This window comes from Mustela lutreola, chromosome 1 (genome assembly GCF_030435805.1).
Source record: "Mustela lutreola isolate mMusLut2 chromosome 1, mMusLut2.pri, whole genome shotgun sequence".
Taxonomy (NCBI): Eukaryota; Metazoa; Chordata; class Mammalia; order Carnivora; family Mustelidae; genus Mustela; species Mustela lutreola.
This window is the reverse complement of record NC_081290.1, coordinates 201,483,450-201,555,538: the sequence shown is the minus strand read 5'-3', so window position 1 is coordinate 201,555,538 and position 72,089 is coordinate 201,483,450.

The window sequence follows — 72,089 nt, the reverse complement described above, 5'->3', positions numbered from 1 at the left end:
ACAGACACATAGATCAATGGAACAGAATAGAGAGCCCAGAAATAGACCCTCAAATCTATGGTCAACTAATCTTCGACAAAGCAGGAAAGAATGTCCAATGGAAAAAAGACAGCCTTTTCAATAAATGGTGCTGGGAAAATTGGACAGCCACATGCAGAAAAATGAAATTGGACCATTTCCTTACACCACACACAAAAATAGACTCAAAATGGATGAAGGACCTCAATGTACGAAAGGAATCCATCAAAATCCTTGAGGAGAACACAGGCAGCAACCTCTTCGACCTCTGCTGCAGCAACATCTTCCTAGGAACAACGCAAAAGGCAAGGGAAGCAAGGGAAAAAATGAACTACTGGGATTTCATCAAGATCAAAAGCTTTTGCACAGCAAAGGAAACAGTTAACAAAATCAAAAGACAACTGACAGAATGGGAGAAGATATTTGCAAACGACATATCAGATAAAGGACTAGTGTCCAGAATCTATAAAGAACTTAGCAAACTCAACACCCAAAGAACAAATAATCCAATCAAGAAATGGGCAGAGGACATGAACAGACATTTCTGCAAAGAAGACATCCAGATGGCGAACAGACACATGAAAAAGTGCTCCATATCACTCGGCATCAGGGAAATACAAATCAAAACCACAATGAGATATCACCTCACACCAGTCAGAATGGCTAAAATCAACAAGTCAGGAAATGACAGATGCTGGCGAGGATGCGGAGAAAGGGGAACCCTCCTACACTGTTGGTGGGAATGCAAGCTGGTGCAGCCACTCTGGAAAACAGCATGGAGGTTCCTCAAAATGTTGAAAATAGAACTGCCCTATGACCCAGCAATTGCACTATTGGGTATTTACCCTAAAGATACAAATGTAGTGATCCAAAGGGGCACATGCACCCGAATGTTTATAGCAGCAATGTCCACAATAGCCAAACTATGGAAAGAACCTAGATGTCCATCAACAGATGAATGGATCAAGAAGATGTGGTATATATACACAATGGAATACTATGCAGCCATCAAAAGAAATGAAATCTTGCCATTTGCAACAACATGGATGGAACTAGAGCGTATCATGCTTAGCGAAATAAGTCAAGCAGAGAAAGACAACTATCATATGATCTCCCTGATATGAGGAAGTGGTGATGCAACATGGAGGCTTAAGTGGGTAGAAGAAGAATAAATGAAACAAGATGGGATTGGGAGGGAGACAAACCATAAGTGACTCTTAATCTCACAAAACAAACTGAGGGTTGCCGGGGGGAGGGGGTTTGGGAGAAGGGGTTGGGATTATGGACATTGGGGAGGGCATGTGATTTGGTGAGTGCTGTGAAGTGTGTAAACCTGGTGATTCACAGACCTGTACCCCTGGGGATAAAAATATATGTTTATAAAAAATAAAAAAATTAAAAAAAAAATAAAAAAAAAAAAAGTTAGTAAATGGCAGAGTGAAGATTTTACCCAGATCTGAAGACTCTAAGACACATGCTCTTAATCATTTTATTGTACAGCTTTATTTGTATTAATTATCTAATATATGAAAATGTATATCTACTCACACACAATCATATGTGCAGACATAACAAGCATATATACATATTACCCCCAAAAAATATAAACATACACACAGACAGAAGCCTTGGTTATGGAAGGATTAGATAGAATTTAAAAGGTGGTGTTATGCACTGTACACTGTTGCATGGAGCAGGGTGTAGGTAAGGAAGCTGAGACTTGAAGTACACTTATGGGTGGCAAACATTAATACCCTGTGCTCCAGGGCGCCTGGGTGGCTCAGTGGGTTAAAGCCTCTGCCTTCAGTTCAGGTCATGATCCCAGGGTCCTGGGATCGAGTCCCACATCCAGCTCTCTGCTCAGCAGGGAGCCTGCTTCCCCCTCTCTCTGTGCCTGCCTCTCTGCCTACTTGTGATCTCTCTATCAAATAAATTTAAAAAAAGTACCCAATGCTCCAAACGCCTCATGGAGACCCTAGCAAGAGGGAGCTGGGCTGGGTATCCATGTGTTTTGGGTACTTTCAGTGCACGCAGGCTGTAAATAAAGCTGTTGTATAGTACAAACTCACTATTAAATTGACAGATGGAGTGACATCACCAAAATGGTTGTTTCTGACTTTTGCTTCTGCTCACAAAAACAGCTAATACTATTTCAGTAAGATGCTACCAAAAGCATCATAGAGCATGGGGTGAAACTGAAGCACCCCTTTCACCACAGACACCAAGACAGACTGTATTACAAGGATAAGAGAAGCAGCTGCACACCAGCTACATTGCCCACCAGAGTGCCACATGAAGAGGTCTTCCTTTAGCCTCCAGTTCTTCCAGTGGGAAAAGAGAACCCAGGGAAGACAATAAGCCCCCCCTAGTATTGTAGGTCACTTTTTAGGAGCCCCTACTCTGCTCTCACACCATAGAAATTGCAGTGGAATACATGGGTCTCAACCACTGAGAATCTGACTGTGACAAGCAACATATGGGTCTCTACAGACTGAGTTCATACATGCAGCGCCCAAGTAGTAATCCCAATGAGCCGCTCTGCTCATCTTGCAGAATCAAGTCAAGGGCGTCCTGACCAGGGAACTCAACAAGGTGAAGATCTGCCTGATTCTGATTCTCCAAAGAGAAATTCTGTGGCCCTAGATCCTGGTTTGGACATGCCCATGCATGGTAATGAGTCGCATCCCCACCTACTGCAGGGTACCTTGCAACCCAATCTGACCAGAGAGCTAGTGACAACTCCTAGAATCTGTGTGGCCCCCAGGGCAAAGCTGAAACCAGTATGGAGGTTCTGTGTGGTACACACAAGCAGAGGAATTCATTCATAACCAAGGCTGAGAGTAGTTTCTGGCCCATGGCAGCTAGCATCCCTGTTTGAGGAACTGGCAGACAGAGTCAACAGTTTTTATAACAAAGCTAGTGGTTGTGCTCAGCCATGGAACTTGGGGTGTGGGTCAGCTTGAATTAAGGACAAAAGATAACTTTACCAGTTTCAGAGTTGCTTCTTCCACAGCAACCAGTCAGGGATCCTAATTCATAGCCCTACACATCACCTGGTAAATCTTTAGCTCATTTGACCAGGGAACCTACTCTAAGCATATAAGAAACTGAATAACCTATTCAACAGCCCTATGCACAGTGGCACTTGAACAGAGAGCACATCCTGTGGCTTCCCTCATTTTCAGAGCAATATTGGTGGTTTCATTTGACCAGGGAATACAGTGCACACTTTGGCCTAATTCAAGACCACATACAATGAGCTGCTCAGGCCCTAGGCCATGGCCTGCTGCCCTGTGAGAGCAGGGAAGCTAATTCATAGCCACTTCCTCTACTGACTATAGTACCTAGTCCAGACTAAGTAAGCCTGACCAGAGAATTCACACAACCACAGAGCCCTAACCAATAGTCCAATCCAAGTGTTCTCCGTCAGAGACACATAGCTCCATTCCTGTCCTCAGAGCACAAACAAGTGTCTCACCAAAAATAGACCATGGTGGCACACCCCACCTGCCCAAAGATAATACCAGAAGATATAACCAGAAACCCAAACTGAGCCAACTAGTGAAGAATAATCTCTGCCAAAGCAAATCTGTAAAGAGAAGCCTGATTAATGAAATGTATTCCAATGTAAGAAATCAAGGATCATATAAAGTCAGGTAAATATGCACCACCAAAGGAAACTAATAACTCTCTAATAACTGACCCTAAAGAAATGGAGATCTATGAACTATTAGACAAAGAATTCAGAATAACATGGAGGACAATTAAGAGAAGGAAAGGAAAAGTGAATTGGGGAAACTGGAGGGGGAGATGAACCATGGGAGACTGTGGACTCTGAGAAACAGACTGAGGGTTTTGGAAGGGAGGGGGGATGGTAGATAGGTGAGCCTGGTGGTGGGTATTAAGGAGGGCACGTATTGCATGGAGCACAGGGTGCAGTGTATAAGCAATGAATATTGGAACACTTAAAAAAATAAAATTAAATTTAAGAAAAATAATTCAGAATAATCTTCGCAGGGAAGTTTCACAAGGAAATGGCAACTATCAAAAATACCCAAACAGAAATTCTAGAGTTGAAAAATAGAGTAACTGAACTAAAGAACTCAACAGAGAGTTTTAATGGTAGACTACTCAACCATGCCAAAGAAAGAATGAGGGACCTGGAAGACAGGACATTAAAAACTATCTTATCAGAGAGAAAGAAGGAAAGAATTATGAAATTATGAAAACTTACAGGAATTAGAGGACATAAGGAGAAGAAACAATACTCCCAATATGGGAATCCCAGAAAGAGAAGAGAAAGGGATGGAACATATAGTTAAAGCAACAGTGGCTGACATCTTCCCCAATCCAAAGAGCAAAATATATATCCTTATCCCTGAGGCCCAAAGAGACTTCAGATAGGTTGAAACTGAATAGGGCTCTAGTGAGACATATTAAAGTTATCAAAATTCAAACAGAAGGAAAGAATTTTAAGAGCAGCAGAAGAAAAGAGAGAAGTTACATACAAGGGAACTCCCATAAAACCATCAGTGTATTGTCAACAAAAATTTTTCAGGCCAAAAGAGAAGAGGATGACATATGAAAAATGCTAAAAGAAAGTAACTGTCAACCAAAAATTCTATACCAGAACTTACTGGATGCAGTAAAAGTAGTTCATAACAATAAATGACTACATTATGAAGCAAGAAATATCCCAAATAAACAACCTAATTCTACGCCTTAAGGAATTACAAAAAGAAAAAAGAAAAAAAAAACTAAGCCCAATGTTAGCAGAATATAAATAATAAAGATCAAGGCAGAAAGAAGCAAAATAGAGAATAGAAAAACAATAGAAACACTAACCAAAGGAGGAGTCAATTCTTTGAAAATATAAACAAAATTGACCAACATTAACTAGAGTAACCAAGGGAAAAAGAGAAAAGGCCCAGATCATCAAAAATGTAAATGAAAAAGGAAACACTGCAATTGATAACACAAAAATTCAAAGGATCATTAGAAGTTTCTATGAATTTATAGAGGTTAGTATGTGCTACCAAACTAGACAACCTCAAAGAAATTTTTAAAAATCTTAGAAACGTACAAGTTACCAAGACTTAATAAAGAAAAAAATAAAAAATCTGAATAGACCAGTTAGTAGAAAGGAGACTGATCAATAATCAAAATTCTCTGAATTAAAAAAAAAAAAAAAAGAAAAAGAAAGCTCAGGAGCAGAAGGCTTCCCTGGAGAATTTTACAAAATATTTAAACAAGAATTAACATCAGTTATTCTCAAACTTTAAAAAAAAAAAATGAAGCAAAGGGACACTCCCAAGATCATTTTACAAAGCCAACATCATCCTAATTCCATAACCAGAAGAGGACACTGCTAGCAAAGAAAACCACCAGCCAAAATCCCTGATAAAGTTGGATGCAAAAATTCTCAATAAAATACTAGCAAGTCAAACTCAATGACAAATTAAAAGGATCATTCACCATGATCAAGTGGGATTTATTCTTGGGATGTGAGGATGTTTCAACATACACAAAGCAATCAGGATGATACATCACATTAATAGGATGAAAGAAAAGAATCATATGATCATCTTAACAGATGCAGAAAAAGCATCTGACAAAATTCAAAATCCATTCATGATAAATATTCCCAATAATTAGGTATAGAAAGAACATATCTCAACATAATAAAGACCATGAGGACAAGCCCATAGTCAACATCATATCAATGGCAAAAGGATGAAAATTTTTCCTATGAGATCAGGAAAAAGGCAAGGGTGCCCCCTCACGACTCCCATTCAACACAATACTGGAAGTTCTGGCTAGAGCAATAAGGCAAGAAAAAGAAATAAAAGATACCAGAGTTAGTAAAGAAGTAAAATCGTCTCTATTGGTCTACTAAAATTATTTTATATATAAATATAATATAAAATCCTAAAGACTCAACCAAAAATTTTAGATCTAATCAATAAATTCAATGAAAATGTAGGATACAAAATTAATGTAAAAAACAGTACTGTTTCTATATACCAGCAATAAAATTTCTGAAAAAGAAATCAATCCCATTTACAATAGGATGAAAAGCAATCAAATAGGAATAAACTTAACTAAGAGGGTGAAAGATATCTACTCTGAAAACTATAAGACACAGATAAGAGAAATCAAAGAAGACACTAGTAAATGGAAAGATATCTTGGTAGAATTAATATTGTTAAAATGTCAATAATACCAAAAATCATCTATAGATTTGATGCAATTCTTGGCAAAATTACAGTGGCATTTTTACAGAAGTAGATAAAACACTCCCCAAATTTATAGAAACCACAAAAGATCCTGAATTGTCAAAAAAATCTTGTGAAAGAACAAAGGCATCACACTTCTTGATTTCAAGCTATACTATAAAGCTATCATCATCAAAACAATATGTTACTGTCATAAAGACAGACAAATAGACCCATAGAACAGAACTGATAACATAGAAATAAACCCAAGCATATAGGGTCAATTTATATTTATTTTTTAAAGATTTTATTCATTCATTTGACAGAGATCACAAGTAGGCAGAGAGGCAGGCAGAGAGAGGGAGGGGTGGGAGGAAGTATGCTCTCTGTTGAGCAGAGAGCCCAATGTGGGGCTCCATCCCAGGACCCTGGGATCATGACTTGAGCCGAAGGCAGAGGCTTTAACCCACTGAGCCACCCAGGCCCCCAAAGTCAACTTATATTTGACAATGGAGCCCATACACACACACATAATTCAGCCTTAAAAAATGAGGAAATCCAATCATTTTTAACTTATGGATGGACCTTGGGAGCATTTGCTAAGTGTTAGAAGTCAAATGGGGGAAGACAAAAATTGTGTGATCTCACTTATATAAGGAATCTACAACAAAAACCTTAAGCTCATAGAAAAAGAGATCAGATTTGTGGTTACCTGAGGTGAAATGTTGGAGGAGAAGAAATTGGAAGAAAGTATTCAAAAAGTATGAACTCCAGTTAAGATAAATGAGGACTGCGGATGTCATGTTCAACATGTTAATGATAGCTAACACTATTGGAGGATACATAGAAAAGGTGGTAAGAGAATAAATTCTAAGTGTTTTCATCTAAGTTTTTTCCCTTTATTCTTTTCTTCTTTTATTCTTATTACATGCACATGAGAAGATGGATATTAGCTGAACCTATTGTAGTAACCATTTTAAATATATGTAAATCAGACAATCATGCTGTTACATGTTTAATTTATACAATGTGTATGTCAATTATTTCTCGATAAAACTAGAAACAAATGAAACAGAATTAAAAATGCAGAACACTTGTTGCCTTTGTGCCTCTTTAGGTGTTTGACGCAGATAACCATCATGATCCTAAATGAAACCCAGATGTTTGTCTTTGTGATGAGCAGGGACCCTGTCAATCTTGAGAACAAGGCTCTGAGGATTTTCATCAGAGCTGAACTAGACTGGATAACTTTGTTTCATTCAGTATGGGAAAACGAGCTTGGCTGTTGGACATGATGCCAATGAGTGGATGTTTTGTTTGTAAAAAGATAAATAAATGATTCACTACTTTTTTCTGTTTCTCCCTGCTGTCCCTCATGCCTCTCAGACTTTCTAATCCATCTACATGCTTCCTTTATCGAGAATCTTGCTTAAAATCCACCCACTCATTCACTGACTATGTACTGAGTCCCAACCATGGCTCAGTGTGGGGTGTTGTGTTTTGTTCCTTAATTTTTCATAAAATTTGGTTAACTCCTACTCTTAAAAAACAATTGTTGGAGTGCCTGGGTGGCTCAGAGGGTTAAGTGTCTGCCTTTGGCTCAGGTCATGATCTCAGAGTCCTGGGATTGAGCTCCGCATCAGGCTCTCTGCTCGGTGGGGAGTCTGATTCTCCCTCTCTCACTGCCTGCCTCTCTGGCTGCTTGTGATCTCTCCCTCTCTCTGTCAAATAAATAAATAAATAAATCCTTTAAAAAAATAATTTAAAAAAATTATTCTCTGGAATCATCTATAGAGATTCTGTGACTTACATTTTTTTTTAAAACATGACAATATCTAACCAGTGTGTGACATTGCAGACCTCAGTGTCCCTGTGTTGGTTGTACCACCCTGAATGCAGACTGCCACATAGGAGCAAAAACTTCTCTTTCACCGTATCCCTTCTTTTACTTCTCCGTATAATCAACTCATTTGTTTATTCATTTATTCAACCACAAAAGATCACTGAATACCCACTATATACCAGGCACTGTTCTAGGCACTAAGGATAGGGTGGGAACAGAAAAGTTAATGCTAGTGTTGAGCTAGACAATAAGGAAGAGAAATAAAATATGTTAGGCATTAGATAGGGACAAAGGAGACACAAGAAGCATTGAGGAGAGAGGAAGTGTCAGGGGTCATTGGAATTTTACACAGGGCATCCCAGGAAGGGTTTGCTGCAGTGACATCTGAATAAAGGAAGTGAGTGAGTGAGTGAGTGAGCCACACATTCATCAGGGGCAGAGCACACACATCCAGAGACTAGACTATCACAAGGGCTCAGAGCCTGATGTGGGAGCAGATCTGACAAAGAAGAGGAAGAGGGATGACCACATGTGATTAAAGAGAGGGAATGACAGGCAAATAAGATGAGGAAGGTAGAAAAGAGATGTGGAAGGGTGCTGGGGCTGTGCAGGGTTTGTAGAACATTCTAAAGCCTTTGACTTCTACCCTTTGTGAGACGAGAAGCAACAGAGGCTTTGACGAGACTGGTTTTAATGGGATCTCTCTGCTGACCAGTGAATAAACTGAAGGTAGGCAAGGGTGGAAGTAGGAAGACCAGTAAGGGGGATATGTCTATACTCTTTTTATTTCATTTTATTATTTTATTTTATTTTATTTCAAGTAGGCTTCACAACCAACGTGGAGCTTGAGCTCATAATATCAAGATCAAGAGTCCCATATTCTACCTACTGAGCCAGCCCCAGGATATGTCTATACCTTTGATGAGATATGCTAGTGGCCAGGTCCATAGCCATGGCAGGAGGTGTGAGGAAAGCTACAAGATATGCTAGAGAATTTGAGGGAAATGTCAGGAATGACTCCAAGATCCTTTGGACTGATGAAGTGGAGGAACAGAGTTGACATTTGCCAAGATGGCTCGTGATTAAAAAGGCTTAACAAGCTCCACTATCTTTATCTCTTAGGGATTTCTGGAATCCTTTTCTTTCATTCCTACAATTATTTCCTTAATTTATCCATCTATTGTTTCTTATCGGGATTAGTGCAATAACCATCCCACTAATCCCTCTGTCCCCAAATCCAACCATGGCACAGAGTGAGCTATGTAAATAAATATTTGGTGTACTCTCAGACTAAAGTTTCCACTCATCCCAGGTCACCCACTCTGCCTCCAAGGAAAATCCAATACCCTTCACATGGCTCCTAAGATCTTCATAATTTGGCCTCTACCTACTCTCTTCTCTGAGCACAGCTTCCTTTGGAATTTATGCTGTAGGAACACCAGCAACTTGAGGTCAAGTGACTTCACTTCCAATTCAAACACACACTTATCTATCCATGCCACGTTCCATCTCTGGCCCCTGATTCTCTGTGGCTGCTTCTGCAATGCCCTTCTTATCCACTCTTTACCAAGCTACTCCTTCAGGCCCTTGAAGACACATCTGAGGCATCACTTTCTTCAAGAACCCTCTTTAATCACCCCTTTACCCAAGGGGTGATTACTCTGTCCTTACTCTGTGATGTTGTAACTCACACTATGGCATCCATTGTCACCTCACTATGCACATGTCAAGTGCTGTTTCTACAGCATCAGAGTTCTTTAAGGCCGCATCCCAGTCATCTCCGCACCGGGACTTCCCAGCCCAGTACTTGGCACAAAGTCAGGGACCAAACAATAACTGAGAAGTGAATGAATCAAAGAAAATTTCTGAGCTATATTTTTTAAAGGACACATATCTGATTCTGATAATTCTGCATTCTATAATGATAAAAGCAACACCATTTAAGTTGAGAAAACAAATATCTATAAAATATATTTTTGAGGGTTTTTTCCCTTACTTCTTTGTCCAAGAAGTCTTAATAAACTTCCCAGCACATTTTTAAAAGTGTAGGCTCATTTGAATTCTATTTTTGTAGCTACTTATATGTAGGATTCTAAGTGTTTCTATATTATATAAATGTGTATGTGCATGTATTTAAGTGAGAGAAAGAGAGAAAAAGAGGAAGTTGGTGAGGGGGCAGGGACAAGATAGGGGGAGGAAGGTATACAAAGAGGGGAGGAGGAGAGGGAGGGAGAGAGAGAGAGAGAGAGGGAAGGAAAGGGGGAGGGAGACACAATGAAAGAGACAGCAAGAAAATTCCTTCCTGAAGTCTAAGGTCTTTGAGGTCAGGGACATTCATCAGTTATCCTTATTCTACGCTGGCTAACTTGGGAATGTACAGAGAAGAAACTCTCAACAAATGTTATGAACTACTAGAGGAATATCCTCCTGTGGAGGGGAATTTTAATAAAATAGTTTCTAATTGAATTGAAGCAACTCAGATGAAAGCAGGTCCACCGCTGCCACCAACTTGCATCCCAAATCTTCCTATCCAGGTTGGAAATTCCCTTAAGAATTGTCTGCCTAGGGGCGCCTGGGTGGCTCAGTGAGTTAAGCCATTGCCTTCGACTCAGGTCATGATCCCAGGGTCCTGGGATCGAGTCCCACATCAGGCTCTCTGCTCAGCGGGGAGCCTGCTTCCTCCTCTCTCCCTCTGCCTGCCTCTCTGCCTACTTGTGATCTCTCTGTCAAATAAATAAATAAATTCTTTAAAAAAAAAAAAAAAGAATTGTCTGCCTATTGAATCTAAATAAGCAAATATGCTTCCAACATGGAAGAATGGCTTCTCAGAACCAGAACACCACTTATACATGTCTTCCTGGGCCAAAACCCTACAGCAAGTTTAATTGCTTTGTTCATTAAAAAGATCCAAGCAAACCCCTATAACAGGGAAAGCAATCAAAAAAGTATTGGTAGATGAACTCTCTCTCTCTCTCTCTCTCACATACACACACACACAGACACACACACACACACATTTTAGAAAATAATTCATTCTGGGTCAGTTCTCTGCTTTACTTAGTTACACATTATCTGGGTAATGGGACAAGAAAAAAAAAATAGATCAGAGGTTCTGGTTGAAGATATCATAAAAACCTAGTGTAAAAGACAAAACAGAAAGAAGTCATAGGGGATCATAAAGAAACACTTCCCCCTTTGTGGTACTGAGTAAAGATTTTAGAGACTTTCAGTTAGTTTTTGAATACTGGAGCTTTTTCTTAGAAAACAGTAGAGCACTGAGACTGGAGCACAGGGAGCTTAGGAATATATTCAGTTTATGTTCTGGAGGTAAGTAAGGATACAAGCTTCAAAATTAGTATTCTTAAAGATTTGTGCCACTTTTTTCCCCTAATTTCTCTCTTTTATGCTTAAAGAGCAACACCTCTCTTTATTCCAAAAAAAAAAAAAAAAAAAAAAAGACTGTAAGACACGACAGATTCTAGGGGGTCATTTAGAAAGCCCCTTGGAGTGATGGTTAAGTTGAGGTGTCCTCTACTGAAGGCAAAGCAGGGATACAAAGACAGGACCTTATCAGTAAGTGAATGGTTCTTGTTCCTTGGAGCACAAGCAACCAAGTGACCTATAATGAGTTCTTGGATCCTCCTTTTGAGAGGCCCCAGAAATTTTGCCATTGGACTTAAATTCACAGAAGAGACTGGGCAAAGTCCTAGGATTCAAGCCCTCTTAACAGAAAGAGCTGTAAAGCAGTGTCTGACAAAAGACAGGCAAACAGGGGCGCTGCCAAAAGGAACAAAAGCCAGGAAGCATAAACAGAGATTTAACCAGAAGAGGAAAACAGGAAAGTGAAGGTTAAAATCCTGATTAAGAAAAAGAAGACAGGTGTGCCTGGGTGGCTCAGTCGGTTAAGCGTCTGCTTTTGGCTCAGGTAGCGATCACAGAGTCCTGAGTTGGAGCCCTGCAACAGGCTCCTTGCTCAGCTGGGAGCCTGCTTCTCCCTTTCCCTCTGTTGCTTTCCCTGCTTGTAATCTCTTTCTCAGTCTCTCTCTCTCTTTCTCTGTCAAATAAATAAATAAGATCTTAAAAAAAGAAAAAGAAGACAGGATGAAATGAATAGAATGCATTCACATTCAATGAAAACTTTCAGAAGTCTAGTAAAGGAGAGAGAGAGAGGGTCCCTCAAGATAAAAACAAAGTTTCTGGGAGGAAGTGACTCAGGCAGGGATAAGGAATACTGACTGAAATAGGCTCTGATTATAAATCAGGCTTGTACCTGAATTGCAGATTTATGACTTAGTCATAGACTCTGCTGGGAATGGTTCACCTGAGCATCCTGACTTTTTTTCATTTCCAAACTATGGAAGGGCTGAAATGCAGTATAAATTGGAGCCTGCGTCTATGATCTCCAGGCATGGATAAAAGTGAATGAATATCTCCCTTATTCCCCAGTGGGGTGATGATGATTTAACCTCAAGAACATAGGAACTCTGACCATTCAGCCACAGATACGAGCTCCACAAAAGAGGCTCAGACAATCTCCCTGGTGCCCACCATGAGGTACCATTTATGAGGTGAGCACAAAGAACCCATTGCTCCCATAGGTCTCTGTTGAAGGGACTCAGTATCCACTCACATTATATTGATCCAGGCCAAAAACTTTCACTTCACTAGACTTCACATTAGCCTAATTCTTGCTTCTGTGTCCTGTTGGCTTTATCTGGAGTAACTTCCTGCCTCTCAACATTTTGATCACTCTTCAATAGGCAGGTGAACACTAGCTCTTCCTTATAAATTAGTGAATAGATCACCCCATAATGCTATGCTAGTGTGGCACAGAGTCTAACACACATCATACAGAGCCTGATCAGACATTCTACTTTGTTCAAATCTCTTATGAACGATAGATCATGCTTTGAGCAGGTTAGTTAACCTCTCTCAATCCTAATTTCTCACCTGCCAAAAAGGGTATCAGCAAAGTTAGACTCAATAAACATATGTTGGGATGACTGTTACATTTCTAATGGTTGTCCCAGCAACCATGTCACCCTCCCCACCATACCTCCCCGTCTAAAGTGTGGTGCGAATGACATATTTTACGACCTTTCTTTGCTAGTCATACATAGTGTTTAGGCTAAGAGTAGGAACTTGGTCGGAGACAAACCAATGTCTTTACTAAGAAATTTCTTACAGCTGGAAGAGAAATCTTTCACTCTGGTGTTAAAGGTGTAAGTCAGGGGCTGCCACATTTCTTTACCTCCACCATGTGATAAAAGCTGGTGTGTAGTAGATAAGGGTGAAGCTGACATTGAGAGTAGAGCAGAGACAGAAATAACCAGAAGGAAGGAGGGAGAATGGGGGTGGGATTAGAGAATGAGGGAGAGGGTCCTGACAATGTTCATGTCCCTGGTCCAGACACTGTGGTCCTGGGATCTGCCCTGTTTTCTTTGATTTTATGAGATACTTGTGTTAAATTCCTCTTCTTACTAGAGTCCGTTTCTTACACCAAGGGTCCTGATTACCTGGCTGGATAGTTCTAAGCACTAAATTATGTAATTTGTGTGAAATGTTTGTCACATTGGTTAGTTTACAGTTTAAGCCCACACCCATAAATGATGGTTGCTCATCTTTATTGGAAGCTGTAAAAGAGCATGGACTCTGGACACTAACTTTTTGGGTTTTGATCCTAAACCTACTACTTAGCATCTGTGTGACCTTAGATGAATTATTTTTCTGTGTCTTAGGATTCTTGATTGTATAATGGAGGTTATGGTGAAGACTGAACAGCTCAACACATACCATGTCCCTAGAAGGCTGATTATTATCAACCTTACCTAAACTCTCAAGTCACCTCCCCAAGTAACTAGGATCAAAACTGTCCTAAATGCAGAGGATTTGTTTTAAAATTTACACATCAGATAGCACATGTAAGATATGCAGAGGCTTGCATAAATGTTGAATGAATCACTAAAATAATATTCCTTTATAAAATGCTCTCTAGCTGGTTAAGGTGGGTGAGTTTTCTAAATTAGATCAGCACATGGACAGGTGACAAGGCCAGTGCTAGAGACCTGTTAGAAACACACCCTTTACTGATTTCTGGGCCACATCTAAAGAGCAAAAAGAGATGCACTGAAAGTATTTTTGAGGCATTGCTCCTTTGCCTTCCTGAAGTTTCTCTAGCATTTTCTCAGGAGCAAGTGGGAAAAGCTATGTGGTAAGTAAAGAGCTACTTTGTCCCATTCTCCAAAACAATAGCCTTTGGATACTAAGTAGAACTGTTCTTAGATTTGTTTCCAGCAAGCACTTTGTGAAATTCTTAGGGCCTCTTTGAGGTACAGTCATAGGAAAACCCTAGGGTAATCTTACTCTGTGGGGTAGTTATGAGATTATCTCCTTGTCCACTGGGGACTGTCAGTAATGGCAGCTCAGAGCAGCTGCAGAATCTGAACGAAGATGAAAGAGGAAAAAAAGAAAGAAAAAAAAAAGAAACCCTCACCAATCCACGGCGCCTTGATGCCATCAATGAATTCCGTGTCTATCTCCAGCTGATTTCATCTAATGTGATAACACTCATGATAATAAATATTGTTAAAAATAAAAGTCACTCTGGGGATTGCGAATCACTGGGACAGGTGTTCAGAATGAGAAGAGTGCAGTAATTGGGTGACTTATTCATTATTGGAAATGCCGTTTAAAATCTATTGCATTTAAAAAAACAATACTTCAGCTGCTCTCTGGCCTTCCAAAGTCATTAGCTGGTGTTCTTTATCTGTTTGTTTTCCTCACTGAAGTGAGGTTTTTAATGTCACATAAGAACTAACTTGACTCTGTGCCAACATTTCAGAGTGAATGATGAAGCCCTTCTGAGGCTCACACATCACTCTGCACCATGCTTCTCCTCTTTAGAGCTCATTGTCTCTGCAGTCTGGGGACAGGGTTGCAGGGAGGGAGGGAGAGCCATTACAACCCCTGCTTGGCAACAAAGCCCATGGAGTCATGGGAGACGGCTGTGGTTTTCCACAGTCCACACAGCAAGGCAGTTCAAGAGCTCTGAGGGAGGGCTTGTGTGACCCAACTCTCAGTCCACATTCTCAGACAGGAGAGGCAAATCAATGGTGATAACACTGTTTCAGGCAGTCCTCACCTCTGGCATTTTTTAAATACTTCATCGGTCTTTATCTCAACCAGAAAAAGAGTATCATGAGGGCAGTTTGTCCCATACTGCAAACTGGAATGACCAAGGCTCCAACAGAAGAAATGAGCTCCTGATGTCATGTAGCAAATTTCTATTTGTCCTTGAAGTCGATTTTTGAAACACCCATTCACATTCTTTTCTAGATATTAGTTCCAGATTCTACATGAATCAACCATGATTTGAATTTCCAAGTCTGGGTTTGCCCTTGTCCATTGCAGGAATTCTTCCCATGTCACATAATGTGTGTGGGAAATTGGATTTGAGACTTTGCTTTGGCCTAGACGATTTTGCTGACCTCTTGCAGTGGTAGCATATTGTGTTCCTGTTGAATTTTACCTTCTGAGGTGGCCTCCTCAGGGTTTTTCTGAGTATCAAAGGAAAAGCTAGCCATGAGTAGAGAACCAGACAGGCACTTTAATCCTACATAAAGTTGGCTGGGGAAGCCTTGGACCAAAGCTTCCCTTTCCAACTTCTGAAGGTATCCTTGGGGGTTGGAGGAAAAGGGTGAGAGTGGCTAAATGTTCCCCTATTCTTTTGGGGGAGCAAGCAGAACAATTCACAACCATATAATGAGTGTTGGCACCAGGAAATGCTGAAAATAAATAGAAAAGTTCTATTCTACTAAGCTCTCCGAACAAGGCAGCATACTGAAGACTAGGGACCAAAAGACCAAAAAAGGCAGAATTTTTGCCCTCTGGAAATTCATGGGTATTTGTCATAAGGCATCTTAAGTTCTAGAGAGACAGCAAAAAGAACCAGCCCCAACACAATCAGATACCTCGCAGGAAATGACTTATAGGTTAAAAGTCAGGAGGCTTGGGTTTTGCTCTCTCCCCAGCCATTAAATATTCGTTTCCTCCTGATTCTTACTCATCCTGCAAAACACAATGAAAACCACGTTTTCTGTGGAAGAATTTTCCTGAACTACCCCAGTCTAGATTAAGTCTTTTAGGTGTCTTTCTTGTGACATATATCAAAACTATAATTACATAGATCTTTGTGCAATTGTTTGTGGATAATTTGTCTCCTCTTTCAGACCAGAAGCACCAAGGATACAGGGATCATGCAGCTCATGTATTGACTGTACCTAATGACAGTGCTTGGCATAAATTAGGTAGCACTAAATATTCAAGGATAAATTTAAAAAATAGAAAAATTCTACCTACACCTGTCCTGAGCAATGCCAAAGCTGATATTTGACACCTCAAAAAAGTGAAAACTGAGCCTTACAGAAAACTATGTAGCACCCTGACTTTGTCTCACAGATGGAGAACTTTGTCTTGAATGGAAGTGACTTCTTCACTGACGAGAACACTAGAAGACAGTAGGGAATGCTTGGAGAGATGATAAATACAAGTCTTTGGTGCCTAACTTGCTCTCTATTTTGATTTGTCCTTCTTTTTTCAGCTAAGGACCACTTATGTACAAGGGGGAGGGGCCTGGAAATACAGGGACCACCCTGTTCCTTCTGTGTCTGAGCTACAGCCCTACAAAGCAAGCCAGTGTGGAGACATCCAGAGTGTGTCTCATCGTGGAACAGCTTTACAGGGCCAGGAACTCCCAACTGGCTGCTGAATAGCATCTCCAGTATACCAAAGAGGTAAATTAAATGCATTAATCTCAGTGAGAGTCACCATTGAGGCATTCAGGGCTCCACAGAAATTTCCAACAATTGGCCTCATTTGCTTCAATAACAAATAAAAAAAAAGGGAGGGGTGGTGAAGAGGGAGAGTTTGGGTGGATACAGGCAGCTTTTTTCTGCTCTCCTTCTCTAGACGGGTAATCAAAATGAAGTTCCACATTGAGAATATGCATTTCATTTTATTCTATACTTGAAAGCAAACACATTTGGCCCTTTCTCCTGTAATAAGGCAAATCCTTTATCTGTTATTCATTTAAGAACATAAAGATGATGTTGGTGACACCAAGACCCTGCAAGCTTCCTTTCAGCCTCCTCTCAGCATAAAAAGGCAAATTTATTCTGCTTAAGATAGGTTTGTGCCGGGTACATGACATTCATTATCTTAAACCGTGGAGGCTGCAGCTGTATGGATCTATTTATGTTTTTTTTTTTTTCCCCAATTATTCTATTTCCATTCATGGGGCTGGGAAAACCCCCTCCTCCCAAGTCATGCACCAAGGCTGACCACACATTTTCTAGAAATTGAGAGAAAGTTCAGTACAGTCTAACTCCAAGAGGCCTGATTTGGGCTCATTTTTCAAGAACTTCACCAGGAACATGGAATGGTAGGAAGGATATAAGACTGGGAGTCAGAAGAGCTGGGCTCAGCCTTGGCTGTGTTTGGCGATTTTGACTGAGTCAGTTGATAGAAATGAAAACTCATTGCTTCATTATCCCATTTAAGCCTCGAGACAATCTAGTGGATTGAAATATTACAAATTTCATGTCATATTTGAGAAAACAGTCTTAGGGAGGTCGTGAAGACATCTTTGGGCACACAGCTGATACACGAAGGAGCTGAGATTTGGATCCAGGTCAACTGATTTAGAAGCCTGAGCTCCTAAGAGCTATTTCACACTGCCTTAGGGCCTGAATTACCCTGTAAGGGATTTGGTTTTCTTCTTGCTAATACCTAATAAGGCCTTGCTCCTAGGAGTTTTGGGTAGGATCAACTTAGAAAAAGAAAGCATGTTGGAAATTATAAAAATAATACAAAGATAAGATGTTTTATTATTATTATTATTATTATTATTATAAGATCATAATGTATTGAAGTTCCCAACCCAAATATTAAAAAAAAAAAAAAAAACCACCTCACTGTCCAATCACTTTTTAACTATTTTCTCAGAATATACAGACAGAATATGCTCCTATGGGTATTCCTATGGGTATGGATGTGCTTTTCCCAAAAGGAGTTTATATGACACACTGAGAATCCCTCTGGGAGAGACTTAATCCCGAGGCAGGAAATTAGGACTTTGGGAGCTGAGAAAGAGTATAAAATAAAGGATGGATGGGCAAATCTCTCTCTCTCAAGCCAGATGTCACTTTGCTCTAGGCACACAGGATGAAAGCAATTAAGTTGGGTTGGAATGAACTTCTTTAGGTCCTAGGGAGCCAAAAACAAAAAGGGAATTTGGCCTAGTAATGACCCTTGCATTCCTCTAAGCTGCCAGTGCCCTGCTCATCCCCCCTTGGCCCAGATGTTTCCATAGGTGACCACAGAATCCAATGGCAACCTGCGATCCTCCACCTGAAGGCTTTCTCTCAGAACAGTCTAGAATGGCCTGACAGTTTATGCTCTAGGAGAAGGCCTCCAGCAAAAATAGATGAGAATAGGGGGACAAATACAAGAGCTTCTTCATTCTCAGGTGAGACAACGGAGGATGTACTACATGGTCTCCCAGAGGTGCTCACAAGGATTGAGCCTCATTGGCCCCAGTGATGCTCTGCTTAATAACATGAGCCTGGTCATATCCCTTCTTGTTCCTGTCTTATTTCCCACTCCTCTTCCAGAGCTTCCTGAGTTCATTTCCTACATAGAGTATTTGTACTCAAATTCTTATTTCAGGTCTCCTCCTTAGGAATCCCAACCTAAGACATAGAGTAGGAGGGCTCTTTCTTCATTTGTGGCCAAATGGCACAAAGAAGTATGATGACTCACCTCCCCAAACCAGCAGTGAGGAGGACTTTGGGAGGATAGGGTAGTCGCTTAAGGCAAACTCTTAAGAAGAAGAAATGTTAAAGGTTGGCAGCTGGCAAGGTGCAACCTCCTTCTGAAGAAACCAGTACCCAAAGCCAGGGTCCTGGGTTCCATGGGCTGTAAGAATGCATCAGCTGCCATGAACAAAAGCCTCATGTAATCCCAACCATTTGGAACTGGATGGTCATTCCAGGAGGAGGTATCTGGAGGTACAAAAATCTAGACTTCTTTCCAACCTAGGGATATGAATTCTCAAAACTATACTTTTAGGTGGCACCAGTGTGATCTGTCAATATTTATATACTGGTATGATGCAGCTTAACATAAAGGATTATTAATATTTTTAGTAACGCAGTAATTTTTTTTTATCTCATATTTACTCATGTCATGAAATGGTCCTTTTCCCAAATGAAAAAGAAAGAAAGAATGTTTTGAGGAGGGAAGGAGGATTGATCTAAAAAGTGAAATTCTTCCAAGGCTTTGCTTCTCACTAACACTGCTGCTCTGAAGAGGAGCTGCAGTGCTTGGATTTTAATTCAGTCCATTAATAAATGAATTATGCAATTAGTTGATATACAATTAACTGGATTCACAACGCATGTAGAGCTAACTGGGTCAGCCTGCATCTGTATGACTGTAATGCGCCTAAATGAATATGCCATCAAAGGACATGCAGTGGAATGGTGAATCAGATTTGTCTGAGGCAGGGAATCATGCCTGCCAGCTGCCGAGAGTGCTGCAGATAAAGCTTTGGTCTGAGTTGGCAAGAGAAACAAAAACAGCACAATGCAGGACCCCAAGTGGCACTCTCTCTGTTGTAGCAGCATTGTTCTCCCCAGATGAGTTTGGACAGAGATCAATAAATCCCAAATCCTTCTGTGCAGAAAAGATGAGCAATTGGATTTGGATTGGGATCTATCAATCAATCACCAGCCAAGAGCGGTTCTGGCAGCACAAGATGAAAACCTCTTAGCACAACATAGCCATCCCTGGGCCATGCAATGTTGACTGATCCCAATGCAAAGTCAATCAAAATACCCAGTCCTGTGATATCTAATTCCAGCTGGAAAATGTAAGCCAATAAAACATTCAGTTGTGATTTGTGAGTGTGACCAATCAATCCATGTCCAGGAATTTGTCTTACAGTCAAGGCTGTTGCTGATCAAGTTAAGGTTGATATCAGAAACTCCCTGTTATCTGTGACCAAAGCTGATGTGTGTGTGTTGTGCATGCACACGTGCACATGTGTGTGTGTGTTTCCTCTCTAGGGAGAGAAGAAAATTAAGGGAATGTCTAAATTAAGTTTACTTAATTTTGTTTTTGAATTCATCAAAAATGTTTTGGGATTCTCGAATCTTTCTCAGTCAAAATCTGTACTTTAACAAAATCCCCACATGATTCACTTGTACATTCTGGTTCTGTCCAAGGAGCCTGACTATTAAGCACTTCACATTCATAGGAATAGTCATTGTAATAAAATAGGAAGTTAAGAGCTCCTCTTGTGTGAGAGGTCCTGTGATATGATAACTCATTATCGATATGAAGATATTGACATCACCACCCTTAGCACCATCACTGGGCTGAGAGCATACTTCGTGTGGGCTCTGGTCTGGGCTTCATCATGATTTGCTGCATAAATCACCTCACTCTCAGTGTCTGTTTCCTTATTTAGACAATGAAAAGGTTGGATTGGATTATTAGTTCCCAACCTGCATTACCTCGGTCTGTGAATATGATAACGAAAGGAAGCAGAATAACATGGTAGTTAAAAGCATGGGATTGAAATCCAATGGTCCTTGGGTCAGATCTAGGGTCTGCCACTTGAGAAATTTATTTAATCTTTCTAAGCTTCGGTGTCTTCAACTGTAAATTAGACACATTTAAAGTGTTCATTGCATGGATTTTGACAAATGTATTCCATAAAATCCAAACCCTGTTGAGACATAGAGCACTTCCATCAGCCCACTGTTCGTGCTTACCCACTATGATATGTGGTGGCATACCATATACCAGTGTGGCGCTGCAGGTAAGAGTGGACGATGGGTGATGGAAATGCTCTGTATCTTGGTTGGGGTGGTATTCATATGGGGATACATTTCTTGGAAATGTAGAACCATGCATTTAAGGTGCATCCATTTTATTTTATGTCAGTTATACCTCAATAAAGTTGGTTAAAAAAAAAAAAAACACTTTGGGGACTAAAGCAGTTCTTTAGTTCCCTTTAAGAGCAAGTTTCCCGGTGTGATTCCTGGAGCATAAACCCAAACAGCAGAGGAACAGTAAAAGCGAATATTCAAGCATAGGATGGGTATTCATGGCAAAGCCACTGATTTTCCCCTTGTAGTTGACCTTCTGAGGCTAATAAGTGCTTCACAAGTCATTATATTTGGCATAAGCGTTATAAGGGTACTAAAGTATCCTTAAGGTACTCTATGGTACCTCATGAGTGGAAGGCAATCTGCCTCCCTGTGTGGCAATCCTCCCTGGGGCAGAGGCATCTGAAGTTTCCAGAAAACATGGGCAAATGCAGAATCTTAGCCTTCCTCACAGACCTGACCACCGTCCTATGGCCACCTCAGAGGGGAAATGAGACAAGAGACAGCCTCCCCTATTGCAATCTCCAAGAGCTCAGACAATTCACTTAAAAACAAAAATGCTCATACACAAACAACAGCTACAGATTTAACCCCAAGTGTCAAATGTAAAGAAGTGAGCAAATTGCTAAAAATGAGTTGAAACACAGCCTCGGGACTTCTTACCACAAGCTGTTAGTCTCTGACCCGGGTTTATGATCTGATCCAATTAGCAGGTGCTACCTTAAAATTATAGAGCTAAAAGGGCACCTTAGAGATCATCTAGTCAAAGGATTTCAAATTATTTTTAGCCACCAAATATTTTCCTCAAACCAAATCATAAGCAAAAATGTAAAGTGATAAAAGCGTTAAAACACAGGAAATCTAGCAGAAGCGGAGTTGGGGATGGCAGAATCCTACCCACCACTAACCCTACCATGGCCTCTGAGGAATGCAGTTTGATAAGCACAGGATCTGGTCCAATGTCCTTATTCTACCAGCTAGGAAACTGAGGCCCTGAGAGACTTCTATAATTAGGCAGGGGCAGAGGTGGATCTAGAAAGCTTCTGACAATAGTAAAAAATACTTTTTGTTGTTGTTATGTAAAGCTGCCTCTATAGCACAGAAACCCATTATTCTGGGCCAAATGATTTGTTCCATTCTGAACCACTCCATGGAGAATCCTGAGAACTTCATGCAGGAGTCAGCCAACTCAGATGTGCTTAGCAGCCATGGGTCATCATTGCCTAAGTGCTCCTTTTCAGAGCTGGTGCCCTAATTGAGGGAACCCTCTTCTACCCAGACTGGAAGGACAAAGTGCCTTTGCAGCCCAGGAATAAAAAAAGAAAAACAAAGATCTCCTCCATGGCAAATCATGTAACTGGACCAAGGTAGGGGGCAAGGGGAGTGTGGTCAGAGACACCTAGGGGAGAATGACAGTCAGCTGGTCTGATGTCCCTGGGGGAGAATGACAGTCAGCTGGTCTGATGTCCCTGGGGGAGAATGACAGTCAGCTGGTCTGATGTCCTTTAGGCCCATCTAAAGGACAGCTTCTCACAATCCCTTCCCCTATGTTTAGTATTCAAGTAAGCCACTAACACTTAGAATCCAGAGGCCCAGAAGGTTTGGTGAAAACCACAATTAAACCTTCTTCAAAGTCCCAAAGAATTTCTTGGAAAGGCTGCTCCAACTCTGGGCTCTCAGGTAAAAGTAGGAACTAAGCCAGGAGGTTCCTCAAGCTGATGTCTTCCTATGGCAGCTCAGCCTAACTGGGATTCTGCCACTTAGAACCAGGAACCTCACATCACCCAGGGGCCACCATGTTTCTTCCCTGAACCATACTGGAGAACAAGAAGCTGGATTACGATCCCTTCAAAGTGGGTCCAATGGTTCTGTCTATAGAGTGCCAAAGCTCCTGCCACCTGCCCCTTGCCATCCTTGTTCAACTTTAGGGTAGGTCTCAGATGTTCTGGAAGGAAGGATCATTCTAAATGGGTATCAGTGTGTTCTGATGCACCAGTTCCTGAAATACTATTGATGTGCCCTGGTGTTTGAACTCTAGAAGGTACTTAAGTGCTCCTGAGCATATGCCTTCAGCCTGTGAACTGCACACTCTGCATGCTAGTCTCTACCCCAAATCCACCCCCCAGCCTGCTACGCCCCGGTTTTGAGCTGTCTGTGGTTAGCTCGCATGCTGAGCTGAGAAACAAAGTGGATCCCAAATGGCCCTCTGAAGAGTTGTATAGGCCTCCTAAACCATTAGAGAGGATTTGGGAGAACCAAATACAGCATACTTTTAAAAAATTGCTATCCTGGACCAAAAGCTAATAAAATCAGGAAAGTTCCCAGAAGATACTTCAAGACAAGCTAGTCATGTTTCAAGGAGCATGGCTGGATTCATCCAAGGGTCGAGTCAGCTGGGTCCTTTGCCCTTCAAGGCTGTCATGGTCAGTGAATTTTCTGGTGACAGCAAGGGAGCAAGCTGAGCACCCCGTTCTCCAGATGTGTGCTGTGGGACACTGCGGCCACAGCCACTTGTCGTGTCTCCGTATGTACCGCGTAGCACAGACTGAGGGCATCTCTATCACTGCGGAGACTCCTGAGGGGCAGTGCCTCTCTGGACCTTTTGTCCAGTGTTTATTTGTCTGCCATCCCCTATCTGAGCATCTACAAGATCGGTAGCAGCATGAGAGGTATGATGTCAGGTTGGGCTTCAGAGCAGCAGCAGTCTGCTTGGCTTTCAAAGGCTGAGCAGTAGCTCTAGGTGGAATGGTGTCGGGAAGACAGGGAATGCCTTACAGGGAGAAGTGGCTTGTACAAGAACAACTCTCCCTCCTTTTGCTCCCCTGGACTCTGCCTTTCCTCAATTCTTGGCACTTCTCCTGCACTTTTTGTTACTTAGCCATCAGCTCTACTCTCCAGATGGGTAGGCTTGTTGAGCCTCCATTTCCTTATTCATAGAATGAGAGTAAAAGCCTTCTCACAGGATTATTATTTTTTTTATTGGGTGGCTCAGTGGGTTAAAGCCTCTGCCTTCGGCTCAGGTCATGATCCCAGGGTCCTGGGATCGAGCCCTGCATGGGACTCTCTGCTCAGCAGAGAGACTGCTTCCTCCTCTCTCTCTCTGCCTGCCTCTCTGCCTACTTGTGATATCTCTCTGTGTCAAATAAATAAATAAAATCTTTAAAAAAAAGATTTTATTTATTTATTTGAAAGAGAGGAAGAGCACGGAGAAAGAAGCAGACTCCCCGCTGAGCAGAGAGCCTGATTCGGGGCTTGATCTTAGGACCTCTGAGATCATGAACAGAGCTGAAGGCAGACCTTCCACTGACTGAACCATCCAGGCACCCCTCACAGGTTTATTTTAAGGAGAAAATAAAGCAGAGCAGAGGGATGTATGCTACACAAAATGTGGCACATATTAAAAGCTCAGCAAACGTTAGTCCTTTTTTTTGTCTCAATCAGGTTGAAGCTGGAGGTCCTTAGGAACCACAGTTTCCTGGGTTTCTCTGACCAGGTCCTGGCTGCTGAGGCTACGCCCTGTGGTCCCCGAATGTTCTGCCGATGTGCTTCGCCACACTGCTACGGTTAATTGCAACTATTTGCAGCCCACAGTGGAGCTTTTTCTTTTTCCCTTGCTTTGTTTGGCAGCAGGTGGTTCTCATTATCACGCAGGGAGGTGGTGGGATGGAGGCCCCGTCATGTGTCATGTGATTCTTGAGCCACTTGTCTTGTGCCCAGGGACCATGGGTGAACTCTACTGGTTGCACAGTTTGGATTCTTCTCTGGTTAACCTTTAGTCTTGTGAGATGTGGTCTAGGGATGGGGAAAAGCCATGAATTTTATAATCAAAGCAGGATTCCCAGAGTCCCAACTCCATCTTATTGGTAACCTTGGTCAAGTTGCTTATTCTCTCTACACTTCTATAATCTCATCTGTGGGCTGAGGGATTCATTGCACTCAAGTCATAGGACCCTTGTGAGGCATGCTATGATGACACACAATAGGGCATGGTGTAGGCAGTACTGTTCTCTTTCCCCCCTCGAGTGAAAAATTCAATGATTCTAGTGCAGAAAGGCAGCTCTCAAGACATCATCTTGTTTATCCCAGTTGAGTATCCCTCATGTATCATGGGTGGGCACGTCATTGCATGGTCTCATTGGGTTCTCTCAAGAGCCTGTGAGAGAATTTTCATTCCATAATGAAGGTGAAGAAAACGGGACTCAAAGAGGTGTGGTAATATTTTCAGTGTCAGGCAGCTAATGGTGGCAGAACTGGGAGTCCATTTCCAGCCTGTCTCTAAACTCATGCTGTCGTTCCATTGTCTTCCCAGTCCACAGCTGTGTCATGAGGAAGGCAAAGGGCTGGTGGGGATGATTGGGTTTCTCTGCCAGAGGCATTTGTGTTCATTCCACCCCTAGCATCACAGGGGAACAAAAGGGGAGCTAGGGACTCAGAGACAGTAATGCGAAAACACCTGGGTAGGGCCACTCTGAACTTTTTAGCCATGCATTCTTTACAATGCTCAGTGATTGGGGCAAGATATTTGCCAGAAGGAGTTAGCACTCAGGCAGTGGCCTGGGTAACTAGAATTGGACAAACGGACTTCATACAAATAAAATGACCCAGTAGGAACAGTAATCAGGAAGTAGAGCCTCATGTCTTCCCTGCTAGTTCTCTCATCCCTCTTGTCTGCCCTAGTTAGATGCCCAGTTGTTTTCCTCGGTGCTGGCACCACCCCATCACCCAGAGCAAACTATGATTATCAAAATTTTCAGTTCCTACTGCTAATTCACCTGTGTCTCCTGAATCAGCAGAACTGGAGGATATGCGCTCCCCAGAGAACCCTGCCTCTAGCTGGCTCCTGGAGAGCCAGTGACGATATCATAGCCTATATTTAAAGCACGAGCTCCAACAGCTCTACTCGCGGATTCTATACATAGAAACTTCCGTCCAGTTTCTCCTTGGTAAATGCATATCTTCCATGACACATCCCACAGACACAGTGCAATGGTCTGGGCTCAATTTTGGGGGGCTGGTGCTGGACCCCCCTCACACACAAACCACTTCTCTTTGGGTAAAGACAGAGATGATCTTCATGAACCAGGAGTTTAGAGCAGGTAGCAGTTTCAGTCATGGAGTGGGAAACATGCCGTATCACCGTGGTCTATTTGCTGGTGATTGCTTTCAGAGTGTTTATGATGATAGGTATCCCAGGCAACATCGGTAGTATGCACTTGTCTCATTTATAGAGCATTTCATGTTGTTAAAACACATCACACATAGGGATCAATTTATCCCCATTTTCCAGATACAAAAACTGAGACTGAAGGTGAAAGCTTCATAGGAAGCTCACTGTAAGACTAAACACAATGACCTTCATTCATTCATTCATTCATTCATTCATTTCTTCATTAACAAGGTTCTATCTACTGCGATTCTAATTGCTGGGGATGCAACAGTAAGCAAAATACAAAACTTCCTTATCTACAGCAAAGTTAAGTGAGACAGTCATTGAACAAAATTAAAAATAAGTGACACACTCTGTGTGGTGAGGGGAGCCAGCCGGCAGTGGGGGTGGGGGTCAGGGAGAGGGTGGCCTCTGTAGCCCCATGAACTTAAGCAAAGCCTGGGACTTGGAAGAGGTTAGGGAGTCCCTGCTAAAGCTCTGGATTTTTCCAGTTTGCTTTCCCACCCTGAGCCACTAGTTGTAGGCAGGAGCACTGTCTGAGAAGATGAATGGGCGATTTGTCAGAGCGGAGACTTTCTTGGCTTGCCCCAGCCAGCAGCCGGTGTCACCTTGCCCGAGGGCCACTTCTGAATGGCAGAAGAACAGAGGCCACAGAGGCCGAGTTGAGCCCAGGCGCTGTCCTTCCTCGTTGGGGATGTGATCCGAGGACTCGGGAAACCAAAGGATGTCTGCGTCACCATGAGAAAAACTTAATGAGAACAGGGAATGGAAACAGTGGGGGTAAGGTTTTAATGAGCAGAAGGGGAAAGAAGGGTAGTGGGGCTGCTTGTTTTCATTATGAGTCACCAAGCAGAGTGGGGAGCAGCCTCCGCTGTACGTACACCGGCCCTCACTCCTGGACCGGCTCCTTCAGCCACAGAAGTAGGCTGTAAGCTTCCCCCCTTTCACCCACTCTCCTCCTGGGCGTCTGGTTCTTTTCTTTCTCTTGACACCCACATGCTCAGATTTCACAATCTCTTCTGGGCACTCTTGGATCCATCAGTCCAAACTGGGGCTTGGTCCTTCTTTGTCTGCTTTCGTCTCCACTTCCCTCTCCACATGCCCTATCCCCTCTTTCCTGCTCACCTTTCCCATGCTGGGGCCAGGCTGGTGGCCTGTCACCCATTTATCAATGCATTCCAACTGTAACTCAGGTATTGATCTGTGTTTGTTGTTTTTTTTTTTTTTTCCCGTAAACTCGGGCTGTAAAGGTTTCATTAGCCTGCCTCACAGTCATTACATCAAGTAATAGGAAACATCCATCTTCCTTGGGTTTCACTTCTGTACCCAACGGAGATCGGTTTGAAGAGTGTTAATCAAGCTATGAAAATCATTGGCAGCTCATTCCTTTATGATGAAAAAGCTGGTTTGCAGCCTCACTGGGTAGCAGAGGCCTGACACCTTTAGATACCTACAGCAATTATGGGCTGTGTGGTTTCCTGCTTAGGGACACTATTCTTTGCCTAATGCCTGTATGCAAATCTCATTCCTTGGGATTCTGTGAGTCACAGGCAGTAATAAGAAGGCACGGGCAAGGCTAGGCTCCTCTGCAGATGCCAGAGCAGAAGGGGGTGGGGGTGGGGGGTTGTTGGTCACTGCCATGGATGCCTGCCAAGGCCAGACCTGTACAGAGGTGGAAAAGGAGTCTACAGAAATGGTGTCTTGTCTAGGTTGGAGCCCAAATATCACTGACTTGCCCACTTAAACCAGTTCCTTCCACCCAGCCTTCTAGACAAAGCTCAGTTCTTCAAAGATCATTCTGGCTTCTCTGTAGTTAGTGCAGAAGGTACAGAGGGAACAGAGACACTGACACCAGTTAGGAGGAAATTGCAGCATCCCAGGTCAGTGGTTGTGGTGGCCAGGGCCAGGGTAGTCAGAGGAGGGATGCTGGGAAGAGCTGGGGAATGTGCTAGATAACTTAGAGAAATATATTTAATTTCACTGTAAGTCTCATTTTCCAAATGAGAAGACTGAGTTGCAAAGAGTTGGAGAAATATCCCTGCTCACAGCTTCCTAATGTTGTTCCCTCTCGCTTAAAACTAGAGCAGTCTTTTCTCTACAGCCATGATGGGAGCACCTGTTTGATAAGAAGGGCTGGACAGAGCTGATGAAGGAAATAGGAGTAAATGTCTATTATGAACAGTGCTTCAAATTTAAATCTATTACCTATCCTCCAACACACTGATCTGCTCCTTGCACATATATTTCCTGTGTTCTTCCCTGTCTGGCTTAAGCTTTATTGTTTATTTCTCAAGTCTTTGAAAAAACCTCAAACAGCAAAGAAAAGAGCTTCTATCCCCAGGGTATCAAAGGGGGAACCTGAAATACAGCAAGCATGAAAGTTTCTGGAAGTTACCTGTTTTATCTTAAAAAATTTATGTGAATGTTGTATTCTGCTTCACAATGCATCTATGTTTATGTTAATGTTTAAAACTATGTTGTAAATTGTAGTCAAGCATAACTTCTTAAAAGCCAAAGGATTTTTAAAGGTTTACCTTCTTAAATCATCTTCCATAATATTATAAGTACTTTGTACTGTTACTTTCTATGTACCAGACATGGTTCAGAATGTGTTATTCGAATGACCTAATGGTGAGGTTTCATTATCTCCATCTGCAGATAAGGAACAGGGTGCTCAGAGAAGGAAATATATTTGCCCAAGGACGCACAGTTAGTAGGTGGCAGAGTCAGGACTAGGATCTAGATGTATCTGTCCCAGCACCTGTGCATGAGGCCACCTGCCATATATCTGCAGAGATGGGGAACCCAGCTGATCTAGTGTCTGAAAGTTTATGCAGAAAAATAGCATCACTCATGGTTCAGGTGGGTGGGACTTTACAAAGCACACTCTTGGAGAAAGAAGCTAATGTGATTCTGGGACCGACCTCTGGAGGGCGGTAGCTGGCAGGTCAGCAGTCTTGTCCAAGGGTATCATTAAGGCTCAGATTGGTATAAGGGCAGTCAGTAGAGGGCCACAGGGTCTGGGATTTCTGGAAAGAGTTCTGACCATCCGCTCGTAGTGGGGTCCAACTCAGGTCTGAGGAACTGAGGTCTGTTTTCAGCCTTTGCTGGAGGGGTTGATCAGACAAAGCAGGTGCAAAGACTAATTAAACAGATCAAGTCTCAAAAGAGAATATGAGCTCCAAGAGGGAAGCCAATGAAATGAGGGTCCAGGCTTAACAGTGTGCAGGGCTTGAGAGGACAAGGGAGCAGAGGCTGCAACTTCGTTGGATCAGAGAGCTACCAGCCCATCCCCCACCCCTCAGAGTGAGGTTTCTGCAGACCCCACCAGCAGGCAGGTGTGGCTTCTGTTCTCCTGTCTTCTCTGGCCCAGTATGGCTTGGGGGGGAGGGGGGATGGTAGGGGGGTGGCTCTAAGGTTAAGAAGTGGGCTCCATTTGTGAGATACTGAGAAAGATAGCAGAGAAGAGGTCTACACAGCATTTCTTTTAATGGGTCACCTGTTCAAATCCCAGTTGCTGTGGCCCAGCCCCCCTGCAATTTTAATTTAAATTACAGTATGCTACTATGGCAGTTTGACTCTTGTTTCTATTTTTGACAAAGGGAAACAACTTTAGACTAGTCACCAAATAACCGCCTCCTCCTGTTAAAACCTTTTTTTTTTTTTTTTCTTTTAAATGTAAACAATCAAGCCCAAAACGTATAAGGCAGTTTGGCTACCTTCTTTTTCTCCAAAAGTTCTGCATTCTATTTATGGGGTAAGACAGAAATCTGGACACAAAATGGAGGGAACCATGTTTGAGGGGTCTCCCTTTTTCTGATAGATCTCTTGACATTTTGCTATTCCTTATTTCCTGCTAACTCTAGCCAGGGGAAAATCCAGCTTGGGTCATTTTCACTCAATGTAACAAGAGGTCAAGATTCAGGCAAAGAGAGGAATAGGTTCATTTGCAACCTCAGGGCTAGAAACACAGGCCCATTGCAAAGCCCAAACCAGTTAAAAGACAGGAAGCAAAGACTAAGGGTAAATTGTCAATAACCATCTTGGGGAAAAGGTTAATCTGGAGCTTCGGGGAACTTCTGTGAGGGCTGAGATCATTCAGAACCTGTTCAATATGTTAAAAAGCAGTCATTTCCCAGGGACATGGGGCACCTAGTTCTAGAAGGGATAGAGGAAGAGTTAGAGAAAAAGAAATTTCTAGCATATCACACATTAACTATTGTTGATTCGTATTTTTTTTTAAAGATTTTATTTATTTATTTGACAAAGAGAGATCACCAGTAGGCAGAGAGGCAGGCAGAGAGAGAGAGAGAGGAAGAAGCAGGCTTCCCTGCTGAGCAGAGAGCCCAACACAGGGCTTGATCTCAGGACCCTGAGATCATGACCCAAGCAGAAGGCAGAGGCTTAACCCACTGAGCCACCCAGGCACCCTTGATTAACATTTATTGAGTTCAGCTCTATACCGTACACTGTGCTACATGCTTTATATGCATTTCATGTGATTTAACCTCTCAAAAGCATTGTGAAGAAGGAACTGGATATTTTTCCACTTTACAGATGAAGAAAGTATGATTCAGAAGTGAATTGCCTAAGATGTGCTAGAATTGGGACTTCAACTCAGGTATGCATAACTACAAATCCTTTAGTCTTAACCATTACATTTTATTGTCTCTTTATACTACTTGTAATAACTTTGTTGTTGTTGTCTGGAGTTGAGTTAAACCTTAGATTATTTCAAATCTCATATATAAACAGTTTGGGTTTCCTACCTGATTATGAGTTCTATTAGGAAGAGACAGTTTTATGCTTCTCTAATATCACCCCAAATGAAAAAATTCCCTAAATATAATAATTTGCCTTTTCACAGTATTTTATAACCTTCAAAACATTTCTGCATATGTATATTTCCTCACTGCACTCCTATGAGAAAAATAGGCCATTATTATCTCTAATTCACAGGTAAGAAAGCAGAAGCATAAGGATTTTTTGCAATGTGTCTCAGTTAGCAAATGGAAGAAAATGACCTGACTTCCTTGTTCACTGTACTTCTAGTACAATGCCCTTTTGTGTCAGGCACTGTTAGCTGCCTTCCTAAAAGCCAGTTTTCCTTGCTAAAAGGCAGAACCTCACCTCATATTTGTTTAGGAATCAGAAGGGATCCTTTGATTTTAGGAAACATGAGCTCAGGCTCTAATCCAAGAGTGGGCATTAATCCCATTTTAGTTGAAGAGATGTAAACAAGGAGTGTTCTCCTCCCTGAAAAGAGAAATACCCTGTGCTATTCCGTGTTTCTTAACTGGAATGCAGGTCCTGATTCTTGGCATACTGCAGTCATCTTATGACCATGAGGAGATAAACAAAATTGCAGACATGCTGACTTGAGCCCTAACATCTTTCAGCTGCTGAACCAACATGAGCCTACAATATGAGGCCTACAACATGATGCCTACAACATCTTTGTTATAATATAGCATAAAATTAACTTCTGTTACTTGCAATGCAAAGAGTTTCTACTGATTTCATTTTCTACTGCACCAATGAAATGACACTTAGCTGATGTGCCTTTGGAAAAGATAATCTATAAACATGATTTGTACGGCATGGCCAGCAAACACATTCACTATATGAATGCAAGTATCATTGTTATTGTTACATTTTATTTTAAGCACTTACAAATATGATTTTGTGTTTCCACTTGGATTCTTAGAACCCAGCTCCCCACAATGGAGAGGGAACATACTTTACTGAGAATAAAGGCTGCTCTGATCAATTGTCACTGAACCAGTGGCTGGGCCTGTGATTTGAACTTCTATTATAGGCAAGTCTTCTCTGCCTCAGTTTTTCTTTCTGTCCACTAGCATTATAACGTCTACTCTCACAGCTCAGAGTTTAGTGTGAACACAAAATGGAGATCGGAAAGGAAATTACAGGAGCAATGGGGAGGGACATTCAGCACTTATTAAGATGATTATTACGGCCTTGCATTGTGTTTGGCATTTTACCTGTGAAATCTCATTATCTGGTGACCTTATAAGGTAAACATCTTCTCTCAACACTGAGGGACATGTTGGGGGTATGGCGGGGTAGACTGAGATGTGCTGACTCATCTCGCATCCGCTAGGGACTTGAGCGTGCTACCTGGGCCTGGAACCCTTCTTTGTCACTTTGAAGAGCTTCAGGATATAAAGCAGTCTGGAAGGGCCTCTTTTAGGCCGGGGCACTGGGTCACAAGGAACAAAGTTAATAGAATTGATTTCTTAGATAGACTAAGTGGGAGTCCTTTCATCCTTCCAGTAATGGGGTATTGAATTATAGGTATAAAAGGAATTTTGACAGAAAGTGAGCTCTGTCCCCCAACTCGGTGCAGTCATCAGTCAGACAATGATGTTTGGCCAGGGGAAGTTGCAGAATTCGCCAGGCATAAGGAGGGAAAGGATTGCTCAAAACAGAGAGAGCAGAGAAAGAAAGCAGAGAAAACAGTATCAATACAGAACGGTCTTCAGAAATCTGAGAGTCAGGGAAGGGACTCAGTCAGAGTCCCCACACCCACCTCCCAGATTCCATGTGGCTTTGAATCAATTCCTGAACCACTGAGAAATGAGTGATTAAGCCTTCCTCAGGGACTATTACAGATTTGATTTATAAGTGAGTAAGACTCAGTCCCTGCCCTCAAGGTGCTCAGTGTCTGTATGGAGGCTTAAGGATATAAAACCATAAATAACAAATGTGGCAAGCATGGCATCGACCTTACGACTTGTAACTGGACTCTCTGAGCTTTGCTTACTTCTTTATTATAATCAGTAAGGTCTTCCTAAAAGACCAAGATATCGTTTCTTTTGAAACAGTGTTGGAAACCTGGGGCTCTTCAAACAGGCATACTATACTGAAATTTAGATAATGTATATAAAGCAGTTAAGGCATTGCCCATTACACAGTAAGAAGGGAGTGGGTGTTAAAAAGTTCAGGCTCCAGAGCCAAGATGCCTGAGTTCAATCCTGCCTTCTCCGTGTACTATCTGTGTGACCATTGTCAAGTTATTGGACCTCTCTGTGACTTGATTTCCTCATCTGTAAAATGCAACAATAGTAGAATCTACCTCCTGAGTTGTACAGAGACAAATGAGTTAATGCATGTGATGTTCTTAATTATGCCTGGCACATTGTAAGTGATCAGTAAATTTTAGGCACTAATAGGAATTGCTCCTTACATGAAAAGTAGCCATAGCAGCGGTAGTAAGCATAAGTTGGGTTTGGAAAACCAGAGGCACATGCAACTGGCCATGACTGATTATCCATTGGGAAGACCCAGAAAGTGAACACAGAATGTGGGACTACTACCTCATTAATGGGAATGGCTATGATTTGATGAAGGCTTGACATAACTCTCAAATTCTCAATTCTTCTCAGATTTACGTCTGGCCAGGATAGACCACTGTGCTCCCAAGAAACTGCAGGAAAAAAAGAAAACAACAACAAAGAAAGAAAACCATTGTGGAGAGTATAATTTACTGAATCTCTCCAACCTCAGCATTAAGTTAAGGTGAATTTGGGATAGGGGCAACTACTCTGATGTAATCTGAAGTGACTTTGCTGTTTGATATAAAGCCATAGAAAATGCACAGGGACAGTTTAAAGAACAAGCAAGGTGAGTGAGCTGCATTAAAATGGGAATGAAAAATAACCCAGAAAATGCTATTTATTGTAAAAATTGCCGGCATGCTTAGAGCTGCTTTGATCATCTTTGCCTCAAAGAAAGCAGAGCCAACAAAGTGAAGTTTCAGAAAAGGGCAGCAAAATGATCAGAGGCATAATGGGTGAAAGGAGGTCTTTATCCCTAGAAGGAAAGAAACAATTGGGGGAAAAAAATTCTTTGGCTTAATAGAGATCTATTGGATAATGAATGGTGAGTAGCGGCCATTCAGGTGCTGCCCTCTCCCCTGTCCCAAATCACAAAAATGAGAAGGAATTTGAAAGGACTGAAAATAGATAAATGGCCATCATATGTTTAAAGCCTCAACTGGGGGAACTGGCAGCCTCGGGGCATTTTTGAAGCAAACAATAGAGTGACTTTCTACGAAGATCAAAAGTTCTGCTCTCGCCCAATAGCAGCTCATCATCCAGGGGTGTTTGCTGAAAAACAGAGGGGCAATGCCCTGCACCAGACCCTCTGCAATACAGAGAGCCCTTCCCTGTGGCTGTTCACAAGGACCATTCGTTGAAACGGAGGCAGCGGGGGGAGAAGACAGACGGAATTTATTTCCCCTTTGGAATTCAGAAAATGCAATGGAATGAAGTTGAGAAGACACTTTCAGGTTTTAGATGATGTGAAACAAGTTTTCCCACCCTCCAGGACCCCCACACCCCCTTCTCAAGGAAGAAAAAATTCCACTGGGGCCCTAGCCACTCAAAGTTGATCCAGGACCAGCTATAGCACTCCCCCAGGGAGCTTATTAAAAATGCAGAATGGTAGCCCCATCACAGACCCCAGCATCAGAATCTGCATTGTGACAAAATTCACTGGTGATTTGCAGGCACATCAAAGTTTGAGGGTTTACTATAGTCTCCAGACATTCAAAAGAAAGATTAGGTGTGCCTCAACCCCAGCTGTGCCATTCACTCACCATGGGAACAGCCAACCGTTATCTTATCTCTGTGAGCTGCAATATCTTCATCCAAAAACTGGGAACTAAATTCCTGAGTGTTAAATTAGATAATGTATTTAAAGCATTAGGAAATAGATCTGTCACATAATAAGAATTCAAAAAGCATTGGTGAATATGTAGGTTACTCTTGATGTTTGTAATCATCCAACACCAAGAAATGGGAAGACAGCTGCAAGAATGAACCTTGTTAGAAGAATGGAAAAATTGGGGGCACCTGGGTGGCACAGCCTGTTAAGCTTCTGACGCTTGCTTTCGGCTCGTGTCATAATCTCAGGGTCCTGGAATAGAGCCCTGATTCAGGATCCATCCTCAGCAGGGAGTTTGCTTGTCCCCCTCCCCCTCTGCCTCTTCCTCTGCTCATAAATGCCCATGCACTATTTCAAATAAATAAAATCTTAAAAAAAAAAAGAATAAAAAAATAAAAAGTGTATAAGCATTAAGATCAAGAGACAAGGATACTAACTCGACTTCCCAGCTGTGAGTGAGATGCATACAAGAGCAGGGGACAGCAGAAACCGGACAGTGTTCCAGAGTATATAAATGACTTTATGTAAGTAAGGCTAGCTGTGAACAGACTTGAGACACAGCTAAATGGATTACAAGTTCATCAAGAAAGACAACACATGGCTCTCCTCTATTTATTGTATGTGTTCTTTTCTTGGTCATTTATCAAACATTTTGGTATTATTTGATTTGTTCCTAAAAGTTGTTAAGATAAATTAATTGTTTTATATATCCTAAATAATTATTTTACTTTTTAACTACCACCACAACAAAATACTGCATGGTAATCACCTAGAATTTCTTACCAACCTTACCAAAGCAAGATTCAACCTGAGATTAAAATTATTCTTGTAGTAGTTACACAATCCCAATATTATCGGAGGAAATAACTTGGTGATGATAGTAAAATAATAGATTTTCATCAGCCTCAAATGACCAAAACAGTGGTAAGAAAGCATCACAGTCGAGGGGCCTGGGAGGCTCAGTAGGTTAAAACCTCTGCCTTTGGTTCAGGTCATGATTCCAGGATCCTGGGATCAAGCCCCACATCAGGCTCTCTCTTCAGCAGGGAGCCTGCTTCCCTCCTCTCTCTCTGCCCCTCTGCCTACTTGTGATCTCAGTCTGTCAAATCAATCAATCAATCAATCAGTCAATCAATAAATAAAATCTTAAAAAAAATAGAAGGCATCATAGTCATAGAAATGATACAGGCTGTATCTAGAGTTCAGGTTAAGTAGAATTCTGGGAGAAGATGAAACTTGAATTTGGATATAGGGTCATCAAATGACTTGAGGCCAGTCTCTTGGACCTGTGTCCACAGACTGAACTAGGTAGCTGAATATCCTGTCTATGATGGAGTCACTGCAATCACTTAGCCCTTGCTCTCATCATTTAGATACCCTCTGGAGCAGATACTCCCTCCCATCGTTATCCTTCACCTAATTAATAGCATGAGTAATAAACAGCCACCTGTTATTCACAGACAGGTGTATACCCTTGTCAAAGGTCTTGGCTAAATCATCTGGATTGTCTCTAATAACAACGTTAATGACCCTCTGCATTAGCTTCAGGTTGTAAAATATCTTTCCTTGATGTTTGTTCAATATTTTCATAAGAATTAAAAATATCTATTAGAGACTCTAAGATACTAAAGGGCTCCTGGAACATGGTGCTATAATTCACAGTGGGGACTCAGCTAAAACCACACTACTTGGACCCCTGTTTTATCACTGACCAGAAAAAAAGAAACGCAGTCCTGAGACTGTCTAGAATTTTTCTCCCAAGGAATATATACACACTCATAACTGGAAATCATGGATTTCTAAGTAGATTTGTGTGGTTCACTAACCTCCTAAACAGAATAGTCACAATGTGCAGGTGAGTTTTGCAGCCAAACTGCCTACTCTGATACTGAATTGTATATTTTATCAATATGTAAATATGCAGGAGAACAATTATAAGAATTATAATGTGGATTAACCAATGGGAGACATTAAAAATACCAGGCGCATATCCAGGAAGTATTAAAGAACAAATAAAAGTTATTTCTTTTTTTTTTTTAAGATTTTATTTATTTATTTGACCGACAGAGATCACAGGTAGGCAGAGAGGCAGACAGAAAGAGAGGAGGAAGCAGGCTCCCTGCTGAGCAGAGAGCCCAATGCAGGGGCTCGATCCCATGACCCAAGCCAAAGGCAGAGGCTTTAACCCACTGAGCCACCCAGGTACCCCGGTCATTTCTTTTATAAACCAACGTGTTCCCTATTAATAAGCTTAGTGGTCTTGAGGTTATGAGGGATGCAGGAAAATGAGCAGAAAGGATACCCCCTGGAGAAAATGAACAAATATCTTCTGCTTGTTGATCCGAAATCTTTTTGAACTTAAGAGTGAACTTAAGTCATATTTGGACAATTCAGAAGGCAGAAACTTTGAGTTCTAGTTCTTTTTTTCATTTGGTCCAAATTTCTCATTATATCAATCAATGCCATTTTAAAAAGCTGTCAAATCTATGTTAATGTATGAAATTTGCACATTCTCTAGCTATGGACTCGAAGCTAGGCTTGATGTCCTTCCCCTCCTCTAGCCCAGATGTTATATTTTGTATTTTTAAACCATATTCTGTATTTTTAAACTGTCTGGGATTGTCTTCTATCACCCAATGTTATCTAATGTAAAATAGAATTCATAATATGCTCTTCCTCCTCCCCTATGTGTCTACATTCCAAATATCTCAGGCCAACTCTGTTATCAGATGTCAGATGCTACGCAAAGTCTAGAAACTTTTTTGCAATTTATGATCCATCCTTCTCCTATTTTCTTGAATCTAACTTATTACTTGGAAATAATTATTTTTCTGAATTCTCCATCACAGTTACTCTCCATGCCCCCCATTCCCAATATTCATTCACTTTATCACTTATTTAATAAATACTTTGTGGGCATCTATGAAGTTCTAGGTCTCAGCCAGCACCTTCAAAGTGCTGGACCCTATGAATGGGAGTCAGAAAGTAGCTTTGTAGTTTGAAACCCTGTCTTTTTGTTTTAGCTCCTTCTCTGATTGAATTGATGTGACCTATTTCTATTCCAGTTGGCTGCCACAGAATAAAGTGAACTACTCTGCAAAAAGATAACATTATCCAGATTCTAATTCTTCATACTCAATGTCTAGAATTTTTAAAAATTACTATACATATTAAAAGACACAAGCAAAAGTAAAAGAGATGGTAGAAAACAATCACAGGTGACACAGACTTGGGTTTACAGAGATGGACTATAAATAACTATAATTAATATGTTCAAGAAAATGGATGACAGGATAGAGAATTTCAACCAGAAAATGCAGCATATGTAATCACGTCAAACAGAAATTCCTGAACTGGAAAAAAAAAAACCCTGAAATTATAAATCCCACAGATGGACTTCACAGAAGATTGGCTCTAACTAACTTTATGAGGCCAACATAACTTTTTATGGAATATGACAAAAACATTGTAGAAAAAATGAAGAGCATAAACCATTTTTTTCAAAATCACAGTTTCAAAAACTCAAAACAAAATAATATAATTCAGCACATATGTATATTAATTAAAAATATCGTTTCATTAGATGCAGAATATTTGATAACATTCAACAATTTTTTATGTAAAATTTAAGGATCTCTTATCAAAATAGAAATGACATTTCTTAATTTTATAATTATTATCAACAACAACAAAACTACAGCAGTAATACTTAGTGGAATTTTGAAGACTTTCCTTTGAGACTAAGAACAATAACTACTATTACTATCTTTATGCTACATAATAGTGGACATAATAGCCTCTGCAATAAGACAAAAAAAAAAAGGATTATCATGATTAGAAAGAAAGAAATAAGGCCATTATTATTCACATTATTCAACTGTTGATGGCATGGTTATGAGCCTAGAAAAATTTATTTTTCAGTTCCCACACTTGTTGAGCCTAGAAAATTTTAAATAACTTATGGAAAATAACTATTATAATTAATAAGTAGATTTAGTAAGATTCTTGGATATAATTAGAGTTTTATAATTATATAAAAATCAATTATATTTCTATCCACTACAAACAATGAGATTATGAAAATTACAAAACCAATCTTGTTTACAACTTTATATACCATCAAACATGAAGGAATAAACTTAACCAAACAGGTAGAACATGCATACACAGAAAAGTACAAATTACTACTGAGAAAATTTAAAGAAATCCTAAATAAAAAAATATATCATGTTTAGAGACCAGTAATTCAATAATTAAAAATTGTGAAATACTAATTCTTCTCTTATACATACATAGATTCAGGTAATCTGAATCAATATACCGACAGTATCTTTTGGTGGAAAATGGCCAATTAATACCAAAATGATCAAAATAAAAAGGACTAAAAATAACCAAGGCTATCTGGAAGAATAAGAAAAAAATTTGGAAAACTTGAATTGCTAGATATCATGACTCATTGTAATATAACTTAAAAAAAAAAAAAAACTACACTTGTTGAGAAAGTATAGTATTGCGCAGTAACAGGATAAAGAACCCAGAAAGAAATCCACTAAAGTTGTTTGGTTTATGACAAAGGTAATACTCTGGTGGATGAAGAGAAGACAAGCTATTCAAAAAACGGTATTGAATAAATTTAATATTGATGTTGGAAAAATAAAACTTTACCACCTTTTTCACACTATATACAAAAGCAAATTTCAAATTGATTTTAGTTCCTAATATAAAAGAAAAATAAGACTGCTAAAAGTGAGAAAGAACACTATTTATACTATTAAATTGATTTAGGGAGATTTTTGACAAGGACATAAACAATATCAATCAAGAGAAAATGATTGATTAAAACAGACTTTGTTAAAACTAAAAATTTGTTTTCACAATTATGAAAGTAAAAACTTCAAGTCTTAGAGTGGAAGGAGATATTTGCAATATATCTAACTGACAAAGGAGTGGACTCATATCCAGAATACATAAGTAATAGTTTTAAATCGATAAGAGGAAAATAAGCACAAAATGTCATGTAAAAATGGGCAAAAGATTTGAACAGGCATTTCACAAAATGTTGTCTATAAATGTCCAACAATATCATAAAAAATATTCAATTTTATTAGCCATCAGGAAAACATGAATTTTAGAAAACTGAAATATTACCACATTGCTTACATTGAAATGACAGATAATGCAAGGGTTGTTGAAGGAATAGAGCAACTGGAACTGGCATTCAGGACTTGTGGGCGTCTGAGTTGGTATAACATTTTTTGGAAAATTGTTTTGCAGTATTTCCTGAAGGTGAATATGTGACCGAGAAATTCCACTCCTAAGTAAATCCCCAGTAGAAATGTGTACGTATGGGGCACCTAGGTGGCTCAGCTGGTTTAAGTGGCTGCCTTTAGCTCGGGTCATGATCTCAGGCTCCTGGAATAATCCCCACGTAGGGCTCCCTGCTCAGCAGGGAGCCTGTTTCTCCCTCTCTCTCTGTGATCTCTCTCCCTCTTTCTCTCTTTCAAAAAAGTAAATATTCTTTTTTAATGTGTACGTATATGCAACAAAGGTACACATGATAGTTTTCATGGCAACACCATTGACAATAGACACAACTGCAAATAACTCAAACATCTACTAACACTACAATATTTAAATTATGATATGTCCATGGAATGGAATCCTACATAATAATGATAAACTGTTGCTATATGCAAACAACTGAGCACTAGAAAGCAGATACAAAAGTGGGCACGACATATGCATCCATTTCTGGAGACTTCGCAAAACAAATTGATGGTGGTAAAAGGACAAAGGTCACTTCTGGAGATCAGCTGGGTAAATAGGAGTGGTTTGAGAAGAGTTCTGTGGTGTTGGTAATATCCAATAGGATGGGGAATACCCCATCCCCCAGGTGGCGATTTAAAGGAAGTTTTGACATTATAAAAGTTAATTTATGTGTACACTTTTTATTTGAGCACTTTTCTTGATAGTTATACTTGAATTTCAAAATTCCTTAAAAGATGACTTTTAAAAAGAAAAAAATAATTGACAGTGTCTATCTACAATGTTAACAAGTTAAATAAACTGAAGACAGTAAGTGAATATCATATTTTTAAAAATGGATGTTATTGACAATCTTGACAAGAACAATTTTAGTTTCCTCATATTAACTACAACAATCTTCAACTTCTGTATTTAATTGCAGTAACCTTAGAGCTCCTCCTGACTTGAATATTTCCCTGATTTTAATTCACCAAGAATTCTTATGCTAGACAATCCTCATTAAAGACTTCTTTGCATCATGTGATTTCTTTAGGAATGTAATGGTTTTCTATTTCCAACCTTACCATGTCCACATTCCTCTTCTTAACATTAAGATTCCTCCATCGCTTACTTCTTTCTCCTTGAAAACTTACTTTTGATTAGCTGTCATGAGTTTTCCACCTTAGTCTGGCTGGCTTCTTTACCAAATCCAGTAAGTTTTATTTTCATTATCATCCACATTTCTTTATGACCTTTATTATTATTCATGCATTTATACACAACATTAAAGTTCTCTTCTGCCACTGTAAACTACTGCAAAAATACTAGAATGCCTTGCCATCGTAGATGAAGTTTCCAATGTCCATGCCTACTGGAGAAAAGAATTCTATTGCACAGAGATCTTAGAACAGAAGATTTCATGAGAAAGAAGTCAGAAAACTTGACTACTCAAATTCAGCCACAGAAAGAGTTAGTTACTTACCAGCTCTGAACCTATGATATATATGACAAGGTTAACCGGGGACAATCTTGATCTCAAAAAGGATCCCTGTGAGTAGTTGCTTTTTGTTTTTGAAAGTTATGGAGCCTTTAAACTGAAGTTTTGAGGGAAAGATTATGGTATCTTTGGAGGATAATATCAGCCTCTTGTTCACCCAAGTGCTGACACCTCTTTGGCTCACTGTTCTCTTCTTCCCCTTATTACTTGTCAAACCTCCATGATTCTAACCTAATTAAATCTCTTGCACCAAACTCCCTCTTTTTTGACCCTATTGTCTTCAAGTTGGTTTAGATTCTTACGTCTTGCATACACCATTGAAGCAAGTTCATAACTGAATCCTCTCTCTTCTATGTGTTCCAGGTTCTAGAATACTAGAAGAATCTAAGTGAAAACAGTCCTTCAAAAACTCCATCGGTCCTATATTGCCTACAAAATAATACCAGTAGCAGAGCATCCCAGGTCCTATGTGAACAGCACCAGTTCATTCTTCTAGCTTTGCCTCCCATGATTCTAACTGCGGACTTCCCCAAATACCCTACACAAATTTACCTCCCTTACTTTTGCTCATGCTGTCTCTTCCCCTTAAGCTTCTTTAATTACCTCTACACTTATCCATTCCCTTTTATGTCTATGAAACTCCTGGCAAACCCTCAAGGGTTTATTAAAATTCTGTTCTCCAAAACTCTTCTCAGATCTCTACTCCATATTCATTTGACTTTCTCCCATTTACCCATGAACTCTGATCATGGTTTTATTTAAGCATCTATCATGGTCTGGATTATATCACAGGTACTTACATGTGTTCACCTGCCACTCTAGGAAGTACATCTTTAAAGTGAAAAAATGGTATCTTAATTACCTTCAGCTTCACACTTCTTTCTCCATTATGCTTGATCTGGAAGGTATCAGTTGGTTGTTAATTGGGTTGTCTCTTCATACAATAGTCATAATCATCATTTTCATATTCTGGAGTACCTGTTACATGGATTACACCATTTGATTTTCAAAACAACCACATAGAATGGTATTATGGTATATAAATAGTAAACCCATCTAGGAGTCAAATCACCTGGATCTGAGGCTCTATCTCTGCCATTAATTTTGTGTGTGTGAGTCTAACTTCGAGGGGAAAGTCATATCTTGTTTCTGGTTCTTCATGCCCTGAACATTAAAAAGAAGGGATTGGACTAGCTCAGCATTTCCAAAAGCATGTTCCACGGAGCACCAGTTCTGCCTGATACTCTCTCCAGCAGAAATGACTCTATGGTCAAATAAAGTGGGCAAATATCAAATAATATGTTCCCCTTGCAGACATTTGCACTATACTAGGTTTTCAAATTGCAGGTCATGAACAATTTAATAAATAGGACATGAAATGAAGTGGGTCACAATGAATATTTCTCAGAATAAACTGGAATACAGGACACCAGAGGACATTACATATAGAAAAGGTAAGTACTGCTTCATGAAATTCCTGTTTAAGTTGTATATGACTGTGTGTATGCATACATGTGTGTACACATGTCTTTTTTATTGAAGGTTTTAGCCAAACATGCTTTAGAAGCACTGTACTATATACTAACATGTAAAAAGTTCTAAATTATCTTTCAGTAAACTGCCCATTTAATTCTTTTTTCCCAATCTTTCTCAACTTTAAATATTACCCACCTAACTCTACGCGCATTCCTGGGAAATCCACACTCCTTTCTCACACTGCGGACGTGGCTTTCCCCTGCTTGACCTGGGCTGTGACTCCCTACTATGTCCCTTCTGGCACAACAGAGTCAATAAATAAAGAGACATCAACGGCTGTAGTAGTCTGAAAGAGAACCTTGGAGTAGAATTGTATACAAATCTTGGAATGGAATCACAGTGACGCAGCTTCATATATTTTCAAGCATTTGACATAGTTGTCCTTCTACATCTGCCTTGGACTGATGCTCAGAACCTCCTATTTCTTTTTTGCTTCAGCCCCAAAGTGCACAAACCCATTTCTCTTGATTCCCTTGGCACCTGAGAAGTACAGTTTATCCCTTCTATGGCAAAAGCCCACCCCCAATCTCAGGTTAAATTGTTTTTCCACTTTGAAATCACTCAAGGCCTAACTCTGTGAGATCACTAAGTTTTCACTACAGATTACCCTGAATTAGATTTCCCTCTAGAGTCCAGCCCAGAATAAAGTGTCAAATGAAGTTTCTCTCCAGTAGCTCTCTTCTCACCATGCCCTATCCACATTCTATCCTTTATCTCAAACCAGTTATGTGTGCATGAGTGTGTTTTCACAAGTCCATCAGTAGATCTTTAGAGGAGTACACTTTTCCAGATTAATGTCTTCTTAAGTCAAATTTCAGTAAAATCAACTTAGTTTGGTTCAGAGGGATTAAAGAATTTGAGAATATTAGTTGACAGTTTCTTTTAGAACAGTAATAATTGGAATGTATGGCTCAGATTATGTATAATACCCATGCGTTAGTTAAAACAATAAGAGAAGGCTAATATATTTAAAGAAAAAAATGATAAAAGGGTCTGACGTTTTCTTCTGAGACAAACAGCTTCCAAAGATAGGTGTATTAGTCAGAGCTCTCCAAAGAAATAGAGCCAATAGGACGTGTGTGTGTGTGTGTGTGTGTGTCCAGAAGAGATATATTTCTTGTGATTATGGAGGTTGAGAAGTCCCAAAATATGTAGTCAGCAAAATGGAGACCCAGGAGAGAAAATGGTAGAAGCTCCCATTGGAAGGCAGGAAAAGGCCAATGTCCCAGCTCAATAGTCATGCGGGAGGAATTCCTGCTTATTTGCAGAAGGCTTAGTCTTTTGTTCTATTTAGGCTTTAATTGATTGGTGAGGCCCACCCACATTAGGGAGGACAACCTGCTTTACTGGATCTACAGATTTAAATGTTAATCAAACCCCAAAACACCCTTATACAAACAGCCAGAATAAAGTTTGATCAAATGTCCTGGCACCACACAGCCCAGTCATGTTGACATATAAAATTAACTATCACAAAAGGGTTATTGGAACTATCATTGGCTTTTTCATTCAAAACACAGAGGACAAGTAACATGGTCAGGACAGTAGGTGAAGAGGAGCATGTGAAATTAATTGACCAGAGGATAAGCAGTGATGGGAGGAGTCTTTGCACCTGAGAGAGAGAGAGGAGTGGTCAGAGATGGTAGCCTTCACACTACAACTAATGCTGTTCCTAAAGGGGTCAGTTGGCTAGTAGTTGCTACTGTCACTGTGGCTAGGCTGGACAGCACAATCAGAAAAACATATAGCCAAGGATGTGAATAACCACAGAAACGTGCAGGCAGAGTAGAGACTCTTAAAGATCCAGAAGCCAAAACCTAAGTTTAGGAGACAAATGACTGAAGGGAGTTTTATGGACTACATGTTTGTGTCTCCCCACGATTCATGTATTAAAACTTTAACCCCCACTGGGATGGTGTTAGGCCTATGAGGCCTTTAGGATAAGGTCATGAGGATAGAGCCCTCATGATGGGATTAGTGCCATTATAAGAAGAGAAAGAGACCAGAGCTGCTTCTCTCCACTATGTGAGGATACAGGAAGATGACCTGTCTGCAAACCAAAAAGTGATCTCTCACCAGACAACAGATATGTGGGTACCTTGATCTTGGACCTCCCAACCTATAGAACTGTTAGTTCCCCAGTCTATGATATTTCGTTACAGCAGTGTGAACTCACGAAAACAGGGAGATCCCTCTTTGGAAAGTAGGTGCAAATGGCCCACCAAAAAATGTCATGCAGATTAGTATAGCTCAGGTGTTAGGGAAGCTCGGGGAAGCCGCAACCAACACGCATCAATGATATACATCCAATATCAAGTACGGCAGATTGAAGCAGTATTACTTCTCCTTCCTAACAAGACAGAAGCAGATGTCTCATATCCGCAGTGCCGTGTCATGTGCAGATGTACACATGCAAAAATACAAAAACAGCTGGGGAAAAAAAAATTAATAATGCCATAACACTAGCAGCTGTAGCTTTTAAGAGAAAAATGATAAAAGCAATATAAATTGAACTTAAATAAACAGAGAGCAGTATTGTGGTGCACTGGTAGCCAATGTGCTCTAGATACATGATTATCACATAAGATGATGACCAGCCTGCAGGGATGAATGTGGAGCCTGAGGGGAAGCCTGTGAAGACTGGGACCAACTCTGAGATTTTGCCTGTAGCTGCAAGAATGTGTTAATCCCTTTGTGAGATGGCATCATTCCTGTGTTATAAATATTTCAATTATTGATATAGGTAGCTTGGTTAACTATTTAATAAACCTCTGTATAATTCAGTCATCATTTTATGTGAGCTTTGTTCAATTCTTTAGCTTCCAAATCTCCCATTATATAACCAATGTATTGATGGGTTACATAGTGTTGGTGCCAAAGTCACTCAGACAATTCCCCTCCACCCTTATAGAAACCCTCTTGTAACTCACGGTTCTTGGCTTGTGTATCAGTTAGTTTTTGCTGCATAACAAATCACCCCCAAACCACAGCTTTAAATACCAAATGTGTATAATTTTTTTACAAGCTTTGGTGGGTTCCCTAGGTAGTTCTTGTCTGGAATTGTCTGGTTGATCATTGTGATCAGTTAATGGCTCCGCTAGGGCTACACAGACTAGGATGGCTTTCCTTTCTTACTGACGGATGTTGTCTAGGGGAGTTGGGGAGGGGGCAATGAAGATGACTTATTCACTTGTCTCTTCTTACCCAACAGCCTTACCTGGACTCCTTCACACGGAAGTGATCACAGGACTCATCAGAGCAGTGAAAGAGGAGGGCAAGCCACAAAACACAAGCAATTTTCAAGCCCTTGCTTATGTGACGTTTGCTAGTGTCTCATGGACCAACACAAGTTGCCTGGGCAAACCCAGAGTCAGGGCAGGAGAAGATAAAACAACGGAAATTGCTGCTGCCATGTTATAAATAGGACACTACAACTGGGTATTGCCAGCGAGACATGCTTCTCGATTAGCATAGCTGCTGACACAATGAACTCAGTTATGGCATTCTCAACGATCCTTTATATGAATTTGCAGCTATAGATTGTGTGCACCACATATAACCTGTCATGTCTGCTATATTGTCACTTCTACATGACACAAGGGTAACCACCACAAATGCACAGTAATTCCACACACTTGAGTATAGCCCCATAACCTACAAACGAGCCCCGTTTTCAGCTAAATAATAATGATCACGTGCAAACTTCTATCCAAAGTCTTGCTTTCCGCTTCATGCCCTTTGATGACTCAGGAGAATGTGGGTAATGTACATAAGGTAAGGAAAACTTAATATGCAAAATTCCAAACCCACATAACAGATAAATTAGGGAGTAGAGAGTGAGTCATGCCATCACAATAGGCTTCTTCACTCTTACATCAAGATTCTTTAAAATAGCCAGCTCCCCAAGGGCCCCTAGAATAAAAGTCATCACCAAACTTTACATCTGAATTCCCGGGACAACACCCACAGGTTATAATAAGGGATTTCCATATTGATTATTCTATGCTTGCTTGGCCTTTGCTTGACTTAACCTCTGCCTGCCTGAAAGGGTCAGTAAAGACTGCGTCCTACTTGAAAAAGTGTACAAATCAAACCAGCAATACCATGCCCAGAGGACATCTATAAAGCTCATACCATTACACGATTTCAGACTCATGAGCATTTCATCTCATATTACAGTATTGTGGAAACTGAATCTACTTCCCTTCCCAGAAGGAGAAAATTGAGTTCAACCATCAGCCTTCATTGGTCAAGGTGGGTGGGGGAGGGGTGGCATCCATCAGGTAGAGCAAGGGCCAGACTGGAGTGGAAATCCTTGCACTTCCCAGGGCACTGTCTCAAGTGTCCAGCCCCCTACCCCACACATGCCACCTGCTTCCTCCTCTCCCGCTGGCTCCCAGCTTTGCCATGATTCATTTTCTTCTCTTGACTGACACAGCCTTTAAAGAGCAAGCATCGCCATCCCCTTGCTGTGTGTTCAAGCATGGCAATGCAGGGGGCCTGGAATCCATTAACCAGAAGAATGGCGGTTCCTGGTCCTCCTCCTCAAGCCCCTGCTCCGAGCTGCCCTCCGATCTGTTCCACTGGGGCCATTGGGAGCTAGCAGGTTATGTAACATCCTAGAGAAGGCTCCTATTTAAAACTCTGATAGGTGACAGCCCAGATGACAAACAGCCTTCAGTCTGTCAAGCGAACATCCCCAAAGCATCTGCATTGACTGGGCTGCTATTTTCTTTCTTTTAGTTTAGCAGGGCTGCGCTTGGCTATTCAGACCTTCCAGGGGATGGGAGCTGCTGTGTCTCAGCAAGGGGCTGTCAAATTGTCCCACTTTTCCTGCCTAATTCATACAGGGGTATCCATATTTATATTGATCTGGGCACATGAATGGCATACTCATGCGAAGCATCAGCTCAGCAGAGAAGATCCAAAGCAACTTTGCACTCACTAAAAATTTCAAGTTACTCACAAAACGCATATATTTAGTCTTGTCACTGAGGCGATTTGTTTCCCCACTATAAACAGAAACCACATCCGGGACTGAATATACATGTGAGATAGATAGACACACACACACACACACACACACACACACACACACAGAGTATATAATTATATGTAGTTTCTTTAGTATGTTAACTTTTTAGAAATCCTGTCCACTGTGTCAATTTCCTACTGCCACTCGCCTATAAATTAAATGCTTGTAGCTTCCATTGTCAATACGCCCCCTTAGAGCTCTCTTCTAAGCCCATACACAGATGTAGCTCTAAAAAAACACAAACCATGGAGGGAACAAAACATTACGCTGACTGTCCCAAGCAGCCTGTCTCATCACAAATCCATGAGGGCCAAGATGGAATGTGCGTATTTCCCCATTACTGAACTCTCCTATTTTTAGTTTTGTGGCAAAAACGTAAGCTGGGCCATTTAAGCTCATCTGTTTCTTCTGGCTTAAAACTCAGTATCTTCTAGTTAAACACTCACATCCCATGCCCCGCTCTGCCCTCCAGGTCTATGACCTGGCTGTGGAGGGGGAAGAGGGTGGCATGCTCTCTCATCCAGGACTGTCAGGGAAGTTGTTACCTGGTACATTCCCATCTGCCACCTTTGTCAGTTACCTGTGAGGTGCAGCTGGCCTCTTCTGGTCCCTATCATTTTCCTTTGGTGTCTTCTACGGATATCCTCCGTTCTGGCATCCTGTGATAGCCCAGAGTGAACAGTCCACATCATCTGTGTTCCAGTCACAGGCTCTTTCATTCTTCAGAGCCTCCCTGGGAGCTCAGCCACACCCCTCCCAGATACTCTTCCATGACTGTGAGGGGGTGCTGGGATTCTGTAAAGCTGTCCGTAGATGGTTTTCATTCACTTGGGTTACTCCACAGCTAAAGTGCTCTACAGCCTCTGTATATATTGAGTTACACTGGGTTGGGCGGGTGGGGGTGGGGGACTGTATATGTCTCCTCTGTTCACCTTGCATTGAGCTTACCTGGGATATCTGGCTACCATCCATCATCTACCATTCATCCACTGTTAGCTCTGAGATGGTGTAGAAGTGGGCTCCTATGTAGTGGGGTCCATAACTCTGACATTGTCTTAATAGCCACTTTACATCTCTCTGGAAACCATTGCAACCAGAAAGGATTCTGATCCCTTCTTCAGGCTGGGTAGAATCTCACATTTCCATTGTTATGTACTTTCTACTCCATTGTTGCTGTGAATTACATTTTATGCCTTCACACTTTTCTTCTCTCAAAAAGCCCATCACTAGCAAATCAAAAATTACATTTTCAAGACTTTTTTTTCTGCTCTCCATTAAATTATGTACTTAATAACAAAATGGACTCATATTTTAGTATCTACCCACCTTCCCCCAAGAACAGTGCCTGTAAGAAACTGTTGCCTAAATCTTGGCACAGAGAGGGTCAAAAGGGCCCAAAAACTTGTTGTTCTGTTATAGGGATAAAAAAAAAGAGTTTACATCTAAAAATTGTTTCTATTCCTTTCTTGTGAGAAAGCCATACTCATATTTTTTCAGGACAAAACCCCTTAATACACAGATGCGTGTTGATTATTACCACAGTTATCCACCATAAACTCTGCCATTACTAGTACAAAATGGCATGCCTTTAACTCTTTCATCAGAAGGACTTATTCATATCTATTTTAACAGCATGGACTTCATTGTATTTGCATGCCAGCAGAACTAAATTCTGTACATAACATGTCACTCACGGCAGCTGCTAGGTGGTCACCACTTTGGAGACAAAGACAGCACCTACCTTGCTCCCTGTGTATGTCTAGAGCCCAACATGATGCCTGCACGCAGTCGGTGCTTTGTAGATGTTGCTGATTGAATGGATGATTGACTCGCATCCCCTTCACGACAGCTGAAAGGGGGTTCCAAGCAGAACAGGATTAAAATATCCAGATTGAGGTTTTTGTCTGCCCGGTATCCTCTCTAGAAGGGAGACATGAATGCGTGGCATACCGGAATTTTAGACTCCGTATTGGCTCTGCTGACAGGAAATGTAAGGTGGCTTGTCAAAATGAGCCAGGACTACCATCCAGAAACCTCTGTAGACTCTAATTCAACCTTCCTTTTCAAACTGATAGCCCATTTCATCATCTGTCACCTCCAAAATAGTGAAAAGTATTTCCTTCCTTGGCCCTCTTGCTCAGATTGTCTTCTGTTTTCTCCAGAACCATTTCTGCTAGTGAAGAAGAAGAAGAAGAAGAAGAAGAAGAAGAAGAAGAAGAAGAAGAAGGAAAAAGAATAAGAAGAAGAAGAAGAAGAAGGAAAAAAAGAAAAAAAAAAAAACAGGGGTGCCTAGGTGGCTCAGTGGGTTAAGCCTCTGCCTTCGACTCAGGTCATGATCTCAGGGTCCTGGGATTAAGCCCCACATTGGGCTCTCTGCTCAGCAGGGAGCCTGCTTCCCACTCTCTCTCTGCCTGCCTCTCTGCCTACTTGTGATCTCTGTCTGCCAAATAAATAAATAAATAAATCTTAAAAAAAAAAAAAAGCAAGCACGCAAACAAACAAGCAAACAAAAATAGTGGTTAAATTCATCCTGAGAAAATGAAACAAACATAAAGCATGCCGCTAGAGAAAAAGAGAAGTTTCTTAAAAGGGAAATTCAAGACCAAGGACACCGGTGGAATCACTTGGTTGCTATAATCTGAGCTCAGGATGAGATGCCACCCCTAACCAAAACTTGGCCTTCACAGACCATGCTGTGCTGAGTTTAAAAAAAAAAAAAAAAAAAAAGTAAGAAAGAAAAACAGTCAAGCAGAGTATTTAAATATCAGCTCTTAACAGCGTTGCCCCTCAGGAGAAAGACAGCCAGATTTCGTGCACCCACTCTCCTTAGGCCAAGATTAGTGTGTGCCTGAGAGAAGAGAGAAGGCTCTTTTAGGACATAGGAAGGGATTTCAGGAAGGGGTGGGTGGAAGCTTCTCTCAGAGCTCAGAGGCGGCTGGAGCAAATTGATCAAACAGAGCCGTCCCGAGGTTTGCCCGCCAGGTAGGCAGCTTTGCTAGAGTTTGCCATGCTTTGTGCTTAGAATAGCCCCTCAAGGAAAAGCAGCCGTAGAGAGCCAGCTCTTTATATGCTCAGACATTTAACCTTCCCCCAAAGCCCATGGTCTATCCCCTGTACTTGTCTTTGCTTTATCCCCTCTTCATAGCTCGAGCCTTATTCCTCTTTTCACCCTTCCAATATTTGTCAGATTTGTAGATAATATGTCCTATAATTTCTGAAATATCTTAAATATCAACTCAGCTCATATTATTTAGAAGCATGGATTTTAAAAATGCATGCGTATCAATAATACATGTATATCAATGAGAGTGATACTAGTCACGCATATTTATCATAAAACAGTAAAGTATTCCAGCGAGTGCTAAAACCTTTGAAACCACACTACCTGGGTTTGAATTCTGCCTCTATTCTTTCCTACCTGAAAATGATAATATTTTATTTCACTGAATTATTCTGAAGATTAAATGAGTTAATTTATAAGTAGGCCCTTCCAACACTGTGAGGTTCTGTGTACTTAACAAAAGTTAAGTAATATGAGTATTATTTATCCTCTTCCTGCCTTCTTACCCCCACTGAGCACTGGTCAAGATCATGTGTTCATGTGTGGAAGCTTCTCGTCTTTAAGTCTCAGCTCGAAGGTCACTTTCTGGAAACAAAGGCTCCCTTGCCCATCCTGGGTCCACCGTGCCACTGTCCACCATCGCTCCCATCAGAGCTCTTAGACGAAGTTCACTTCTTGAACATACAACAGTCTATGCTGGTTTCACTCATTTATTTGTTAGATGTTTTAGATGTTTATACATTATTTTTATCTAAATAAATGCCCATACATCGCAGCATATTTTGTTCTTCTTTAGACTACAAAATGAGTTCAAAGACTTTGTCTGCCTTTTCTTGGCTGTTTCCCCAGGGCCTCCTGCAGACAGCACATGGTTAAGAGTTAAAAATTCTGTTGAATGAAGGAAGGACGGATTGCTATTATCTTGCAAGCAAAAAAATCAGGCTCAGTAGATAGATAAAAGAACCTTCTCCAAGGTCATCTGATACTCAAGGGCAGGACTGGGAAGAAGTCTAGCGCTGATTTTAGTGCAGCATTCCACGTGTGTAAGAGGCTAGAATAGTGTGCACAGTGTGACCACAGCCCCCCAGGAGTCCTCAACACCTTTATAGGAGCCCCTCAGGGGACAAAATTATTTTCATACTTATTCTAAGAATGTTATTTGGCTTTTTCACTCAGTTGGCATTCGCCCTGGAGATACAAAAGCAATGGTGGGTAAAAATGCTGACCACTTAGCGGGAATTAAGGCACAGCCACCAAACTGTCTCAGCCACCGTATTTTTCATTGCCATATGCTCGCAGTAAGGAAAATGAAAAAAGCCAGTTCACCTAAGAATACCTTCTAAAGAAACAATAAAAATGATTAATTTTATTAAGCCTCCACCCTTTAATATATAAACATTCTCAATATTCTGTGTGACAGACTGATGTCCACATAGAACACATGGGCTGGCAAAACCAAGTATTAAGTTTATCTCAAGGAAATGAACATGCATGATTAAGTTGTGAGCTCAACTAGCCACTTTTTCTTGTTTTTTTTTTTTAATTAAAGAATAATTGGAATACTTTATTGTGGTTGTTCCAGATGTACAATATAGTGAGTCAACATTTACAAACATTAAGATACGGTCACTGCAGCAAGTGTAGTTATCGTCTGTCACCATACAAAGTTGTTAGCCACTTTTTTTCTTGGAACACAATTTTTGTTGAAAGAACAAATTTCAGACAAACCATGGTTATTCAGAGTTGGGCATTTGGCAGACATTTTCTCAAAAATGAGCAAAGGGAGCCTATCAGTTAAGGGAAAACAACTTAGAGTTTTTGTTGCCAATGACAAAATGTGAGCATCTGAGCAAAAATCAGAATTTAAAAAAATGTGTGTCTGCAACCACGAGCTAGACAGCATCCCCATACTCAAAGAGGATTTTTTCTTACATGATCAGTAGTTGTATTAATAAAGGGTGTTTTTTTAAAATATATTAGATTTAAAAACATGTCAACTTTTGGATGATTTGAATAACTCAACGAACCAGTATTTTCCAAATGGCTAATGCCTGATGTTATGAAATCATACAGAGGTAAAATATCCATGAATTTTTAGGTAATAGACTATAAGACTTCACTAATGTGGTTTCAGATTCCATATTGCTTTTAACCTTTAAGAAAACTACTGCAACCTGTCAAGTTTTGGTGTAGTAACAAAGAGTATCCAAAATTATTTGAAAAACGTATGAGAATATGTTTCTTTTTTCCTATTATACATCTGTATGAGGCCCAATTTTCTTCACATACTTCAACCAAAACCAACATATTCCAACAAATTGAATGCAAAAGCATGTAAGAGAATCTAACTGAGTTCTATTGTCAGACATTAAAGAGATTTGCAAAATGTAAAATAATGACAACTTTCTTACTAAATTGTTCTTATTTTGGGAACTGTGATTAGTTTTCATAAAAACATTTTATGAAGGGTTTATTGTTATTTTACAACAATAAATAATTCTTTTTTCATTTTTTCTTTCTAATATGGCAAATAGTGGTAGTGATAAATCACAAAATAATACTACTTTGAGGACCTCAGGTATTTTGAAGTGTGTAAAGGGGATCCTGAGACCATAAAGTTTTAGGACTGCTGAATTTGAACATACCAGCTGATGTTCAAACCTCTAAGTGTTTATGAAAGTATATGGAGGTCTTCTAGTTGGTGAGTTCCAGGGTCATAAAGCTCATACCATCTTCTGATCTGTATATAGCTCTGCAAGGCCACATTAGTATCACTTTAGAATTAACAAATGATTTGTAAAATTTTAAAATTAGTAAATAAGGGGTGCCTGTGTGGCTCAGTGGGTTAAACTCTCTGCCTTTGGCTCAGGTCATGATCCTATGGTGGGGGAGGGGGCGGTGGGGGGTGGTGGAGCCCTGCACTAGGCTCTCTGCTCTGCAGGGAGCCTTCTTTCCCCTCTATCTCTGCCTGCCTCTCTGTCTACTTGTAATCTCTGTCTGTCAAATAAATAAGTAAAATCTTTTTTAAAAAAATTAGTAAATAATACCTATCTATTGATCAGGATATTGGTAAAAAAAAAAAATAATCTTCAGGGATAAAAAGAAAAGGATTTATTTTCTCACACATGGTAAATGTACATTTTATGATGTCCAGGGGCTCTGATGCCTATCTCTTCACTCCAGGATCCCGGCTAAGGCAGCTTCTAGCATTTGAAATGTTGCTGGTTGCGTTGGCAGGGGAAGGGAAAGTGATAAATTGTTCATCCTAAAAGGACCAGCTCTTAAATCTCGCACCAAGAAGTGGTGGGTGGCCCTTCCACATATATGTCATTGGCCAAAGCAAATTTCATGACCCTGCCAATTTCCCAGGTCAGGGATTGCCATCTTGTCATGAAATCGTGATCCGGAAAGTAGGGAGACTGGGGTGCAGGATTTGTGAAAGTCAGGATGCATGAGCAGCTTTCATTGCTATCCCAAAGGACTGCTCCATCCCAAACATAAAACCTCACTTATGAAATGTACTGATATCTGATTCTTAATTTAGTCACCCATATTTTTTTATACTTAAATTATTTTGTTCATAATGTTTTGTCTTCTTTTCATTTGACATCATTTCAAATGTCTCCATAGTTCTTGCATTTTTCATTTTAATGTCAATATTAAATTTTACTCTGTTGATAAATTGTGATTTTAGACATTTCTTAATTGTCGTTTATTTGGATGGTAGCTAGTCTTTCACTATTACAGATGGCATAGCAAAGCACATCATTATAAGCAAATTTAAAAGAAAATGATTTAGGGGTTACTGAGTTAAGTAGGATGGATTTTTGTAAGGACACATCTTACATAATGCCTGCCATTTTACAAACTTTTGTGGATGAGGATCTGGCCTTATTCATTTCTGTATCCCAAGAGCCTAACAAAATACCTGGAATTTGGTAGGCATTCAATATATGTCCACTGAATGAATGGCTTTTGCCAGATTGCATTCCAGAATTATTACACCAATTTACAACGTCACCAGTACAGAATTATATCGCTCTAACAGACTCTTTAATAGTTTGAGCAGTGGTTTTCCTTTCATTTATTTAATGATTAGCAGGGCTAAAAAGAAATCTAACATTTTTCTTTTGCTACTTGTATTTTCTTTCATGTGTGCTCCCCTTAGTAAAGTGAATCTGGTGATCCTCTAAGGAATTCATATACTGTCCCCACATATCTTGCTTTCAAAGATTTGGGGACACTGACTGTGAGCTTATGGAAAGAAGAGAATAAATTAGGAAGAAGTGGAGGTGCAGCCAATGGGCTAAGCTGAAGAAATAAAGCAGAGGATTTCATTGTTGTTGTATTATTCCTGCTGCTATTGCTACTAGCTCTGCTGGTAGTACCATCACACACCATGGACTGAACACACTTTGTAAATATCATCTCTAGTCTATGTAACATTGTTGAAAGGTAGAAACTAGGAAAGTTCCATTTTTTAGGTGATGGAAAAGTTACAATTGCCCCAAAGTGCACAGATAGGAAGAAGCAAGTCAGAGGTTGAACCTGTGTTTGTCTGAACTTGGATCCTGAGCTTGTTCTACTTTCTGTTGCCTCGCACAGCTCACTGGATGGCCTCGTCAACAATCTAGAGTCTAAATCTAATCACGAGTGGGGCTGCCATGGAGTACTGGCCCCTTGGGTCAAGTGTCTGCACACAGAGGCGCTGGTGGAGGTCCTGTTGTGATACTAACACGTGTTATGGGGTTTGTGTCTCTTTAGTGTCCAGGCTCTTGGTCACGTGGCTTTGAAGAATGAAGAGGTAGACCAGAGGAGGAGTGGTGGGCAGCAGAGCAAAGAGTATAACCCTACTGAGCAGGAGTATAACCCTCCCAGAGAAGGAGGGGTCCCAAGTGGGCTTCCCCCTGGAGTTTCTAGAGTTCAGGGGTTTTATAAGTTCTTTTGCGGAACTATCTTAAGCAATCAGGGTGTGCTGAGTCGTGCCAATCAGAACTTTGGTCATGTATCTGTCTACTTATTAGGTTAATGTCCACATGCTGATGGTCCTTTTTGTGTATGTGTGTATGGACATCTGGGGGCTTAGGTCTTAACTACCCCTTACCCATGATATTGACAAATGCTTTCGTGGCTAATTGTCTTACCTTAGGACATTTTGCAGAAGTCATTCCCGCAAAGGCTGCAAAGCAAAATGTCAGGGTGATCCCGTCTAAGCTGCAAAAACAGGATGTCAGCACTGTTTTATCTTAGTTGTCCTGACTTCATATCTTCTTGTTGGGGACCTTGGCCCTGACTACCTAACTGTCCAACTATCTCTTAACACAAGGACATGTGGCCTGAGACATGGTCCCCAGGGACATCTAAGGTCATGCAGCTCAGGGCCTAGGCCTCAAGGACAAGGGTGTACAGTAAAGAGGCAGGTTATCAGAGCCCAGTGGAGAAGGTGTCATCTCAAAGCAGGTGTCTTTCAGTGGAAGAGGAACCAAGGAGGAAGGCAGCATCCCAAGAAGAGGGCTGCAGCTTGCTGGGTACTCTGGGCTCACAGTGGGTATCAGATTTAGGCAGCAGACAAATTCTAGACCTCACCTTCTGCTGATAGGCACTGGCTATGAAGCCAATGCCTGTTGGCTTCCTTAGTTCTTCAACAGGTAGCCTCTAGTGACATATGACTGTTGACATTTAGATTAATTAAAATGGAATAAAATTAAAACATCAGTTCCCCAGTGACACTAGCTACATTTCAAGGGCTAGTATCTACATGTGTCTCATGGCTACTGTATTGGGCATCACAGATACAGGGGATACAGGAGTCTGTAATCACGGAAAGTTCTATTTGGACAGTGGCTAGACCCCTGCTCCTCTAGATGGATCAGCAGCAGCAGCTTCATGGAGGATCTTGTGAGAAATGCAGTATCTCAGGCGCTGCTCCAGTCCTCCTGCCCTGGAAGCTTCAGACTACAAGATCCACAGGTGATGTAGAGACACATTCAGGTTCAGGGACACCTGTCTGGGCAGGTTCAGGAAATCAGTGGCTGTGCTACCTGCAGGGCATGGGGCTAAGGAAGAGAAACTAACCTTTAATTTGTCATCTTTACTGCAACCGTTTCCCCTGGTCTATTGCTTTTCCTTTTATTTTAGTTTTGTTCATTTTTTATGAACATATTTTTGGAACCTATTAATATTTAAAAGATTGTGATGGTGGAAGCCCGCCTTGGCTCTTACATGGGAACAGTCATGTCCCTCACCCCACCTTCTACCCTGCTGCTCCTCCTTCCCCTTCTCCACCCTACTCTCCCGCCCTTCTCTGGCCTCCATTCCTCCTGCTTCCTCCCTCCCACTCTTCCTTCTCCCCTCTTCCTTCACCTCTTCCCCCTTCCCTTAGATTTTGGCTCTGTACCCAACACCCCTGCAGCATCCCTCCGCAGAAAGGGTGATTTCTCCAGCTCAGAGCTGTGCAGTTTTAGCACCATCAGAGAAGTGACTGGAAAGACTCCGCACACCCCTTTTTGCAGCGCAACCCTGTAGGATGCTGGAAAGCGTTTATATATTCCCAGGCAGTGATGGGGGCCCATCTTGCAAGGCCTCATAAATATTTAACAACAAGCACTTTGTAAAGAAGAGTGTTATTAAGGGCGGTGCTGCCAGCAGCTTCAGAGGTGCCCATATATCAGGAGCTGCTAATGCTGTGTGGACACAACCCTCTTGCAATAATAGCCCTAGGCAAATCAGCTTCTTATCTTTTAGGGGGAGTTGGGGGAAAATTTAGAGGGATTTGCAAATATCCCGGCTCCCCAGAAGAAACAAGCAGGTTCCTCTCCTAATAGAGAATGCTTTCCAACAAATCATGCACCTCAGAAAGAAAAAGCAGTGACCAGAAGGGGGGGGGGGGCGGGGGAAATACACACACACACACACACACACACACACACACGCACACACTGATATGTGTGCGTGTGTGTGTGTGTGTGTGTGTGTGTGTGTGTGTGTCTACACAGAATGTCAATACAAAGAAGATGCCGGAGCGCCCAATTTTTAGCAGGGCTTTTATTCAGATGTTAACAGATGAATCTTTTATCCCCATGGAAGCTAGAACCAGGCCACTTATTTCAACACTTCAAGCTTTAATGATACTGTTTCAGTTTTCTTTACTCTGTGGATTGGATACAGCACATTGCAATTCAAATCGCCCCAAACACCATAGTAAGCATGAGGTGATCACATTTCTTCCTAAGTGTAAATGACTCTCCACAGGGGACTCATTCTGAGAGCAAGAGGGGCTGGGGCAGCACTGCCCTGGCAACTTCGTTTTCCCCAGATGATCATCACTGGAGGTAAATGCTTGGTAGATTAAAGTCCCCAATCCATGAAGCAAATTCCAGTTAGGTTCAGAAAATATCCTCCATTGGCCACTCTTAGTACAACCAATAAATCACAAGGGATTAGAAAATGAAAGGTTGCATGTAGTGTGCACGTGTGTGTGTGTGTGTGTGTGTGTGTGTGTGTGTGTGTATCATGCTTATTGCATTTTTCCCTCGGGATAACTCTTGTGAAGTGGTCTGCAAAGCTAAGTTGACTGGCTCAAGGTGACCCACAGAAGCCATTGAAAGAGCACTTGTGTGTTTTCTACCATAAACACTGCCTCCCAAGGTCTGCCAGGAAAGCAATTGACTTTTGAGCACTCCCATGGATTATGTTCCAGACAAATAAACAATGTTTCACCAGAAATCACCTTACACATGAAGACCAGAGTCCTAGCACCATATGCAGGAGTGGGAACTAGGTATGTAAGGTAGTGATGCATTTGTCTTTTTGTGAGTGATTCTGCGCTGTACTTAGCCAATTGCCCAGAGCTTGGCCAGGAGCCCTGTATTTGCTGAGAACAGGTGAGAGAACCTTAAGAAAACCAGGGGCACTGACTGAACCACGCCCTAGTGTAGCCATCACAAACCTGTCTGACACATTCATGAGCAAGCAGTTTCCAGTATATATGCTTTGTGCCAAGTCATAATCAAAAAGTTCGTTTTTTAAGTTAGCTGCTTGGGACCTGGAATAAACTTTCCCATAGAAAGGATGTTATAAATAGAGCTTGAGCCTAGCCCACAAATGATTATCTAATCTGTAATGTGGTTCCAGTATTATATAGTTGCAAGGAAACTTTGTGGAAAACAATAACTGTGCCACACCAGTAATTAAACCAAACAGTGGAACAATAAAATGAAATGTCTTTTTCTTTTTACATGGAAGCTCATTCGTGAAGAAAGTAAGATTAATTGGAGAAGGATAAGCCGTTAAATGGAGACCGTGTGGTGCTCTTGAAGGAGGCTTGGGGGTTACCTCAAGGGCTGTTGAGGCTGATGGCACAGGCTCTCTAGTATGTCTCATTTAACTTCAAAAGTTATGACTTGCCTTCTGCTTGATACAGGTATATAGCTAGCTAGCGGTACTTGCACTCATCCTCCAAAATTAGAGTCAGTTTTTATGTTTCACCAGCTGAAAAAGGAGAGCTATGGATACTGGGAGGAGGAGGAGGGAAGAAAAGGAGAGAGAGAGCATGGAGGGAGGTAAGGGCTAGGGAATGTTCTGGACACAGTGAAGCAAAAGTTAAAACATGAAGAGTATGCACTGGGAGTTTAAAGAAAATCTGTGAGTCAAAGAGTGCCTTCAGGTGTCCAGTTAATCAGTCAAAAGAAGGGGAGGAGCCCCCCCCCCCCCCCCCCCCCGGGTGGCACAGTGGGTGAAGACTCCCTCTCTTGGTTTCAGCTCTGATCCCAGGGGCTTGAGATCCAGCCCCATGTTGGCTCTGCACTCAGCGGGGAACGTGCAGGAGATTCTCTCTGTACCCCTCCCCATTACGTTCTCTCTCAAACAAAAGGAAAAAAATTAATTAATTAATAAAAGGGAGGAGGAGAAAGAGAGGGAGGGAGCAAGAGAGTCCGAGTTAGAGAAAAGGGACCTGAGAAGAGAGTGAGGGGTGGGAAGAGGGAAGAGAGCACGGAGGGAGAGGGGAGGGAGGGAAGAAGCTGGAGAGAGGCTTGACCCAGGAGGAGTAAATCCTGCAGGAGCGAGGGAAGGAAGAGTGCCAGAGAGAAGGTGGCAAGTTGGAGGGTTTGGGATGGTTTGGATGAAAGAAGGAGGTTTTCCAGGAAGGGAACCTGGAGGCTCCCCAGAATCACTGAGTGTTCAAGACCTAAAAGCTCTGTTCTTAGACTGGCAAAGACAGACTCAAGAGATGCAAACCTGGAACTCCGGTTTGGACCGTGTGGCTTTAAAAGCAGCAACGCTCTGGAATCACGTGGGTCAAGGCTTCTGCTTTATTATGCAGAGAGATTTAATTCTCTTTTGTCTCAATCCTACTCCGCAGACTAGGTTTTGGAGCCTAACCCAAAGGCCTATTAATTGGCTTTCCTAAACAAAAGAGCCATCTTCCCAGAGATAAAACCTGCACTCCCTTATAATGCACAAGTGGATGAAGTCATTTATTTTTTTAAATAGCAATCTTTTCCCCTCAGGTTACACTTATTATATGTGTTTCTTTACAATCCACACAGATCTTTCATACAGTCCCCACCTGGTAAACCTCATCCTCCAAACCAAACTCTCATTATTCAGGTAGTAGCCCTTTAATAGTAAAAAATATTTAATCACCACCAAAAGAAGTAAAAATAGGAAAATATTGCCACCTGGAAGGCTGGATCAAAGCCAATGACAATTATCTTCCCAATACTAGCTGTAAGGCCCAGGGGAAAGAAGGAACAAGCAGGAAGCAGAAAGACCAAGAAAGGCAGACTTAGCCAGAAGCCAGGCTGGACTGGACCGGGACCAGCACTAGCCCAGAACACTGAAGGTCTTGGGTCTCTTTTCCGGTATCCCTGGACTTCCCTCCCCACAGCCTATTCTCTCCAGCTTGAGCCCCGGAACCATGGTGCCCTGCCTTATTTTCCCGACTTAATTCCCGCCGCTGATGGTTTAACTTGACCTTCTTTCCTTTTCCTCCACTTCACAGTTTGGTACCGTGGGGTTAGGTATGAGGGGTTAGGTATGATTTACCCTCCACGTCCTGTTGTTGAGACTGAGCATGATGTGGGAAACAGAGGCAAAAGAAAAATTATTAAATTTCTTACCCACTGACAAGCCCTTAAAACAGGCAGAGTGACACTCCTCTAGGGACCCAACTACCCCCACCTTAAGGCTTTGCTAAGGGCATAGGGCAATCCTAGCCTGACTGACCCCTACTCCCAACCAGGATCCTGTAAGTCTACTTTAACAATTCCTTTGGAAACTTTATCTCTAAACCTCCAAGATAGTGTTGACAATCCTCAGGTATCTGGCCCACTGATATACATCTAAAGGGTCTCACAAGAAGGTTTTATTACTGGTAATAGCTAGCCTCTCAAGGTCCTAGAAACCTGGCTTCCAAAATTCCTTAGAGACTTAGGCCATCCCTAATCCCCTCCCCAATTTACAAGTATATAATAGACCACTCCTCACATCTGGGGCAGCAGCTCTTCCTGCCCACCGGTCTTGTCCCCATGCTTTAATAAACCACCATTTTACACCAAAGACGTCTCAAGAATTCTTTCTTGGTCATCGGCTTGGGACCTCACCCTCACCTATATTCTAGAACTTCACCAAGCAGAACTGATGATGTAATTGACATGGTAACTGACCAAGTCTTTGTTTTGTTTTGTTTTGTTTTAGAATACCTACTTTAAGATTCCATTTCTGAGAAGAGTAGATTACAGATTTTGTGTTGTTATTTCAGTAGTGAATCCTATATGAAAGAATTGCTCAGAAACTAAGTTTACATGAATTTAAGAAAAAAAATCAATTGTAAAGCAAGACATAAAGATTAATGCAACTGACTAATTTGAAATTGAATGATTTGACCTGACTTACAATAATACAGTTACAATATAAAAAGTACTGTTACTTTTTCTTTATGTCATTTTACTTTTTAAATTTTTTTTACCCTCATGTCATTTTAAATATTTTTCATAAAGTGCCAGCGTATAAAAATTTAAGTTTTTGCAGAGGTGCCACAATACAGTAGGTAGGAAATTTTGAAGTAAGTGGTCAAAGCAATGTAGATTACCAAAGGAAATTAGGGAAAGCTCAGTGCTTAGTGCACAGCTCTAAGCACTTCACATGTTTCAAGACATAAAAGAGTCAAGGGAAGATTTGGTGAGTGTTTCTCTGGAAGGAGCTGTCACCTTGCTTCCATACCCAAGCCCTGAGGGGAAGGAGTATACTTGCTTCTTTAACCAAGATTCCTGGCCAGGTTTTTGGTGGTCAATGGGAAGGAGAGCAGACTTGTACCCAACTTACAGGAAAAGGAAAACCTGATCAGCCTGCACTCCCAGATACCTATGGCCAGACATGGGCCATGTCAGAGAAGGAAAAGTTAGCCAGAGCCAGTTTGAATCCTGCCTAAGAGGGCTCCTTCCAGAGGGTGAAGATGATGAAGTTTTTAGAATATAGGTGAGGTTCAGTGGGGTGGAGTCTGGAGCCAATGACCAAGAAAGAAATCTTGAGATATCTTTGGTGCAAAATTATTAAAGCACAGGGACAGGACCCCTGGGCAAAAGGAGCTGCTGCCCTGGATTTGTAAGGAGTGGTAGGTTCTGTACAGGTGACTCCAGGAGATCAGGAAAAGGGAGGTTTCAACAGAACTTTCTTATGCTAAAGAGACCTACAGGATACCATACCCAAGGCCTTACCATTGCCAAGGTCTTTTTCCCCTTCTTAGCAAGGTATTAACATTAAGATAGCTGGGAGATTCCTAAAAACTGTCATTTATGTGCCACCCAGGAGTGGGGGTGGGGGAAGGTTGCATAGTGTCAGCCTTTTGCTTAGTCCCCAACTAGCCAGCCCTCTGTTCCCTCAAAAAAAGACAAGGTCCATGATAGTCCTCACTTGGACCTTGCACTCACTGTCAATGTGGGTATGCACCTTTTTCTCAGGGGGTATGTCCTAATCTGGGCCTTGAGAAGCCTGGCTCGGGTCCTGTGACCACTTTCTCTCTCCTCAGTCCCACAGCCCATCACCAGCAGAGGCTACCTGCAAGCAGGAGTGGGGAGAGGAGAAGGCTACCATCTTGCTGGCAGAGTGTTGATTTGATCAAATCAAGTCCAAATCCTGATGAAAACCTTAGGCTGCATATTCTAATTTCCTAATTTAGATTGCATTTGTGACTTCAACGGATGTTTGGTTACTTACAGAACCAATCTGATATGGAAACAGCCAGCCTCAGTGCACTCACGAGGATTGCTTCCTGCTAGTGCCCGGCCTGATTTGCCAGTCCACACACCTGTTTCAGAGGAAGCAAAAGAGTCATGGGCCTGCCGGCATCTACATCCAAATGCAAGTAGGGATTGTAACAGAATAAAGAATACATTTCATACATTGAATAACATGTGAGATCTTGATTTTCAAACTAATTTCATGTGGCTGCTTCCACAAAATCATTTCAAACTTGTTCACGTGTTCTTTAATACATATGATGGGTCTTACCATGTTTGGCCAAGATTTCAAGGAGATAATCCAATTACGAATATTCTGGAATCAGGTAGAAACAAAAGACCAAAAGACCGCACAGAGATAGGACCAATTCAGAAGTCAGTAATCATCGAAAACAGTTTTTCAAACCACCAACTATGATCCATTCATTATTTAGGAAAGGAATCTAGTAGCTTATGACCCAGTGAATTATTTTTAAATGAAATTGAATGGATGGGATAGGACATAACCAAATAGAATAGAAAATGTCACTCATGGTTAGGTTAAATATGGTTCAACATGTCTTTGTTTGCTTTATGTGTCTGTACATGTGTATTTGTGCTTTTGTGCTGGGGTAAGCACATAAAATATAGTTCATACTTCATCTTACAGTTAAAACAAGTTTGAAAGATTTTAAAAAATCTGCATACACCAAATCTATGGAGAAGAACCGAGTCAGGAATCAAAGGTATTACCAGAAATAAAATAGAGAAAGTGAGAGACAAGAGAGTGACAGACGAGTCAGACAAGTTCCAGATGTGTCTTCAGTTGTCCCCTTACATCTTTTTTTTTCCCCTCGAGCGGAAGGTGGTGTTCACATCCCAAGATTCTTACAGGCCTGTGATACTTTTTGCTTTTGCCAAGGGAAGGAAGAAGAAAAGGGGAAAGAAGGGGAAGCAGAAGGGGAAAAACTAAGTCTGTGAAGACAGTCGGGGACCATTTTACACCCACCCTCGATTTTCAGTCTCAACCTACTCAGCATCTGGGGAACACGTGCCTATAAAAAGCCACTTTAAAATGATGGGAATTCCAAGTTACAATCAACATATGATGCATTTGCTGAATTGTCACATGTGACATAGTTTTACATGGTTTTGGTACTAACAAAATCACTGTACTATGTATAACACCCTGGTAATCCCCTTACTGTACTATGTATAATACTCTGTAAACTTTTTTTTTTTTTTTAAACACTCATCCCATGCTCATCTATTTCATTGCAGATAGCATCTTCCCAGGGTATATGCCAACTGCAGAAGGTACCATCCTAAAGATGAACTACACTTGGGGCTGCCACTTTGTGTTGACTCCGGAGGGTACTTTCTCCAATGTATTCCATATGAATGGAGCTCCTGGAGTTGTAAAATTCAGTGACCCTGACTGTGCACTCCTGGTCCTCCTAGCACATACTGTAATTCCCCCTGCTGGCCAGGACAGCATCTGCAGAGCTGTGTATAGCCTTGACCTCTGTGATTGGAAGTATGGGCACTAAATTCCAGGTCTCCTGTGGGTCTTGACCACTATGGAGGTCAATGCTCAGTCTTCATTCACTCTTGTGTGGCCTTTTTCTGGACTGGTGGGCTCTCCTGACTCCAGGTAGTATATATAACTTCTTCATCTTCGTACTACCTGTAAGGCATCTGATAGGTTTAGTCCATGGAAAGCTTTTTTTTTTTTCCCCCTGTACAATATGCTGACAGCAAAAGTCCCTCCCTATGTCCTCCTCTCAACTTCATTCTTCAGGGCCAGTGAATCTTCCAGGCCATCTTCAGTAAAGCTCTTTCTAACCACTCAGCTCTCACTGACCTTCCTGTCTGTGGTCTGAATGACCACAGCACTGAGATTTTACTCTATCTAATTTAACTCCGTACATGCTACCTTGTGCTACTCACTGGTCTTATGTATTAGTGAGTCTAGACTATCACTTAGACTGGGGATTTCATAGTCTCTAGTAGTCTTTGCAGCACCCAGCATCCTGCAGTGTCTAAAGGTACAGGCCACACTCAGAGTTGGTTGTGAGAAGTCAGTTCCTGGAACATATTCTTTTCATCTGTGAAAAGTAACTTCGGGACCAATGGATCTCTCTTGGAGAACTAATGAATGGTTGGACATAGTTTCTGGAAATAAGAAACAGAAAAATAAAATTAGCTTATATGCCAGGCAAGATAGGAAGTGCTTTATATACATCATTTTTCTTAATACTGATCACAACCCTATTTGGTATTTATTAACCACAATTTATTGAGGAAGAAATAGAAAATCAGGGGTGAATCTCTCTAAAATTGAACAGCTAGTAAGTGGCAGAGCCTGGATCCCAAGTCTGTGCTCCCTTTACAAAAGCAATACCTCTTATGTAGATTCATCCTGTTCTGAATTTCAAATAATTCAGGGAGAATGAAAAGTGCTTAAGGTCTGCTAGGGAGGTCTTCCAGTTTTCAAGAAGGTCTGAGAACGTCATTTCCCAGGCACTATAAGCTAGCTATCCAGAAGCTGGTAGGACTTCGGACTGTACCTATGGATTCACACTGGGCATTGGTCATTCATAAGAAAATCACCTCCAACCATCAAGCTGAGATGAGGCTACAAAAAAAAAAAAAAAAAAAAAAGAGAGAGAGAGAGAGAGAGAGATGCCACTAGTGAATTTTATCATCTGGGGGAAAATAACAAAGAAAGATTGGAATTAAACAATGACAAAGTAGCTAGGTGAAATTAGTGAAGAAATTCATGAAACAGGTCAGAATGTGTGTACAACTTTCCACAGACCTGACACTCTTTTAGAAAGGCTGCTGTGTGGTTGCTACAGGAAAAAGTAACACTCAAGACTGACATGGCCAGAAGGCTTAGTACTCCTAAGCCCAAGGGAAATGATGATAATGATTAAAATAAATAAATAATAAATAAATAAATAAATAATCTTTATTTACTCTGCCAAATACTGTTTTAAATTTCTAACATAAATGTATTACCTAAACTAATGAAAACCTGGTAATGTGGATTGTATCTGCACGTATCTTTTCTTTTTTTTTTTCTATCTGACAGACAGATCACAAGTAGGCAGAGAAACAGGCAGAGAGAGAGAGGGAAGCAAGCTCCCTGCTGAGCAGAGAGCTGGATGTGGGGCTGGATTCCAGTACCCTGAGCTCATGACTTGAGCCAAAGGCAGAGGCTTTAACCCACTGAGCCACCTCAGGTGTCCCTCTGCATGTATTTATTGATCTTTTACTATGAGGGTATGGTAGTGAACAAAAGAGACAACATTGTCTTTCCTCTGCATCCTTAGAAATATTATTATTCCTATACTACAGATGAGTTAACTAAGGCTTGCAGAGGTCAAGGAATCTGTACAAATCATACACAGATAGTTGATGGCAGAGGGCTTGAGTTTGAATCCAAATCTGACTCCAAAGCTCAAACAGAACCCCACCCTGCCACCGCTTCCAGCTGTACTCAGAACACAGCCAGGCATGTCGCCTGTAAGACCCTGTTCTTAATTATCTTACCTGCTGGAGCATTATACACATGGTCTTTATGGTCTGTTCTGGCCCTTGATCATATTGTCATTTACTATTTTCTAAAAGTTTCATGGATATAAAACTTGCTTGCTCACTTAAATTGAAAACTCCTAGAAGGTTGGACAAGAGAATATATTCTGCAGCATTTCCCAGAGGGCTGGGTGCATTTCACACAGGTTTCAAGCACCTGTTATCTGCCAGGGCACCATGCTCAGCACCATGGGGAATTTAAAAAATTGAAAAATAAAATAAAATATTGCCTCTGCCATTCAGAGTCTTATAACTTAGTGGGCACTGTCATTAAACATTGACTGATAGAATTTTAGTTTTAACAAATCCCATTTTTGAGAACTCATGACTGGCAGTATAAGTTCCCAAAGACGGGAAAGAGACCCATGCAATGTGTGTTTTCAAAAAGTCAGAAAGATTAGGGCTCAGAAAAGTAAACCAACATTGGTAATAAGACCTAACTTGCCTATGAGAAACAACTTCAAGACAAATGAAGAAAGAATTAATTGAGAGAAGATCACTGGGTGACTACATCATGTCTGACCAATCCAGGTTACTTTTATCCCAAGAGCAAGGTGGACCATGTAGAAATGGTGAGTTAATGAGTAAGCATAGCTTTACAACAGCAAGGTTCTACCCTCGGTGATATGCTCCTAAATAAGCTAATAAAACATAGTCTACATGAATATGCTAGAAGGTGGGGAACACTCCAAGGAAGCCACTGAAGAGGTGTTTGATAGGAATGGGTTGAACGGTCCTGGAGCATTTCCAAAGTCCATTGATGATGTGGAGGAGAGGAGCACAGATGAGCTCATTAAGTCATGAGTAGCCCCAAAGTGCAGTGCAGGCATTCCCTGTTGACCAGGCCTGGAATTTTCTATAGCTCAGACAAATTACTGAGGAAATGAAAATGGAAACAGGTTGGATTTTAATAGAGAAGGAATATAGGGAAAACCACTTATGATCTTTTCCTCTTTCTCTCTTGAATTCTGGGAGCCAAGTGTGGAGGAAGCCTCCTCTTGAAGCCAGAGGCTCTAATGTGGGAGAAGGATTATCCGGCTTTGGGTTGTGAGTCGGTCCACTGGGGCCTCGGTTTTCCCATCTGTGCAATGGGGTAACAGCTGGCCTGCTGTACAAGCATTATCTTGTGTGGATTAGCTAATTAATGATCATTTAGGGTCTTAAAAATGCCAAGTGTTGCATAAATGCTAAGTATTATTATGCTTCACGTAAAGGGCAAAGATCTTGACTTGAAAAGAAAATGGGAGGAAAAATTACAGGAGACAGTAGGAGAAAACACAGGAGAGAAGCTATTAGCCAGTTTGGGGAGCACAACTGCAAGGGCTTGAGCATCATAAAACATCTGCAGGTAATTTCCACTCACCTCTGCTCCTGCAGTGGCCGTGAGGGAGAAAGCAGTCTGTTGTCTCTAAGTGAAGAATCACGGAAAGCAATCAAGTGAGGGTTTGCCCTTGCCAAGGTTGAGGAACTCTCTCAAATGTCATACAGTTCTGGATGTTCTAAATGAAGAAATTACTTAATCTACCTGGGGGCTTGTGGCTGTTACATAAGCCAACGTAAACAAGCCTCCAAAATGCAGGTACTGAGGATCCTCTAGACACACAGCAGACTGCTTCAAATTGACCGGTTTCCTAGGCTGCCCTTGAAACTCAATTTTCTGACACTCAGTTCATCCCAAATTAATGAAATCGCCTGTTCAATGACCAAAGCTGCCCTTCTGGGTTGGCCTCAGGTGTCTTCCCTGGGGCATAAGGAAGGCCATTAGGACAAATTGTAGACACCCAGGTACCATGGGGTGATGTCAATTAAATAAAATACATTGGCCTCAGAGGAGGTGAAGGGGCACTTTGGCCAAGTCATCTCCTATTGGAAGTGATCTGCCGAGTCCCGAAAGTGTCAAAGAGATTGGAAGTAGGAGTTGTTTCTGAAGCTGATGCCACAGGCAAAAAGAGACACTATTTGCCCACTTTTTTTCCTTCCTGGTTCCAACCACGTGCCACCTAAAGCGTCCCTCTAATAAATTAAAAGAGCCTTGTCAAGTAGCTCATTCTATTATTAACCAGACATGTCTCTCCTGGGCTTCCTGGCAGATCAAGAGGACTGTCAGCCTCCTCCACAGGGTTCTAAGACCACTTAGCTGTGCTCAGCAACTTCCACAAGGGAAGGACAAGGAAGACAATGCCCTTAATGTGGCCAAGTGGCCCAGGAGGGGCCCAGCGATAACTATGTGATCACGGTTGAACTATTCTTGCTGCTGTCCCTCTGAGCTTCCTTAAGGGCACTGGTGCTGGGCATGAACTTGGAGTACCGGCCTTAAATTTCCTATCTGAAGACCCACTGGACTTTTTACCTGATTGCATAGCTCTAGAGACTTGAGGAACAGAGAATTAACTTTCTGTCCTTAGAACTCAGTTGTCACTATAATAATGCAGTACAAATTAGCATATGTCCAGGACACAACGGAAGTCAGGACAGATGAAAATGAAATAGGCAGGATTCTAGATTACTTTTTGAAACTTGACCTTTTCTAGGATCATTTCTTGACTCATGGGTACTCTTGTTTATTAGTAAACATATATTTTCTTATGTTGGCAGGAACAGAAAGAAGGAAGAGTCCAGATGTCAGGAGGCAGACATGAAGGTGGATGGAAACATTATCCATACTCTGTGGTGCTCCTTGGGAAGCCCTGTCACTCTTCAGCTCCAACTAGTCAGCTAAAGGAACGAAAACTACAAATACAGAAAGAAAAGGATCTTGCTACTCAAACTTTGGAGAATGTTGACATTGCCCACTAAACTGGGAACTCCTCCAAAGCCAAGATCATTTTTAAATCTTTCTTTTTATTTTTTTAATCCTCTACCACAATGGCTAGTAGATGGTAGATCTTCAACAGCTATTTGTGAATGAGCAAATATGAAAGGGTAAATTACAAAGTGCCCGGATATGTAGTATAGGGACTCAATATTTGCTTTAAAAAATATAGAGGATCACATTCTTCTTTTATTTATTTATTTTTTTAATTTCAATTCAATTAGTCAACATATAGTACATCATTATTTTCAGATGTAGTGTTCAATGGTTACTCATTTGCATATAGTACTTAATGCTCATTACATCAAGTGCCCTCCTTAATACCCGTCACCCAGTTATCCCATCCCCCACCCACCTTCCTTCTGTAACATTCAGTTTGTTTCCCAGAGTCAAGAGTCTTTCATGGTTTGTCTCCCTCTCTGACTTCTTCCCATTCAGTTTTCCCTCCCTTCCCCTATGATCCTCTGTGCTATTTCTTATATTCCACATATGAGTGAAACCATATGATAATTACCTCTCTCTGACTGACTTATTTCACTAGGCATGATCCCCTCCAACTCCATCCATGCCCATGTAAATGGTAGGTATTCGTCCTTTCTGATGGCTGAGACATGCTATTTTTACAAATGCAATTTAAACAAATGCATTTTTACCAAAACATAATCTAGATTACGTCCTTGAGGCCGCTTCCTTAGAAGCAAATTTCCACAGGCTCCCCTTGGTTGGTGAGAACACAGTGTGGCGCTAACAATGGCTGTTTCTCTCCCCTTACTCATGTCAGCTGCTCAGGAAATCAAAGATCTGTGCTGCTGCTTAGGCTGTCCTGAGCATAATTCATGTTGGTTTAGGATTTAGGCTTATAGGATTAGACTGACGATCATAAACCTTGCCCATTATAAAATCCTAAAATCATTATTAATTTTAAAAGGAGTATAAAACCTTGGGCAAAACTAATAACAAATGTATGCCAACTCTAAGACCAATACGAGGCCTAAATCCTGTCTAATTTGGAGAGCTCAGGCTAGAGCGGATTATCAAGCGAGACTGAGGATTCTCCCTCCCTGGAGAGCTCCAGGATGAGGGAACAGGCTCTTCTTGCCCAAAGTCAGGGGACTGACAAAGATCAGCCTTGATAGTTCTCTAGTCTGCAGCTTGGACAGGGAAGAGTTAGGGGAACTAGAATTGACACTCCCAGGATGAGGAATGTCCACAGGGGGGAAAAAAAGAGAGATAGAGAGAGCTGAGATGGAGATTGGCATCCAGGGAGGTGAAGGCAATACTTCTTATTTATGAGTCTTGCAATTTCTTCCTGCCTTTCATAGGTATAAAAGAGAAGAAATGGAAAACAAAAAACAAAAACAAAAAACAAAAAACATACATTAGCATCCTGAGGATGAGGCTCATGATCAAAGAGAAAAACTTGCTTCCAACAAGATATAGCATGAATTTGCCCATGCAAACAGTCCACTGCAGAGCACTTAGAGCAAGATGTACAAATGAAGGGGAGGAGAGGCCAGTCTCAACTAGGGGTGTGTGATTTACAGCTGAAGTTCAAAGTGATGATAATACCATGTTTTTACTTTTTAAATTGTTTTATCCTATTTTTCCAGCCCATAAGGAATGCACCTTGGTGTCAACAGAACCCCTTTGTCTTTGTAAGCTATTTTGAAGCAAAATATCGGTAAATTACTTCCCAAACCACCACACAACTAGATCATGCTGAGAAAATGGGCTTTGCAGGAATGCAGTAAATTGTTTCTGTCACAGAAGAAAATACAACCAGTAGAAATCGTTATGGATGAGTCATTATGAGAAGGGGCCAAAAAAATTAACCTTCATCCGTTTTCTTTGTCTTTGTGCATTCAAGGGAGGGTGTCTGTATATGTGTATGTGTTTATTTGAATTCACCGGCCACACTTGGGAGTCTGGAGGTGGGAACGGTTTCAGAGATAAGCAAGGCCAGCCCCTTCATCGACATGCATACAGGAGGGAGAGAAAGAAGAAAAGTGACTTCAGAATGTGGTGTTGCTGGGAAGGTGTTTAGCATGGTTGAAGAAGGGGTTCTGTGATCAAAGAGGAGGGGGAGAAAATCCTTGTATTTTAAAACATTCATTTAGTGCTATTGACTGAATGTGTCACCCCCAAATTCCCATGTTGAAACCCAGTCACCAGTGAGATGGTGTTGGGAGGCGGGGCCTTTG